Here is a 72089-nt window from a genome sequence, read left to right on the forward strand (position 1 = left end):
GTCAGTATTCAGATGTTCTACTTCAAGTCATGACATCTGATCTAACATTGTACCTATTACAGCAAGGCAGTTATTACACTCTGTACTAAAGTGCACCTTTTCACAGTGTCACGACCTCTCCTTCTATGTCATCCTAGAATGGAGGGACACCTAGTTATGGGCACCTTATCATTCACTTCTGTTGTTTTCCTACACAAATATCAGCAAGATGTCTCAATCCTGTTTTGGACATTATCTGTTACATTGTTCCAGTTTGTTGGTCATGTACTTGTACTTCCTAAATTAAAGGTTGTAACAAGTTAAACTAATCTCCACTTATTAAGGAGCTAACAAATAGATTATTTGCCAGGTTCATTAATTGTAGCTTAGTTGTTAGTTTCCTAGATTTTAGATCAGCTGGTGGATTCCTGAAGAATAGCCTGAGAAAAATCCTGAAACAGAAAAACTAACCATCCAACAATTTAGCATATGCAGTCAGGAGTGAATGTCACAACATTCCGTTTGACATCCAAGTCCAGAACCATATGCTAAGTCTGCTTGGTTCCTGAAAACAGACTGTGCTAAATTTGCTGTACTGTAAAAGACCAACCAGTCTCTACTTCAGTATCAGCTTACTGGAAGAACTGTCAAGACATCCAGTTTGACAGTTTCACAATGATCTTTTGGCCAGGTCTGTTATGCTTTTGAACTCCAGACTTCACTACATACTGAACTGAAATCATCAGCTTATTAAACAGTATGTGCTGTTGTTGATGAATGTCAAAACATTCTGATTGACATTCCAACAGAAGGCTATGTATCAGGTCTGCTATTATCTTGATGAACAGACTGGAATACATGCTTAGTTATGGCAGACATGATTATATCATACAGAAGGAAAACAAACACAGGAAATTATTAACCCAGTTCAGTCCAACATGACCTACATCTGGGGGCTACCAAGCCAGGAAGAAGATCCACTATTAGCAGTATCAATTCAGAGTTAAACTCACCCGTTTACAACTCCTCACTTAATCCCTACCCAATGCAATCTATACCTAGGAACTCCTAGATAGAAACCTCCAGTTTCCATTCCTATCACTACAAATACAATGTAATGTTACCACACCTTGAACTTGCTTCACAGCTTCATTCAAGAACAAAATCACTCTTGCCTACAGGCTTCGAGTTACAAACACTCTCAGGTTTTACCATTGAGAAACACATGGTAACCTTCCCACAGATTGGGAGGTTTACCTTACACACACCCCTAAAAATTCATTCTAAGAGGCTTACAAAAACTAGATTACAATCAGCTATTTATAACCTAATAACCCAACTGGATTTGGGTCTTCAGAAAATTGCAGCAGACTTGTTCTTTGCTGTTGCAACTTCAGAAGAAAAATTCGGCTACAAACAAGGTCTTCAAGTTCCTAAACTCTCTCCATATATATCTCCATATTTAGAGCCTATATATATTCTGATTTAGTCTTCAAGACCTCCACACGGGAGTTAGGATATTCACCCGATATCCTTGCTGATCCCATGACATATACTGAATTAATTAATTCAGTTTCCTACACATGTGCGATGTCACAGACCTGATGTCGTGACATCGTACATGACATGTTGGTCCAGATGTTGATTTTCTTCAACCCAACATATTAAAACAACAGAGATGATTACATTATTTGTTTTCTAAAATTACTGCCAATCCTAAGGAATCAACAGTATTCCGTCGAGAATTATTTCGGATAGAGATTCGAGGTTCACTTCGAGATTTTGGGAAGGTTTGTAAGGTGCTTTGGGCACGAAGTTGCGTTTGAGTTCGGCATATCATCCGCAAAGAAGATGGTCAAACGGAGAGGACTATTCAATCACTTGAAGATCTTTTGAGGTCTTGTGTTTTGGAACAAGGAGGAAATTGGGATAGTTTCTTGCCTTTGATCGAGTTTATGTATAACAACAGTTTCCATTCAAGTATTAGAATGGCACCTTTTGAGGCTCTTTATGGCAGAAGGTGTAGAACTCCTTTATGTTGGTACGAATCGGGAGGGAGTGTTGTGGTTGGACCCGAGTTGATTCAAGAGACTACGGATAAGATTAAGATGATTCAAGAGAAGATGAAGGCTTCTCAGAGTCGTCAAAAGAGTTACCATTACAAGAGGAGGAAAGCTCTTGAGTTTGAGAAAAATGAACATGTGTTCCTTCGAGTTACGCCAATAACGGGTGTTGGTAGAGCTTTGAAGTCGCGTAAGTTGACGCCACGTTTCATTGGTCCTTATCAGATTTCCGAGAGGGTAGGTGAAGTGTGAAGTGGCATATCGGATTGCATTACCACCGTCACTTTGTAATCTTCATGATGTGTTCCATGTGTCTCAATTGAGAAGCTACATTGCGGATCCATCGCATGTTGTTCCATTAGATGATGTTCAAGTGCGGTATAATTTGACGGTTGATACGTCACCTATGCGAATTGAAGATCGAGAAGTGAAGAGGCTTCGTGGTAAGGAGATTGCTTTGGTGAAAGTGATATGGGGCGGAGTCGCCAATGGAAATATTACTTTGGAACTCGAGGATAAGATGAAGGAATCGTATCCGGAGTTGTTCGTTTGAGGTAAATTTTCGAGGCCGAAAATCTTTTAAGTGGGGGAGAGTTGTAACAACCCAATTGTAGTAATTATTTCTTATATTATTATTACTATATTTTATTTTATTTATTTAGAGTGTTAATTAATTAATTGGTTGTTAGGTAGTATAATAATTGATTATATTAATTAACTTGGTGTGCATATTGATGAAGGAGAATTGCGGTCCAAAACGCAGCGGAAATTAAAATTTTCTCCTTTAGAGATCCTTACGAATGGTCATGATCAGTGATAGAATATTTACCTCTTGTGACGATTGAAACCTTTGGTGCAGATCTCTTGTGACAATCAAAACCTTTGATGCAGATCCAGGGAGCGATCACGAACGTTGAACGATGACAACGTCTCTACTCAGTCCACACGAACGGGTTCCTTCAATCTCAGTGCTAGCTGGTACGAGTGAAGGCTTTGAGTGAGAGAGAGAGAGTGAGAAAACGAAAATAATGCAACCGCACTTTATGCTTCTGCACAAGGGTTCTATTTATAGAACCACTTGTGTGGGCTTCAAGCTAAAATGCCCACTTAAGTGTATTTTAGCCCATATCTTATAATATGCCCAAAATCACTTAAGCCCATGGTACCTTACCATATTTCGTATTTTACTCAAGTACACCGTACCTTACGATGTTCTATAATTCACTTAAGGGAACCGTACCTTACGGTATTCCTTAGTTACTCTATCTCTCATCAATCCGTCCTTTGTGTGTGACCCTGTAGGTTCTCGCGACATTGGCAATTATATTAAATCATGTATTTAACATAATAAACAGTGAGCGGTATCTAGCAACACATCACTGCTACCCAAGACACGAAAATGTCAAGTGATCTGACAATTCCTTCTGTGATAATACTTATGTGTATAATTACCCTTTTGCCCTTATGTCTATATTGAACACAAGGCATAGACCGTGTCATCCTTGTCCAGTTCAATATTGGGCCCATAGACATTTATCCTTTTATGCAGGATGGGCAAATTCCATCTAGGTCACTCATGTCCCTCAGCATGCTTCGTGGAGTACCCATCAACTGTCTTTATGGTTATCCAGTTACGGATAACGTTTGATCAACAATAAAGCACTCGACTCTACATCTAGGGTCCATAGTGGTTTCAGGTCGAAGAGTGGTATACACCATTATCACCATGAGAATAACTTATGACACTTTGCATAACTTTCTATATAGTATTCTCATAGCGGGTCAATCCGGTATAAATATTACTCTCAATATTCATACTTATGTTTAAGACTTGATAACTCTTTATCCATGATCCATGAGACGTGATCATCAGTCTACAAACATAATAGTCTTAATGCTTTAATGTTATCCCACTTCGCACTAAAGCTCGACTACGGATACTTTAAGAATAGTGTCCTTATGTTTAATGTGTTCTCATGATTAAGTCACACTTAATACATTAAACAGACTATCTATTCCAGGGACTTTACTAAACAAACGTAATAAAGAAAAAGCCTTTTATTATTAATAAATAATTCGATACAAGTACCAAAAGTATTGGCCTCTAGGGCTTACACCAACAATCTCCCACTAGCACTAGAGCCATTCAGGCATACCCTTAATACCCATAGATCTAGTATGGCCACCATGCTTCTGCTGCGCAAGAGGCTTTGTCAGTGGGTCAGCAATATTGTCAAGTGTAGGTACTCTGCATATTTTCACATCTCCTCTATCTATTATCTCTCGAATGAGATGATAACGCCTAAGTATGTGTTTGGATCGTTGGTGAGATCTAGGCTCCTTGGCTTGTGCGATAGCACCATTGTTATCACAGTAGAGACCAATGGGATCCACAATGCTAGGAATTATGCCAAGTTCACTAATGAACTTTTTGATCCAAACAGCTTCCTTTGCTGCACTTGAGGCAGCAATATACTCGGCCTCGGTTGTAGAATCAGCAACTGTATCTTGCTTTGAACTTTTCCAGCTCACAGCGCCACCGTTTAAGCAAAACACATAACCAGATTGCGATCTAAAGTCATCCTTATCTGTCTGGAAGCTAGCATCGGTGTATCCAATTACAGCCAACTCTTCCTGACCTCCATATATCAAGAATGAGTCCTTAGTTCTTCTTAAATACTTAAGGATATTCTTGACAGCTACCCAGTGAGCATCACCAGGATCAGATTGGTACCTACTCGTTGCACTTAAAGCATACGAGACATCTGGTCGAGTACATAACATGGCATACATGATAGATCCTATTGCAGATGCATATGGAATTTTATTCATGCGATCCCTTTCTTCCTTAGTTAAAGGGGATTGTGTTTTTGATAGACACATGCCATGTTGCATAGGTATGAATCCTTTCTTGGAATCATGCATATTAAAGCGTCTCAACACTTTGTCTATGTATGTACTCTGACTTAGGCCAAGCAGTTTTTGTGATCTATCTCTATAGATTCTGATTCCTAATATATAGGCTGCTTCACCTAGGTCCTTCATAGAAAAGCATTTCCCCAACCAAGACTTTACTTGTTGTAGGGTAGGGATATCGTTTCCAATGAGTAATATGTCATCTACATATAATACCAGGAAAACGATCATGCTCCCACTAACCTTCTTGTAGACACAAGGCTCATCTTCGTTCTTGATGAATCCATATTGTTTTACTGTTTCATCAAAACGAAGATTCCAGCTTCTGGAAGCTTGCTTCAATCCATAGATTGATCTTTGTAACTTACATATCTTTTGGGCTTCCTCTGGTATGTCAAATCCTTCAGGCTGTGTCATGTACACATCCTCAAGAAGATTTCCATTAAGGAAAGCAGTTTTGACATCCATCTCCGATATTTCATAATCATGATATGCAGCGATAGCAAGTAAAATCCGAACAGATTTAAGCATTGCAACTGGTGAAAAGGTTTCATCATAGTCAATCCCATGAATTTGTTTATATCCTTTTGCAACCAGTCTTGCCTTATAGGTATGTACCTTACCATCCATGTCAGTCTTCTTTTTGAAGACCCACTTGCATCCTATAGGGTTAACTCCTACAGGAGGCTCTACCAAGGTCCAAACTTGGTTTGTGTACATGGAATCCATTTCAGATTTCATGGCTTCTAGCCACTTCTCAGACTCGGGACCGGTTATGGCCTCTTGGTAGGTCACAGGCTCATCTTGATCCATGAGTAATATATCACCTTGATCAGTTATGAGATATCCATATCTCTCAGGTAGTTGACGTATCCTGCTTGACCTACGCAAGTTTTGTTCTACTTGAGCAGGTTGCTCTTCCACAACTTCTTGTGTTTCCTGCTCTAATTCCTCCATAGGTGTATTTATGCTTTGTGATTCATGAATTTCTTCAAGCTCTACTTTCCTCCCACTGGTTCCTTTGGAAATAAAATCCTTTTCTAGGAAAACTCCAGTTCGAGCGACAAACACTTTGCCCTCAGAAGGATTGTAGAAGTAATACCCTCTTGTTTCTTTAGGATACCCCACAAATAAGCATTTGTCAGATTTGGGCTCAAGCTTAGTTGAAATTTGTCGTTTCACATAAACCTCGCAACCCCAAATCTTTATGTAAGACATATGTGGTTTCTTACCACTCCATATCTCATATGGCGTCTTCTCAACCTTTTTGGATGGAACACGGTTAAGTGTGTAAGCTGCTGTCAATAGTGCATGTCCCCAAAAGGAGTTTGGAAGATCGGCGTGACTCATCATGGATCGGACCATGTCTAACAGGGTTTGATTTCTTCTCTCAGATACTCCATTCCATTGGGGTGTTCCAGGAGGAGTAAGTTGGGATAGGATCCCACACTCTTTCAGATGGTCATCAAACTCTAGGCTTAAATACTCACCACCTCGATCTGATCGAAGAGTTTTAATATTCTTACCTAGTTGGTTTTGTACTTCATTCTTGAATTCCTTGAACTTTTCAAAGGACTCTGATTTGTGTTTCATTAAATACACATAACCATATCTACTGAAATCATCAGTGAATGTGATGAAGTACTGAAAACCTCCTCTGGCTGGTATGTTCAGTGGTCCACATACATCAGTATGTATGAGGGCCAAAAGATCATTAGCTCTTTCACCTTTTCCTGTGAATGGAGACTTTGTCATCTTTCCAATTAAACAAGATCTGCATGTCTCATATGATTCATAATCATAAGAGTCCAAGAGTCCATCTTTATGGAGCTTGGAAATGCGTTTCTCATTTATGTGGCCTAATCGACAATGCCAAAGGTAAGTTGGATTTAACTCGTTATGTTTCATCCTTTTAGTATTAATGTTATATATAGGAATTTCGAGATCAAGGACATACAGTCCATTGCTCATTTGTGCAGTAGCATAGAATATATCATTCAAATAAATTGAGCAACAATTGTTCTTTATTATAAATGAAAAACCAAACTTGTCCAAACAAGAAATGGAAATAATATTCCTGATAATTGCAGGTACATAATAACAGTTCTCTAACTGAATTATTAAACCACTAGGTAAAGTTAACACATAAGTTCCTACGGTTAAAGCAGCAACCTTTGCTCCATTGCCAACTCGTAGGTCAACTTCACCTTTTACCAAATCTCTACTTCTTTTTAGCCCCTGCACATTTGTACAAATGTGAGAACTACATCCAGTATCTAATACCCATGATGCAGAAGTAGATAAATTAATTTCAATAACAAAAATACCTGAAGTTGAAGTCTCTACTCCATTCTTCGTATCTTCCAGGTACTTTGGGCAGTTTCTCTTCCAGTGTCCGGTCTTACCGCAATGGAAGCAGGTGCCTGCCTTTGCTATGCCTCCACTAGGCTTCAAAGCAGCAACAGTGGGTCTGGGTTTGGCAACTTCCTTGCCTTTCCCTTTATCACCCTGCTTGGTGGGCCTTTTGTTCTGTCTCTTTCCATTCCTGATCATCAGAATGGACTTCCCTTTTGTCTTCAGATTCTGCTCAGCTATTCTTAACATGCCTAGCAGTTCAGGAAGAGATTTATCCATATCATTCATATTGAAATTTAGGACAAATTGACTGAATCTATCTGGCAACGATTGCAAGATCAAATCAGTCGCAAGTTCCTTTCCGAGGGGAAAACCCAACCTTTCAAGGTTTTCCACATACCCAATCATCTTGAGCACATGGGGACTTACAGGGGCTCCCTCAGCTAACTTGCTTTGAAAAAGGGCTTTTGAAACTTCAAACCTCTCATGCCTTGCTTGCTCTTGATAGAGCATCTTCAAGTGTTCGATCATATCGAACGCTGCCATGTTCTCATGTTGGGATCATGATCATGAAGCATTTTTGAGTGGAATTGGATCAAATCGTTCCAGTTTGGACCATACTCGAAGCTTGAAAGTTCAATGGAGTTTGCAAATTGAGCTGGATTCGTGCGTGCTGGAGCATCCAATTCATCACAAACACCTCAACAAGCATTGTAGCAGAGATTTGAGCCATTGTTGAGCTTTGTAGAGCACGATTCCAGTTTCTGTTCTTCAAAGAGGTCATGTTTCGAGTTCAATTATTCTTGAATTGATCATGATATTTGTGTAGATCTTTCATTGGTGATCATGCTGGTATAAAATTTGAGTAAAATGGCGCAATATTCATGAAGTTATGCTTGATTGAAAGTTTGATGTCAAATCTTATTTCCTTCGATCTGAACTTGTTATGATGTTTTTGCATGATTTGGTTATGGATCTTTGATGTGCATGAAACGAGGATTAGATTGGTGTAATTATTTGTGATTTCTGGGCGTTTTTTTGTATTTTCTGGAATTTTGCATGAAGATCATCTTCATCTTCATATTCAACCTATGAAGATCATGCGTTTTCCAGGTTTGCTATGAATCTGCTTGGAATTTGCTACGAAACCTCCTTGCATTAGCTACGATTTCTGGGAATTGTTTCCAGCGCTAGGGCTTTAGTTAAACGCTGTCGTTTTAGCTTGCGCGCTCAAATTCAAATGTGGCAAGGGTTCGATACTGAGCGAGCGAGATTTTCAAATTGCCTTGCTATTTCCATGTTTCCCTCCATATTTGGCCATGCTTGGTTCATTTGATTTCAATTATTTTCATGAACTTAAAAAAATCATATAAAATTGAAAACTCATCCAATTTCATCCCAATTTTTTGCAAAATGCTCCTTAGAATGTCTAGTTTTTTATGAGCATGAATTTGCAGGTTGTACCTGGCTGGAAAAATAATTTGTTCTAGGATGATTGAATACATATGCCTGTGTGATATTGCCTTGTTCTTTCCATCATAAAATGCTCAAAAATAATCCAATGGCTTTGAAATTTCGTGTGTAGTTTCCTAACATGTTGATTGACATTTTGGTTTTGGTTTGACATTTTTCTCAATTATCATTTCTGTTTTATGCATGTGCTAACTTGGTGTGACAATTTGTGTCACACCTTTGCTTATCCAACTTGTGCCATGTGATTTCCATGCCAAATGATCTCCAATGTGTCTGATTCTTTTGTATGTGGATCATGTTAGATGTCTTGATTGCTCATGAGTTTTTCCAGATTTATTTGAATCATTTCTGTTTTGATTTGAATTTTTCATCCATGGTGATCACATATGAGCTTTGAAATTGCCTTGGACTTCTTTTGATCATGAAATGCATTTGATGATTGATTTTGATGTGAGCCCTTTTGGGATATGTCAATATGTGTTTGAAGTTGCAATGTGTTGAATTTCAGCTCCTGTTTTAGATTTTTTCTCCATCTTTGACCCTAGGCTTTGACCTAGTGGTTTGTTGCTTACATGTGAGCTTTGATTTCAGGTTTAAGCATCCAAGTTCCATAGTTGATGATGCTTCATCATGTGAATATTGATGTTTGCTCTTGATTACTAACATTGTGTGTTTTGTAGGTTGATGCTAACTCATTTGAGTTTGCCTTTCGGCTTACACATTTTGTACATTGGGATTGTCTGTTACTTATTGACTGTTGTCTGTTTGTCTGAGTATTGTACTGATTTGTTTAGTTGTTTCCACAGGTACCTAAGTTGCTTTAAGTTCTTTTTGAACTTTGCTTTTCTTGGTTGCTTAACCACTTAGGTATAATCCCTAATCTTCATGTAGTCTGGAAGACCTACTGTTATTGGTAGGCACCTGTCTGAAGCTCTCCTTAAGAGGCAATGTTTGTGCTTGTTTATCTTTGTTCCAAGCAGGAAAAGTCCTCTTATGAGGCAATTGGCAGATAAAAGAGATGTGTAATCCATCTCCTGCTACTCAGTGTGTCATTCACCTTGCTCACACCATGTGTTGATGCATGGTGAATAATAACCCAAGATCTTATAGAGTCAACCATTTGTGGGGAAGAGTTCCAACTTTCTGAACTCCCACACTTTCCATTGATCAAAGCTCTCCCTGACCAAGGATAAGAGCTATGAGGCACATTCCTCATCTCCATTTCATCTGCTGCACCCTAACTCTCAATGTTAGGGTTAAGAGCTCAAAATACCCCATTCCAGTTGGCTATAAAGCCTAACCTTGCTTGAGCCTAATTGATTGTATATAGTGTGTGCTAATTGACTTGTTTGTCTGCTTACTTGATTCATCTGTACATATTTGCTTATGTGTGCCTTGGTGCATGTATCATCATTACTTGTATATCATTTCATAATCATTGTTCATTACTTTGTAACATTTTGTTTTGTCCATTGAGGAGTCAATTGTAAGTCCAGTTATTGGCAGTTGTTTCCTATGATCTGGTAGGAGTCGAGTGTAAGACCATTTATTGGCAACTTGTTTCCTTTTTGCTTATTGCATTTGTTGGTCCATGGAGGAGTCAAACATAAGTCCATTGATTGGCATTTGTTTCCTGTGATATGGTGGGAGACTAATATAAGTCCATTGATTGGCATCTGGTATCCTTGTTTCTTTGCTTGGTGAGACTAGTATAAGTCCATTGTTTGACATCTGGTATCCATGTTTTGTTTGCTTTGGGAGACTAGTATAAGTCCATAGGTTGGCATCTGGTATCCATGTTTCTCTTTGTTTTAGGAAATTGGTGTAAGTCCATAGATTGGCATCTGGTATCCATCTTGTTTTATTTGCTTATTTCTTTGTTGCCTATTCCAAAGAAATCACTTGAATCATCTACATATGATCTCAAGAGGTGAACATCTAAGAAGTTTTACTCCCTTAACCCTCCCACCTTTTGTTTCTTTAAACCTCCATTTGCATGTTAACCCAAAACTTGAAAACTATTGTGCAAACATTTTCAGTTGTTTTCAAATTAGAAACCTAGGCCTTAAGCCTCTGATTTTTCAAACTTCATTTTCATAATACTTCTTTTGAATTGAATTCTAATTACACTTTGACCATCTTTTATGAATAAATTTTAATTGATTAATTCCACTCATTCAATTGTTTTGTGGCTCAAGTCCACTTTCTTGATAAGTTTTCATACATTAGCCATAGGTTTGATTTATCCTAGCTGGTTGATGTTAATCTCACCTTTTGTCCTTAGTGATTGAATTGTAAGACTTCCTTGCTTATTATAGGGTTAACCCCTCACTAGCAAGTTGAAGCTTTTCTCACATGGTGGACTTGTGGTTGTATAGGTTGAGTTTTCTCCCGTGGATAACGAAAGACCTTAGTGCTTTTGTTTAAAATGAATCCACCCATACTTTTTGGAAATCTTTTAGCCGAACTACGGCGTTTTGATCCTTACCTTCCATGGGAAGGTACGTAGGCAACGGGTTCATCCGTTCAAACACAAAAATAATAACTTGTATATTCTTTTCTCATCCCTTCAATCATGTTTGCACAATAAATATTTCATAAACAAATAACATTTCGTACAACAAGTTGTGAAAAGGGCTCCCTAGGAGTACCTAGGACGTTTTGGGTGCCTAACACCTTCCCATTGCGTAATTAACCCCTTACCCAGATCTCTGATCTTTTCATTAGTTTTCTATGTGGAAAACTTCTTAGGCTTTTCTTCGCTTTTTAGCCATTCCTTTGGATAAATAAAAGTGCGGTGGCGACTCGATTCTTTGTATGCTTTGCTTTTGATTTAATCAATAAATCATAAAGTGACGAATACACCGCTACAGAAAAGTGGCGACTCTGCTGGGGACTCAGATTTCCTTGGTGGTTTTGCCTACTTTTTACCCTTGTTGTATGATATTTGTTTATTTGTTACATGATATATTTTTGTACAATTTGGGATTACTGTATTGATTGTGATGATTGAATTGCTTGATATACAAATGTTGTTTGCTTGGTGATCTCTGTGAGATGAGTTCTATACCCGAACTCGAGTGCACCTTAGGATAGGAGAACGACATAGTCTTGTCGACTTGTGTGGAGTATTCCTTAGCAAGTTGACTTGCGAGTCCATTCACTTGGTGGAGGTCATGTTGGATTAATAATGTCACACAAGTCATTTGTGGTTAGGCATTATTCTTTCAATCATGTGCCTTAGAAGCCAAGGACCTTAGTTTACCAAGCCCATCTTGGCCTATTTTTAGGACGTAGTGCGGAAGTCGTTCAGATGTAAGATCTGATGCGATTGTTACGCGATACTACACTCATAAGAGTCTCTCTCGAGAATATTTTTGGAATACGAGTATTCGTTCCTCCGATAATATTCGAAAGATGGGATGATGACTATGGGAACCTTTTGTAGAACATGTTCGGCAGGTTTAAACCCTAGTACACTCCCTTTGGGTGGTTCTTAACCGAGACTTCATGCTCGTGACTCTCAACAAACCCATGATTCATGGTTGAGTCGTTCAGACATCCTTAATATCAATGGAACTTGGGTGTTGATAAGGTGTAAACCATAATCCACCAAAATGGATGATTGATATTAAGGATGATTGAGCCGGTTCATGTATCGTTAATATCAATGGAACTTGGGTGTCGATAAGGTGAAAACCATAATCCACCAAAATGGATGATTGATATTAAGGATGCTATGAGCTTTCCCATGACCTTTGTCTGGTGTGATTTGCTTGATCCTTGAGTGTGATTGTTGCATTCATACATTCATGCATTCATCTGCATTCATGTCATCAGAAAAATCAGAAAATTTTCAAGGAACTTAAAGGGTTTATTTGCAAAATTTTCAGACATGGAAAGACCAAAAAGGCATACAAAGAAGTACAACTTTCGACAGCCCGATTTGAAAGAGTTAAGGAATCTGACATCTTATGTATTAGATCCCTTGGGTTTCAAAGCTCGTTATGGGAAGCTTCTACCTCTGTTGACTACTCAGGTTGATGAAGGGTTGATGAGTACTTTGGCGCAGTTCTATGATCCTCTGTATCATTGCTTCTTTTTTCCGGACTTTCAGTTGTTGCCGACGCTTGAGGAGTATGCTCATCTTGTGGGTATTCCTAGTCTGGATCAGGTGCCGTTCAGTGGCTTAGAGAGTATTCCGACTTCTCGAGAGATCGCAGACTTGTTGCACATAGACGAATCTCTGATTAAAGCGCATATGACAACCAAAGGTGGAATTCAGGGTCTTCCTTCTGATTTCCTCATCGCTCAAGCTACCGTTTATGGGAAGGTCATGAGTGAGGATGCCTTTGAGGCCATATTCGTGCTGCTCATCTATGGATTGGTATTGTTCCCCAACATCGACAAATTTGTGGATGTGAACGCCATTAGGATCTTTTCTGTTCTTAATCCCGTTCCAACTCTGTTAGGTGATACCTATTTCTCTTTGCATCTGAGGAATGCAAAGGGTGGAGGAGCTATTGTGTGCTGTTTGCCTCTGTTGTATAAGTGGTTTATTTCTCACTTACCGCAGACGGTCGCTTTCAAGGAGAACAAGGGATGTCTACGGTGGTCTACGAGACTTATGTCTCTCACTAATGACGATATCTCTTGGTATGATCGCGTGCATGATACAGTTCAAATCATTGACTATTGTGGTGAATTCCCTAATGTGCCTCTTCTTGGTACATGTGGTGGGATCAACTACAACCCTATCTTAGCACGTCGTCAGCTTGGGTTCCCCCTAAAGGATAAACCTCATAACATTCTGTTAGAAGGTGTATTCTTTCAGGAGGGTAAAGATCCCCAAGGCCTGAAAGCCAGGATGGTCCGCGCTTGGCGCAAGATTCACAAGAAGGGTAGAAATGAGTTGGGTCCGAAGAACTGCATTGCTTTGGAGCCGTATACTTCTTGGGTCAGGCAGAGAGCATCAGAGTATCTTATGCCATACGATTATCCGAGACCTACACCGTTGGTTATGGTTGGGCCTTCAACCCTCCCTAACCAAGGCGTAGAGGAGTTGAGAGAAGAAGACCTTTCACGTGCCTGGATCCGTGAAAGAGAAGAGTTGCTTCAGCAAATTAAGGAGAAGGACGCTCTGATCGAATTCCTCGAGCATCGGGTGATAGATGATCCGAATGATACCTGGACTTCTCTGCTTCCTCAGTCTTCCAAGTTCTGGAAGAGGAAGTATGATCGACTTGCTAAGGAGAAAACGGATATGGAAGCAGCATACGAGAGAGAGATCAAGAGGCTTTGTGTATCTCGTCTTCCAGCATCTCGAGCTTCTAGGGATCCATAGGATGTTTATTTCCCTTTTCCCTTGTAATGATCAATAATGCTGTACTTCTTTATCTCAAATATATATTTGATGAGATATTTTTCCATATGCGATTAAATGCTTTAAATTTCGAAAAATTTGCAAATAGAACCCTAAAAGTTCCTTGAAATAAAAAACAGAGCATATGCACAAGCATTGCATGCATCATCTCGCATAAGCAGGTGTTGTTATGGTCTTCTTGTCTGTGGCCTAACTCTGTGCTCTTCATTTATTTTGAAGACAAGCTGACTCATCGGTACTACACCCGAGCTAATTCTGCAAGAGTGATGGATCAGTTAGAACAAGAGAACCGAGAGCTGAAAGAAGAGGTTGCCAGACTGAGCACTCTGATGGAGCAATTCTTGGCTGCTCAGAATCAACCGTCTCCACCGCCTGCAACTCCTCCCCAGAGGACTGTTATATCAGAGATTGTCTCCTCGACAGTGCCAGCTGCCAGTGCTCATTTCATGCCAGCCGGGTTTCCATGGGGTATGCCTCCTGGTTTTATGCCTGATATTCCAGCTCCTACATTTGCTTCCATGCCGGAATCTAGCCCGGTCCTTGCAATGCCTCCTCCTGTCGTGCATACCACTCCCAGGGTAGACGACACCATCTATCATTCTGAGCCGTCTAAGGGCCCAGATGTTAATGAAAAGATGGAAGCTATGAACGACCAATTCTTTGAACTCCGTAAGGAATTGAAGACCCTTCGAGGGAAAGATTTGTTCGGCAAGTCTGCTGCTGAATTATGTTTCGTTCCCGGTGTTAAGATACCCGTCAAATTCAAAGTCCCTGACTTTGAGAAGTATAAGGGGAACACCTGCCCGCTCAGTCACCTGGTTATGTATGCCAAGAAAATGTCTACTCAAACAGATAATGATCAACTGCTGATTCATTATTTTCAGGATAGTTTGTCCGGTGCAGCTCTTCGTTGGTATATGAGCCTAGATAGCGCAAACATCCGTTCCTTCAACGATCTTGGCGAAGCCTTCGTCAAGCAGTACAAATATAATGTGGATATGGCTCATGACCGTGATCAACTCAGAGCCATGTCCCAGAAGGACAAAGAGACATTTAAGGAATACACCCAGAGGTGGCGAGAGCTGGCAGCTTAGATTACTCTGCCGCTGGAAGAGAAGGAAATGACTAAGATCTTTTTGAAAACTCTTAGTTCATTTTATTATGAGCGGATGGTCGCTAGTGCTCTCTCTGATTTCACCGAGATGGTGAACATGGGGATGCGATTGGAGGAAGGAGTCCGGGAAGGACGTTTGTCTAAGGATGAAGGCTCTTCTAAACGATATGGGGCGTTTAAGAAGAAAGATGGGGAGGCACATGCTGTGCAATCCCATGTCAAACCTAGAAGACCCTTTGCCAAGAGGAAGCATGTGCGTCATGCCAGCAATCAGCATCAGGTGGCTCACATAGCACCTGTCTTCAGAGACAACAATCAACATAATTAGCAACAACCACAGTATCATCAACAGCAACATCGCCCACAGCAACAGGCTTACCAGCCTCGCAACAACAGTAATCAAGCTAATTTGGGTTATGAGAGGAAGAAGATCACTTTCGATCCTATTGTTGGTGTAAGCCCTAGAGGCCAATACATTTTGGTACTTGTATCGAATAATAAAAGGCATTCTCTTTATTATGGTTGATTAATAAAGTCCCTGGAATAGATAGTCCGTTTAATGTATTAAGTATGACTTAATCATGAGAACACATTAAACATAAGGACACTATTCCTAAAGTATCCGTAGTCGAGCTTTAGTGTGAAGTGGGATAACATTAAAGCATTAAGACTATTATGTTTGTAGACTGATGATCACATCTCATGGATCATGGATAAAGAGTTATCAAATCTTAAACATAGGTATGAATATTAGGAGTAATATTTATACCGGATCGACCCGCTATGAGAATACTATATAGAAAGTTATGCAAGGTGTCATAAGTTATTCTCATGGTGATAATAATGTATTCCACTCTTCGACCTGAAACCACTATGGATCCTAGATGTAGAGTCGAGTGCTTTATTGCTGATCCAACGTTGTCCGTAACTGGATAACCATAAAGACAGTTGATGGGTACTCCACAAAGCATGCTGAGGGACATGAGTGACCTAGATGGAATTTGCCCATCCTGCATAACAGGATAAATGTCTATGGGCCCAATATTGAACTGGACAAGGATGACACAGTCTATGCCTTGTGTTCAATATAGACATAAGGGCAAAAGGGTAATTATACACATAAGTATTATCACAGAAGGAATTGTCAAATCACATGACATTTTCGTGTCTTGGGTAGCAGTGATGTGTTGCTAGATACCGCTCACTGTTTATTATGTTAAATGCGTGATTTAATATAATTGCCAACGTCACGAAAACCTACAGGGTCACACACAAAGGACGGATTGATGAGAGATAGAGTAACTAAGGAATACCGTAAGGTATGGTGCCCTTAAGTGAGTTATAGAACATCGTAAGGTACGGTGTACTTGAGTAGAATACGAAATATGGTAAGGTACCATGGGCTTAAGTGATTTTGGGCCTATTATAAGATATGGACCAAAATACACTTAAGTGGGCTTTTAGCTTGAAGCCCACACAAGTGGTTCTATAAATAGAACCCTTGTGCAGAAGCAAAAAATTTGCGGTTGCATTATTTTCGTTTTCTATCACTCTCTCTCTCTCTCACTCAAAGCCTTCATTCGTACCAGCTAGCACTGAGATTGAAGGAACCCGTTCGTGTGGACTGAGTAGAGACGTTGTCATCGTTCAACGTTCTTGATCGCTTCGTGGATTTGCATCAAAGGTTTTGATCGTCACAAGAGATCTGCACCAAAGGTTTCAACCGTCACAAGAGGTAAATATTCTATCACTGATCATGACCATTCGTAAGGATCTCTAAAGGAGAAATTTTTTAATTTCTGCTGCGCTTTGGGTCGCAATTCTCCTTCACCTATTCCTATGTCATACGCTGAGCTATATCCCTCTTTATTAGAGCGGAAACTGATTACCCCGCGAGATCCTCCGGTTGTACCCGCTAACCCGCAGTGGTGGTACAAGCCCGACCAGCATTGTGTTTATCATTCCGGTGCTCCCGGTCACAATATAGAAAACTGCTATCCGTTGAAGACTAAGGTACAAGACCTTATGAGATGCGGCATTCTGAGCTTTGAGGACTCAGGCCCCAATGTTACGAAGAACCCATTGCCCGAGCATGGGAAGTCGGTTAACATGGTCCAGGGTTGCCCTGGCAAATATAAGGTCAAATATGTAAGCCATATTCGACAGTCATTGGTCGAGTTGCATCGTCTGCTGTGTGATTACAGTCATATGGAACACGACCATGACAAATGCCGTATCTGCTCCGTCAATAGATTGGGTTGCCGCCAAGTGCGCAGAGAGCTTCAAGAGCTATTGGATGATGGTACTATTGAGATTCTTCAAAACAGAAATGTTGATGAAGATGAACCAGAAGTAAATGTGATTTCTCCGGTGTTCAAGATTCCTGAGCCTGTTGTCATCCGTTATGATGGTAGCAAGCCGAAGGTCTCTCCTTCTTTGGTGATCAAACCTGCAGGCCATGTGCCTTATGCTTCAGATAGAGCAATTCCCTTTCGCTATAATCCAGTTGCTGTTGAAGATGGGAAAGAAGTGCCGTTGCCTTCAACCTCTGTGGTAAATATTGCTGATGTGAGCGGGTTGACCCGTAGTGGTCGTGTGTTTTCTGCACCCCCAAACCCTCGCGTTATTTCTGACTCTGCTGAGCGTCCGGTTGGGACTGTAGTGAATGTTCCGAACCCGGCACTTGCTGTTGCTAAACCCTCCTCTGTACAAAAGACTCCTGCTTCTTCTGTTGGCCCGAGTGGCACTGTGAATGAAGACTGTGATGAGATGCTGAGGCTCATCAAGAAGAGTGAGTACAACGTTGTAGACCAGCTTCTACAAACGCCATCCAAGATCTCCGTGCTATCTTTGCTTCTGAATTCAGAACCCCATAGGGAGGCTCTGCAGAAAGTGTTGGATCTGGCTTATGTTGATCATGACGTTACTATCAAACAGTTTGACAGTATAGTTGCAAACATCACTGCTTGCAACACTTTGAGTTTCTGTGACGCTGATCTCCCTGAGGAGGGAAGATACCACAACATGGCTTTACATATTTCTATGATTTGCAAGACTGATGCCATGTCCAACGTGCTGGTGGACACTGGGTCATCTCTAAATGTATTGCCAAAGACCACTCTTTCGAGATTGTCATATCAGGGGCCTCCCATGAGGCAGAGTGGTGTTGTTGTGAAAGCTTTCGATGGGTCGCGTAAGACCGTGATTGGGGAAGTTGATCTCCCAATCAAGATTGGACCAAGTGATTTCCAAGTTACCTTTCAGGTTATGGATATCCACCCATCTTATAGCTGTCTCCTTGGTAGACCATGGATTCACGAGGCTGGCACCGTGACATCCACCCTACACCAGAAGCTGAAATTTGTTAAGAATAAGAAACTGGTCGTGGTAGGGGGAGAAAAGGCTCTCCTGGTTAGCCACCTGTCTTCTTTCTCATATATTGATGCTGAGGATGAAGTTGGAACGCCTTTCCAAGCTTTGTCTATTGCTGAGCCAATTGAGAAGAAGTCTCCTTCATTTGCTTCCTATCGTGATGCGAAACTGGCCATTGAATATGGTGCAATTGCTGGTTTGGGGAAGATGATTGAGCTTGAAGACAACAAGTCTCGGGCTGGCATTGGCTATTCTTCAGGGGTCTTCAATGAGAAAGGGTTGTTCAAGAGCAGAGGTTTCATCCACGCCGATCAAGCTGAGGAAGCTGCTGCTATCCTGGAAGAGGATGTAGAGGATTTGAGCAACTTCGTCATCCCTGGTGGTGTCTGCCACAATTGGGTCGCTGTGGATGTTCCTACGGTCATTCATAAGTCAGCGTAATTTGTTCACTTTGTTCAAAAACCCTTCTCCCATGCCAAAAGGAGAAGTGATGACATTGTTGGCATCATATATACAATGATATTTCATTCAATTAATGCATGTTAAACATTTGTTTTTCTATTTGTTTTCACTTTTTGCTTTTGCGTGAAATCGGTGATCACAAAAAACCCTAAAAATAAGAATAAAAGCAATCTTTTTCATCTGCATAATGATTTGCTTGTTTAAATTCTAAAGTTTTATTATCCAAAATCATTATGCAGGTGGATTCTAAAACCCATTGAACATAATGATCCAACGCCATCTCCCAATTTTGAATTCCCTGTATTCGAAGCAGAGGAAGATGATGTTGGAGGGATTCCTGACGAGATTACCCGTCTCCTTGAGCACGAGAAGAAGATCATTCAGCCGCATCTCGAGAATCTGGAAACAGTCAACTTGGGGTGTGAAGATTGTGTTCGTATGGTGAAGATTGGGGCACTTCTTGAAGAGTCTGTCAAGAAGGGGTTGATCAGTTTGCTACGAGAATATTCCGATATCTTTGCTTGGTCGTATGAAGACATGCCAGGTCTAGATACAAATATTGTGCAACATTTCCTGCCTTTGAAGCCTGAGTGCGTGCCTGTGAAGCAGAAGCTCAGAAGAACTCATCCAGATATGGCAGTGAAGATCAAAGAGGAAGTTCAGAAGAAAATTGATGCAGGGTTTCTGGTGACTTCTACATATCCTCAATGGGTGGCCAATATTGTGCTAGTGCCTAAGAAAGACGGAAAAGTCCGTATGTGTGTTGATTATAGAGATTTGAATAAAGCTAGTCCGAAAGATGATTTCCCTCTACCACACATTGATATGTTGGTAGACAATACAGCCAAATTCAAAGTCTTTTCCTTTATGGATGGATTTTCCGGATATAATCAAATCAAGATGGCACCCGAGGATATGGAGAAGACAACATTCATCACACCTTAGGGAACATTCTGTTATCGAGTCATGCCCTTCGGTTTGAAGAACTCCGGAGCCACGTATCAACGAGCTATGACTACCTTGTTTCATGATATGATGCACAAGGAGATAGAGGTCTATGTTGATGATATGATTGCTAAGTCCCGAACGGAAGTTGAACATGTTGAGCATTTGTTGAAGCTTTTTCAGCGTTGAGGAAGTACAAGCTTCGTCTGAATCCGAACAAATGTACATTTGGAGTCCGTTCCGGCAAGTTGTTGGGTTTTGTTGTCAGCGAGAGAGATATTGAGGTTGATCCTGCAAAGGTCAAAGCAATACAAGAGATGCCTGCGCCCAAAACTGAGAAGCAAGTCCGAGGTTTTCTTGGCCGCTTGAACTATATTTCCAGATTTATGTCCCACATGACTGCCACATGTGCGCCGATATTCAAGCTTCTTCGGAAAGATCAATCTCTTGATTGGACCGAAGATTGCCAGAAAGCTTTCGACAGTATCAAAGAATATCTGTCTGAACCTCCGATCTTGTCTCCGCCTGTAGAAGGAAGACCTCTGATCATGTATTTGACTGTTCTTGAAGATTCCATGGGTTGTGTCCTGGGTCAGCAAGACGAATCAGGGAAGAAAGAATCTGCTATCTACTACCTCAGTAAGAAGTTTACTGATTGTGAGTCTCGATACTCAATGCTTGAGAAGATGTGTTGTGCTTTGGCTTGGGCTGCTAAGCGCTTACGCCAGTACATGATAAATCATATGACTTGGTTGATATTCAGAATGGATTCGATCAAGTATATCTTCGAGAAGCCTGCTTTAACCGGGAGGATTGCCCGTTGGCAGATGTTGTTGTCTGAGTATGATATCGAGTATCGAGCTCAGAAAGCTATCAAAGGTAGTATCTTGGCTGACCATTTGGCACATTAGCCGATTGAAGATCATCAGTCTGTTCAGTACAAATTCCCAGACGAGGAGATTCTGTATTTGAAAATGAAAGATTGCGATGAGCCTACACTTGATGAAGGTCCAGAACCTGGTTACTGATGAACGATGGTGTTTGATGGCGCTGTAAATCAGTATGGAATTGGAATTGGGGCAGTAATCATTACTCCTCAGGGCACGCATATTCTGTTTACAGCAAGGCTAACTTTCAAATGCACGAATAACATGGCTGAGTACGAAGCCTGTATTATGGGATTAGAAGAATGTATTGATTTGAGAATCAAGCATCTTGATGTGTATGGTGATTCGGCCCTAGTTGTCAATCAGATCAAGGGTGAATGGGAGACAAATCAGCCGGGTCTCATCCCGTATAGAGATTATGCGAGGAGGATTTCAACGTTCTTTACTGAAGTTGATTTTCATCATATTCCTCGAGAGGATAATCGGATGGCAGATGCGCTTGCTACGCTTGCTTCAATGATTGTAGTCAAGTATTGGAATGAGGTTCCCAATATCACCGTGATGCGCTTGGATAGACCAGCTCACGTATTTGCAGTTGAAGAAGTGCATGATGATAAGCCTTGGTATTTTGATATCAAGAATTTCCTCCAGAACCAGGTCTACCCGCCTGGGGCATCTGTGAAAGATAGGAAAACTTTGAGAAGGTTGTCAGGCAGTTTCTACCTCAGTGGTGAAGTGCTTTATAAGAGAAATTTTGACATGGTTTTGCTGAGATGCATGGATAGACACGAAGCAAACCTATTGATGACTGAGGTCCATGAGGGTTCATTTGGTACTCATTCCAATGGACATGCCATGGCCAGAAAGATGCTGAGAGCAGGCTACTATTGACTGACAATGGAGTCTGACTGTTGCAAATATGTGAAGAAATGCCACAAGTGTCAGATTTATGCGGATAAGATTCATATTCCTCCGACACTTCTGAATGTGATTTCATCACCATGGCCTTTCTCTATGTGGGGAATTGACATGATCGGCATGATTGAACCGAAAGCGTCCAACGGACACAGGTTTATTCTTGTAGCAATTGATTACTTCACCAAATGGGTTGAAGCCGCTTCGTATGCGAATGTGACCAGGCAGGTGGTCGTTAAGTTTATCAAGAATCAGCTTATTTGCCATTATGGTGTGCCTGATAAGATCATTACCGATAATGGATCTAACTTGAACAGTAAGATGATGGAAGAGTTGTGCGCTGAGTTCAAGATTGCACACCATAATTCCTCTCCTTAAAGACCCAAGATGAATGGGGCTGTTGAAGCTGCTAACAAGAATATCAAGAAGATTATCCAGAAGATGGTTGTTACGTACAAAGATTGGCATGAGATGCTGCCATTTGCTTTGCATGGTTATCGTACATCTGTCCGCACTTCAACAGGGGCAACCCCTTTCTCTCTTGTTTACGGCATGGAGGTTGTTCTCCCAGTAGAGGTGGAGATCCCATCAATGAGAGTCTTGATGGAAGCCAAGTTGACTGATGCTGAATGGATTCAGAGTCGTTACGACCAACTGAATCTGATTGAAGAGAAGCGATTGGCTGCCATGTGTCATGGTCAATTATATCAGCAGAGAATTAAGAAAGCATTCGATAAGAAGGTCAAGCCTCGTGTGTTCCGAGAAGGCGACCTTGTGCTCAAGAAAGTTTTGTCTTTCGCGCCCGATTCCAAGGGCAAGTGGACTCCAAACTATGAAGGTCCATATGTTGTTAAGAGAGCCTTTTCAGGCGGTGCTTTGATGCTTACAACAATGGATGAGGAGGATCACTCGTTCTGTGAATTCAGATGCAGTCAAGAAATACTTTGCCTAAAAAGAAAAAACAGAATAGCTCGCTAAGTTGAAAACCCGAAAGGGCGGCTTAGGCAAAAATGAGCGTCTCGGTGGAGAACCCGAAAGGGCAATCCAGGCAAAAATTAGAGACTTGAAAAAAGAATATTTGCATCCCGCTAGATTGAGTACCTCACCCTGGGGCAATCTAGGCAAAAAATAGGGATTTGGCAAGTAACTGCATCCTGACAAGACTTCCTGTTCCACAGCTGTCTTTTCGTCAGAGATTCTCGATTCGTCGTCAACTGAAGCTTCGAATACATAGAAATTCAAATTGGTAGAGAAAGGATCATTATGTTCAATGTAGCCCTCTTCCAATATATATCACCGATTTCAAATTTGTACAAATCTATGGAGTCTTGCCATTTGCAGGCTACCATTCCATCAAATAAATTTGATCTTTTATCCAATTATTTGCACTCTTATTTGTTCCAATTCAACAAATGTTTTGCATGTTTTAATTGATAAAATGTCATTGTTTTAAACAAATAAATTTGGTCAAATTGTTGTTTTAAACAAAGTGAATATTCACAATGATAAAAGGATACTTAAGAATTTCTCAGTGCTCTCCCAAGGGTGGCATGATTTCCAACAGGGTGAGACATTTGTTCATATTCCTGGCATGGTTGTATCCTCTTTATCCGGATTGTTGGTGGGGTTGTTCCCTAAGCAGAGCTTCGGTTGAGATTTTGTTCCCTAAGCATGGGTGCTTTCCTTTTGGAAGATTCGGTAGTTGGTGGGTTGACATCCCTGTACTTCGTCTGTTTCCTCAGCAAAGTTGCCAGTGGAGTTGTTGGTATGATATACTTTATCTATGCTATCTTTCCCCATCAGAGTGCTTGTTGAGGTTTTCACCTCTTATCCCTTCAGCAGAGCAGTGATCATTTCCCCCTCAGCAGTTGGTGGTTTTTCTTGGAAGGTTCAGCATTTGGTGGTTGATCACCAGTTCTCCTTCTCTTCCTCAGATAATCCCCAGTAGATTTGTGGCATGGTGGATTGTGTCTGTGATGTTTCCCTGCAGAAGTTTCGTGATTTCCCTGCAATATCCCCAACAGAGTTGGTATCCTCAACAGAGTTGCTTTTGTGGCAGTTTCTGCTTGTTGTGAACTTCTGTTCCCTAGTTGGGTTGGTTGGTGATCTATCATTCATAGACTTGGTGATTTCCTGATGCTTTTGATCCCCAGTAGAGTGGCTTGTGGCAGAATCTACTTATGTGATCTTTTTTCCCTCAATGGGTTTATCCCCAATGGAGTGGCTGACAGTAGCCCCAGTAGAGTTGCTTGTGCGGCTAGATTCTACTTGTGTGTTCTGTTCTCTTCAGCAGTTCTTGCTTGTGCAGTGAACTCTTGTTTCCCAGTTGATACTGAGGATCCCCCTGCAGAAATCTCGGGATTTCTCCATTTCCCCAACAGATTTGTCTTTGTGGCAGTTGCTGCCTGTTGTGAACTTTTGTTCCCCAGTTGGGTTGATTGATGACCCATCACTCAGAGATTTTATGATTTCTTTGACATCTCTGATCTTCTGTTTTTCCAGCAGATCTTTGCTTTTTAGCATGTAGATCTCTAGCAGATTGGCTTTCCAGTTGGATTTCTTTGGATTTTCCTCAGGAAGTGTAGTACCGGGCGTTTGATTCCTGGGCCTGTTTGTGTTAGATATGTCTGTTTTGTCAGCATTCATCAAACATAAATTACACATATTCATGCATACTATCAACATTCAGATACTCATGATTGCATTTTTTGCCATATATCTTTTGTTTGTTATCTCCTGCTAATGGTGATATAGATCTCTCTAGTAGATCTTCCCAAGCAGATGTCGGGTGTCTAATCTCTCAATATAGAGTCAGCCCCATAAGCAGAAAGTGTTTGTCTTTCCTTCTGCAATTCCCCACTGAGATATATCCTCATGGATGACGGTTTTTTCCGTTTCCTCCCAACACATATATTGGGTGGATCTTCCTATTGAGTTATATCCTCATTAGGACGAGTCTTGATTCAGTTTTCCTTTTTGGTTTGATCCTGAATTGACACTTTTCAACTGTCTCTTGTGCTTCCATGTGGAATAAATGAATGAATTGCCCAGTAACCGGCAATAATTCTTTTTATCCCCAGCGGAGTTTGGGCCCCTACCCAGTAACCGGTAGTTGTAAGTCCTATGTTCCCCTTTCCCTCTTGGCAGAATTTGTGGTTATATACCTTTTATTCCTCAGGAGAGTTGTTGGTTTTCTACCATGTATTCGGTAGTTACAAACCCTACTTTTATCCCCTAGCAGAGGTAACCGTTGTGGTTCATTCTGGTTGATGGTGGATTTTGTGGTCTTCTACCCAGTTTTCGGTAGTTGTAAATCCTATGTTGTTGGTGTCTCCCTAGCGGAGTCTGTGCTTTCTTGTGGAATAGTTGGATAATTGCTCAGTATTCGGCAATTATTTCACCCTATCCTCAGCCAGAGTTTCTGGTCTTCTACCCCGTATTCGGTAGTTGTAAATCCTAATTTCTCCCCTTTGCAGAGTTAACCTTGATTGTTCATCCTAACCGATGATGGTTACTCTTTGTGGTTATCTTCATCCAGTATTCGATGTTGATATTCCCTCTTTCTTCTGGGTAATTGCCGTATGCTAGCAGTTGTATCCCCAATAGATCTTTCCTTATGGATAATTGCCGGATGCTAGCAATTTTATCCTCAGCGGGTCCTTTCACCGTATGCCAGTGATTTGTTCCCTGGATCATTGATGTTTATCAATGCATCCCCAGTGAGTTCTCTTTCATTTACCCTTTTGTCGGTAATGATCGTTGCTCCCTTTGATCGGCCATCTTTATATACCTAATTTTGGTATCCCGATGCCTTTCTTTTCGGTGTATTTATCCTTTATTAACCCAGTAGCCGGTTGTGGATAATCTTCCATGTGAGTATGTTATCCACGTTCTGACGGTAATGGATAATATATCTCATGCACTCTTCGGTCGAAGCCTGTTGTGTTTCCCCAGCTGAGTAAGATTCGTTTTCCCGTTGCGGAGTCGAATATCCATCCTGTAAGTCGATTTGCTTTTTCAAGCCCTCCTTTCGGATGATGAGTGTTTTGGCATATATACCAATTCACGCTTTGATCGGTCACCTATTATATACCCAGTAACCGGTATCCTTGGTGTTCCTTCCTTTCTGCTCCCTATTATGACCTTGGTCCCCTGTGGAGTCAGATTTTCCTGAGTTGATGTACCTTTTTCAGGTCTTTCTCAGATGTTTGGTTGATTGATATCTCTCACCCTTATACCGGTCTTAGATATTCATTCTTCCTGAGCTTGTTGTTCTTTCACCTAGTAACCGGTGTTTAGATCACATGTCTCTTTGAGTTTGTTACCCAGTAGCCGATAACACCTCATCTTGCAGATTTTCTCCAGGAGAGTCTCTTTTGTTAGACATTCCCCAGTGGAGTTTCCGTTGTGATTTTGCCCTTTTGCTGTATTGGCGTTTTCCCCAATATATGCAGTTTTCCTCGGCAGAGAGATTCTGTGTGGATCTTTCCCCAGTCCGAGTCCGGATTTTCATCCGAAGTATCCTTCGCGGATAGTTTGAGTCAGCTTGAGTCTTTCCAATGGGTTTATTCCCTTTGGAAATTTCTTTTTCTTTCCCCCAGTTTGAGTCCTTTACTCACCAGTGAGGTCTCTAGTCCAGTCGTGTCCTGTTCACGCCGCGTCAGTTTCCCCTAATTCAGAGTCGTGTCCTGCTCACGCATTCTTTTCCTTATCCCCATGAGAGTCCTGTTAGAGTCTCTGTTCCTGGTGAGTATATTACTCCAATGGATCGTTTTTCCTTTATGGACCAGTATTCCCCACAGAGGTGGTTTCTTTTTCATGCATACATTTGCATCATGAGGTCTCTTAGGGACCAAAATTTGTCTCATTATTGTTATTTAAGCCCATTCTACCGCGTCGAGATGAATATTTTAACCTTCACTTCTCCGGCTAGAATGACCTTAAATAGGGGCATCTGTAAGACCCCAATTTTTGTCCCTAAGATCCCTCATGGCATCATATCATAACATTTGCATTGCCTCAAGGATCATTGGACACCTTGTTTCCTTCTCTGTGGGTGGGTCATCTTTTTGAGAGTGATTCTTGATCACCAAGCATGTTTGCATTTGTATATCATTGTTTTTCTTTTTATCACTAACCAAAAAGTACAAAAATATGTCATTAACCCTTTGTCTTGCAGATGAAGCATTAACAGGTCAAGGCAATCAAAGGCATTCATTGAGCAATAGATGGTGGTCATTCTTGAGATTTGGACCCCACAATCACTCACAAGAGTTCATATGAGTTATGATGTCATTTTGAAGCAAAATCCCAAGTGGTAGAGGCTTGAATCTCATCAGAACATTTTCAAGTCATCTGAAGACCTAGAAAGTCAATTGCAAAGTCAACAGTGGATTTGGAGGTGGGAAGTGATTAGAAATACTTCATTCATGTTCAAACAAGTCTCATTTGACATTTCAAACACTCACATTGAAGAATTTGAGGTCCAGTCAAGACTTTCCCAAAATAGCAAGTGACCTATAATTTGAAATTTCCAAAAATGGAAAGGTTTTGGACCAACTTCAACTCAATATTACATCATCAAGAAAGCTTCAAATGAAATTTTGTCCAACATGAAAGTTGAAGATCTTTCTCTCCCATTTCCAAAAAGTCCAAGATCATGAATTTCTAATATGTGGTTGAGGAGATATGATCCAATCATGGCAAAGTGTGCTTGAAAATTCAAATGGGCATAACTTTTGAACCAAAGCTCCAATTTTGGTGGTTCTTTTTGCATTTTGTTCATCATGACATGCACTTTCCAAAACATCCATTACATGGCTTGAATTTCCCTTGCATGATCATGTGCTCATTCATGAAGATTTTTTAAGGAAATTTCATAAAATCATTTTGGATGATTATATGCATGAAAAACCAATCCTAAAGTGTGCATGGGCCTTGTTTGAGTGGTTTTGGATCAGAGTTGAGCACTGTTCACGTGGCTACCTCATGCATGGGGGTGAAATACCATTTTGTACATACACTTCATAAGTTGTTAATCTTGATTAGCTTTGGCTTAAACAGGTTTTCAGCATCATTAGCATGGGATATATAAGGATAATCTCAACTGCTTTCATCATGAACATCCATTTTCAGATCTGAATCTGAAATCAACCAAATTTTTCTCTCAAAAATATTTTCCAAATTCTTCACACAAAAGCATTTTCTCTTGTTGGAATCATGATCATGAAGCATTTTTGAGTGGAATTGGATCAAATCGTGCCAGTTTGGACCATACTCGAAGCTTGAAAGTTCAATGGAGTTTGCAAATTGAGCTGGATTCGTGCGTGCTGGAGCATCCAATTCATCATCAAACACCTCAACAAGCATTGTAGCAGAGATTTGAGCCATTGTTGAGCTTTGTAGAGCACGATTCCAGTTTCTGTTCTTCAAAGAGGTCAGGTTTCGAGTTCAATTATTCTTGAATTGATCATGATATTTGTGTAGATCTTTCATTGGTGATCATGCTGGTATAAAATTTGAGTAAAATGGCGCAATATTCATGAAGTTATGCTTGATTGAAAGTTTGATGTCAAATCTTATTTCCTTCGATCTGAACTTGTTATGATGTTTTTGCATGATTTGGTTATGGATCTTTGATGTGCATGAAACGAGGATTAGATTGGTGTAATTATTTGTGATTTCTGGGCGTTTTTTTGTATTTTCTGGAATTTTGCATTAAGATCATCTTCATCTTCATCTTCAACCTATGAAGATCATGCGTTTTCCAGGTTTGCTATGAATCTGCTTGGAATTTGCTACGAAACCTCCTTGCATTAACTACGATTTTTGGGAATTAATTCCAGCGCTAGGGCTTTAGTTAAACGCTGTCGTTTTAGCTTGCACGCTCAAATTCAAATGTGGCAAGGGTTCGATACTGAGCGAGCGAGATTTTAAAATTGCCTTGCTATTTCCATGTTTCCCTCCATATTTGGCCATGCTTGGTTCATTTGATTTCAATTATTTTCATGAACTTAAAAAAATCATATAAAATTGAAAACTCATCCAATTTCATCCCAATTTTTTGCAAAATGCTCCTTAGAATGTCTAGTTTTTTATGAGCATGAATTTGCAGGTTGTACCTGGCTGGAAAAATAATTTGTTCTAGGATGATTGAATACATATGTCTGTGTGATATTGCCTTGTTCTTTCCATCATAAAATGCTCAAAAATAATCCAATGGCTTTGAAATTTCGTGTGTAGTTTCCTAACATGTTGATTGACATTTTGGCTTTGGTTTGACATTTTTCTCAATTATCATTTCTGTTTTATGCATGTACTAACTTTGTGTGACAATTTGTGTCACACCTTTGCTTATCCAACTTGTGCCATGTGATTTCCATGCCAAATGATCTCCAATGTGTCTGATTCTTTTGTATGTGGATCATGCTAGATGTCTTGATTGCTCATGAGTTTTTCCAGATTTATTTGAACCATTTCTGTTTTGATTTGAATTTTTCATCCATGGTGATCACATATGAGCTTTGAAATTGCCTTGGACTTCTTTTGATCATGAAATGCATTTGATGATTGATTTTGATGTGAGCCCTTTTGGGATATGTCAATATGTGTTTGAAGTTGCAATGTGTTGAATTTCAGCTCCTGTTTTAGATTTTTTCTCCATCTTTGACCCTAGGCTTTGACCTAGTGGTTTGTTGCTTACATGTGAGCTTTGATTTCAGGTTTAAGCATCCAAGTTCCATAGTTGATGATGCTTCATCATGTGAATATTGATGTTTGCTCTTGATTACTAACATTGTGTGTTTTGTAGGTTGATGCTAACTCATTTGAGTTTGCCTTTTGGCTTACACATTTTGTACATTGGGATTGTCTGTTACTTATTGACTGTTGTCTGTTTGTCTGAGTATTGTACTGATTTGTTTAGTTGTTTCCACAGGTACCTAAGTTGCTTTAAGTTCTTTTTGAACTTTGCTTTGCTTGGTTGCTTAACCACTTAGGTATAATCCCTAATCTTCATGTAGTCTGGAAGACCTACTGTTATTGGTAGGCACCTGTCTGAAGCTCTCCTTAAGAGGCAATGTTTGTGCTTGTTTATCTTTGTGCCAAGCAGGAAAAGTCCTCTTATGAGGCAATTGGCAGATAAAAGAGATGTGTAATCCATCTCCTGCTACTCAGTGTGTCATTCACCTTGCTCACACCATGTGTTGATGCATGGTGAATAATAACCCAAGATCTTATAGAGTCAACCATTTGTGGGGAAGAGTTCCAACTTTCTGAACTCCCACACTTTCCATTGATCAAAGCTCTCCCTGACCAGGGATAAGAGCTATGAGGCACACTCCTCATCTCTATTTCATCTGCTTCACCCTAACTCTCAATGTTAGGGTTAAGAGCTCAAAATACCCCATTCCAGTTGGCTGTAAAGCCTAACCTTGCTTGAGCCTAATTGATTGTATATAGTGTGTGCTAATTGACTTGTTTGTCTGCTTACTTGATTCATCTGTACATATTTGCTTATGTGTGCCTTGGTGCATGTATCATCATTACTTGTATATCATTTCATAATCATTGTTCATTACTTTGTAACATTTTGTTTTGTCCATTGAGGAGTCAATTGTAAGTCCAGTTATTGGCAGTTGTTTCCTATGATCTGGTAGGAGTCGAGTGTAAGACCATTTATTGGCAACTTGTTTCCTTTTTGCTTATTGCATTTGTTGGTCCATGGAGGAGTCAAACATAAGTCCATTGATTGGCAGTTGTTTCCTGTGATATGGTGGGAGACTAGTATAAGTCCATTGATTGGCATCTGGTATCCTTGTTTCTTTGCTTGGTGAGACTAGTATAAGTCCATTGTTTGACATCTGGTATCCATGTTTTGTTTGCTTTGGGAGACTAGTATAAGTCCATAGATTGGCATCTGGTATCCATGTTTCTCTTTGTTTTAGAAAATTGGTGTAAGTCCATAGATTGGCATCTGGTATCCATCTTGTTTTATTTTCTTATTGCTTTGTTGCCTATTCCAAAGGAATCACTTGAATCATCTACATATGATCTCAAGAGGTGAACATCTAAGAAGTTTTACTCCCTTAACCCTCCCACCTTTTGTTTCTTTAAACCTCCATTTGCATGTTAACCTAAAACTTGAAAACTATTGTGCAAACATTTTCATTTGTTTTCAAATTAGAAACCTAGGCCTTAAGCCTCTGATTTTTCAAACTTCATTTTCATAATACTTCTTTTGAATTGAATTCTAATTACACTTTGACCATCTTTTGTGAATAAATTCTAATTGATTAATTCCACTCATTCAATTGTTTTGTGGCTCAAGTCCACTTTCTTGATAAGTTTTCATACATTAGCCATAGGTTTGATTTATCCTAGCTGGTTGATGTTAATCTCACCTTTTGTCCTTAGTGATTGAATTGTAAGACTTCCTTGCTTATTATAGGGTTAACCCCTCACTAGCAAGTTGAAGCTTTTCTCACATGGTGGACTTGTGGTTGTATAGGTTGAGTTTTCTCCCGTGGATAACGAAAGACCTTAGTGCTTTTGTTTAAAATGAATCCACCCATACTTTTGGAAATCTTTTAGCCGAACTACGGCGTTTTGATCCTTACCTTCCATGGAAAGGTACGTAGGCAACGGGTTCATCCGTTCAAACAAAAAAATAACAACTTGTATATTCTTTTCTCATCCCTTCAATCATGTTTGCACAATAAATATTTCATAAACAAGTAACATTTCGTACAACAAGTTGTGAAAAGGGCTCCCTAGGAGTACCTAGGACGTTTTGGATGCCTAACACCTTCCCATTGCGTAATTAACCCCTTACTGTCGCATCCGCGAAAAACAACCGGCGGGACTCAAATAAAAACACAACACAGAGCCGCCACTGCACGTTATTTATCCCAAGATAGGGAAAGGAAACGCTCAGAGAAACCTGGAAAGGAAATGGTCTCGCGACCAAAGAGAAAGGGTACGGGAGTCGGTTACGCAAGGGGAAGGTATTAGCACCCCTCACGTCCGTCGTACTCGACGGGATCCACGTTCTAAGAAAAGAAAAGGTTGCTAAAACATCACACAAACACACAGGGAACGCAGGTGGGGTTAAGAGAAGGGAGCTCGATAGGACATCGCGTCCTATGCCTACATATCTCGTCTGGCACGAGAATCAGAGCCACTGTAGTTCGGCTTACGCACGCCAAACAACACAAAACACACAAACAGATGGCACACATGGAGCCCGACAACCACTCGATGGAATTACGTCAGCATCCGAACCAAAACACACTCAAAATGGCAAACGTGGAGCCCGACAGCCAATCACTGGACTTACGTCGGCATCCGAACCAAACACAAGGTCAGATAACAAGTAAACACACACAAAAAGAAAAAAAAGTGCCCGGAGAGGTCTCGCACGACCTCCTGCCTACATACCTCGTCTGGAACAAGGATCAGGGCGATGTAGTTCCCCATCAAGGGAAAGAAAAACTAGCCAGAAACCACGGGAAGACACACTACCAGGGAGCTGTACTCGAGCCTAGTGTTGTCATGCATCATTACCCTACGTTGAGGTTTCTACCTACTTGCACCACTGCAAGCTAACCCTATCCAGGAAGAAAGCAAGCATACAAGCATACAGATCAAAACAAGCATTTCAAGCAAATATTCACATAGCACACACTATAACCAATCAAGTGAGGCTCAAACAATGGGTTTGACTGCCGAAGCAAGTCATCTGTACATGTGTAGTATTCGCTCTTAACCTTGCCATTACGAGGCTAAGGTGAAGCAGATGAAAAGGTGAAGTGAGGATGAGACCTCACAGCTCTTATCCCTGACCAGGGAGAGCTTCAGACAAAGGAACGTGGGTCCAGAATGGAGGGACCCTTCTACGCTCAAAGAGTCTGACTCGATTGTGCAACAGCACAAGATCTTGGGTTTGTGTCCCAATGCATCAACACACAGCCGTGTGAGCAGAGGGACGACTCACAGAATAGTGGGGGATAGATTGCATATCCCTTTGATCCACCAATTGCCTCATAGAGGTCTTTACCTGCTTGGCACAAATGTAAACAATCACAAACATCGCCTCTTAAGGAGGACTTCAGACATTTTGCCCGGCCAAGTAACAGGCCGGGTCTCCCAGACTACATGAAGAATAGAAGTCCTACCTCAAGTGGTTTAAAAACCAAGCAGCAGCAAGCAAGTTCTTAAAGAACTGTAAGCGACTAAATGTACCTGAAATCAATCAAGTATCATCAGTACTCAGACAGACAAACAGTAAACAGCAAATGTTAATCTATTAATCTGTACAATCAAGCAACACAGGTTAATGCACACAAGTGCAAGCTATAAGCCCAAGCTCAAGCCTCACAACCTACAAAACAAAGTCATGTTAGTTTATAAACATCAACCAAACTCAATTCAAATTGCCTTGAAGCAATCTCCTTAAGCATTATACATTTCATCCTGAAAATCCAAACCAAATGTGAGAAACTAGACCACTAGGCCAAGCCTAGGGTCCAAAAGTGAGAAAAAATTCTAAACAGCAAATGATTCTCAACCAAAACCAAATTAATGCAAATAGAAAGCAAATGCAATTGATCCCATACTCATACCATTTACCAATCTCATTTCATGACCAAAACAAGTCAAACTAGGTCAAATGTAACATCCAATGTCCAAACAGAATGACTTCAGTCAAAAGCATACCAAAACAATTCCAAAAATCCTCAAATAATTCACACCTAAACAGGACATATTCAAGGTATAGCATGTCAATTTTCAGCTCAATTGGACAAAAGGAACTAGGTCAATGAAAATCAAGAAATCCAGACACAATTTTCCAAGCCAATTCAAGGTATCAACACATACATTCACTTCAAAAATTCATAAGTCAATGAAATCAATTAAGAAATGAATGGGACCAAAACAGTGATGTCCCACAATGTGTCTACAACCAGCATACCAAATTTCACATTCATCTAAAACCATATGAGGATTTCACACAAGAATTACAAACATGTGTCCTATAAGCTTGCACAATTAGCCAACAGAGATGAAAAATATCAATCAAATTGAAAATGCCATAGAAAAATCCAGAAAAATTCACATAGCATCTCAACATATCCATAAACATCCATGTAAAATTTCAACTCAATCCAGCAATCATAGGCTAGGCAAATAATTTCATGAAGTTGCCCTAGTTAGGTGTGACACAAATTGTCACACCTAAGTTCAAAAAACATATCTTACTCCATAGGTATCCAAAAATCACAAACTTTATATGTAAATCACCAGCAACATGTCTAGAATAAGCTCAAAAAATTTCAGACATTTCTTTTATGGTATGAGCATTTCACAATGAAAATGGTAAAATGTATACAAAATGCACACAAGTCAAACATCCCTAGGCAAAGTCAACATTTCATCATGCACAACTTGTAAAATCATGTCCATAAAATTCTAGAGGAAAAATGGGAACTATCAAAAAAATCCTCATTTTTTTTGGACTTTCCAATATTTTTTTATGAATTTTCTAAGTTTATATGATTTATTAAATATTTATTGAATTAAGTTAATTAATTAAATGAATTTGATGGCATTTTCGTAATTATCGAGTCCAATGGTCCAAACGCCGCGTTTCATTTTCTCGGTGGCTTCTCCTGATTGGTCCAATTTTCGCGCTAAACACAATTCAAACACGGCAAGGAGATCAAACGGATCAAACGCAAAGATTTTCCAGAAATCTCATCATCTTCATCGCATATTTTCCAGAAACATCAAGAACACAAGAACATCAAACCCTAACCAAAATCTACAAACTCATATCCGTTAGAAAGGTCTCATCTCCAGGAACACGGATATGCAAATGATTTCGTCTAATTCTTCCTATATTTCACGAATCGAGCACTTTAGGTTTTGGTATCAAAGCTTCTAATCACAATATCTCTCTCTATGTTTCATCATTCCAAAAACTAAACATATCACAACGATCTACATCGAACACTCTTTCAAACGCCTATAACAATTGACAAAATCGTGAGATTCGAAATCTCACCTTAATTGGAAGGCAGTGATGATTCGTGTGTTCTTTGCGCTTCTTGATCCAAAACAGGTGAAGCACCAAGCTCAGGAAGATGACTGGAGGTGTTAGGTTCAATTGAAATCGCTTCTAGTGGAAGGAATCTTCAAAAGCCATTGATGAGCATAATTGGAACAGTCACGATTGGTGAAGATCTTGATGTTGCCTTGCCAAAACAGTTGAGGTAGAAGATGAATAGAGATTGAAGCAACAAAAATCACACGATTTGATGGAGAATTGGAAGAGATTTTTGGATTTTTGCTCTTGAATGTTCTTGAGCTTTCTTGAGAATTTGGAGGGAAAAGTTTGCAATTTCTGGTGAATTGTGATTGTTGATCAGAAGTTTGTTATGATTAAGATGATATACTTCCCACTAATCAAGCTCTAATCACCTAATTAACAAAGTAACATGTAATTAGCTTAATTCCACTTTTCTTAAGCAAGGGCAAAATGGTCTTTTCACTCAAGCCATGTGATAGCTCATTGACAACTCATACACTCTCAAAATGACATGTGTGATGTGTTGCAACTTGTCCCATGGTCATTGGTTGTGTAATTTGGATTTTCACTATGTCATGGCACTTTATGCATTTTCAAGTACACTTCAAAAATGACTTGTTCAAATATTGCACCTTGGATGTTTATGACAGTTCAAACCATATCCAATTTGCATTTGTGAGGTGTTGCAAAAATCCCCATTCCAAAATTCTCATTATTTCTCAAGTTGGACCATTTTGCCCCTGGATTCTTTAACTATACACTTGAAATTTGACTTTTTGCATTGACCATTTTTGATGAATTCCAATTATTCACCATGAAAGTACATGTCAAATGGAGTTTGAACATAAAAAGATCATCCAATTTGGACACTCCATGTGGAAGTTATGCCCCTCTGATTATGGGTCATTTTTGAAATTGAATGGACCATAACTTGTCAACCATGCATGGGATTTTCAAGTTCTTGGACTTTTTGGAAAGGTGAGACCAAGATCTACAACTTTCATGTTGAACAAATTTCCATTTGAAGCTTCCTTGGACATGTAATTTTGAGGTCAAAAACTTTCCATTTTTGGAAACTTCCATTACAAGTCACTTTCTATTTTTGGCAGTTTTTGTTCTGACTTTATTTTCTCCATTCTTGAGCTTTGAAATGTCAAATAACACTTGTCCCAACATGAATAAAGTGTATCCAACTCAATTCCACCTCCAAATCCATTAAATCATGCACAGTTGACCACAGTTGACTTTTTCAACTGATAGATGAATCTGGCAATGCATTGATCAAACTAAGCTCCAATCTTCTAATGAAATGGCCCAAGGATGAAACCCTAGCCTCAATAATCTCAATAAAACCATGGGATGATCCCCATATCCATCATAGACCCCATCTCCTGATCATGCCCTGATTGGCCCAATGCAACTGATTAGGGTTGACCAGTGGTTAAAACCCTAATCTCAAGGAATATACTCCAACACTTGATGATGACAAACCATGATGATGATGATGAATCATTTAAATCAAGATGAAGACCAATATCCCTTGAGAACCACAAAACCCTAATTTGGACCTCCACATCCTCAGATGATTAATGATCCAATCCACTGAAACCCTGGCTTGCACATGACCTCTCATCTTCTGACCAAGACTTGAGAGAATGGCTTGCACAATGTAACCACATGATATGCAGTATGCCATGCCTAATGACCTAAAAATGATATGTAATATGTTAATGTTAGTCCCAAGAGAGGAGGGCAAATTTTGAGGTGTTACAGCTGCCCCTATTCAATCCACTGTGAACCTGTCGATATGAACAGCCTCGGCTTTCAGATGATCAGGATGAAGAGTGATTGAATACCAAGAACAGACGAACAATTTGCACTCTGATGAGGAAAATAATTAACAATGCCTGTCAGAATCGGCGAAGAACAGAATCTTGAAACAAAAATCCGTCTGGAACGGAGAAAACTCGGCTTGAACCCCAAAACAGAAAAGTCGACCTGGATACCAAAATAAATGGTAATGCAGGGATAACCATGGCTTGAACACCACACATCCGCTCGGGATTATTATTCTCTCTTCTCTTTTATGCTTTTCTTGAACCCCGAAATTTTCTTCTGCGCGAATGATCCTCAAATCACTGCATTTGAACCCCGCTCTCCTATTTGCCAAATAATGAACCCCATTCTCCGGTTTGAACCCCAGTCGCCTGACGATTACTCGCGATCGCCATTGTGAACCCCGTTCTCCAGAAAATGCCTCAACATTTCCCTTTCTCCATTTGAACCCCGATCTCCAGAAAATGCCTCAACACTTCCTTTTCTCCGTTTGAACCCCGACCTCCAATTTCTTGTGGTAATTCCGCTGGCAACGTCGGAAATAACACCAAACACCACTCTGAGGGCGACATGTCAGAGGGTATACCTTCACAAAAGGAAGGTAGCATGCGCATCTCTTCCTCAGAAGACACCTATAACGACCTCCATCGGCCTCAGCCAGAGTCTAAGGTAACACATGCACAGAAGAAAATCCTAAGGACCTCATCCCGGATATAATCTTCAACTCCAATCTTCATTTGAACCCCAGAAAATGCCTCAGCATATACTCTTCTCTGATTGAACCCCAGAATCGCGCTGATCGCGTAACGTCTTCTGATATTATTTCCATCTCCGTCCGACGGAAAAATTTCCTCCAGTATCGCACTACTGGGGAACACTGCTGATCTGACGTCATGATGCTGAACTCCTCAGAGTAACACTTTCAACCAGACACTGACTGATGACTGGGAGAAAACTCGACGTTTACTGGACATCGAACAATGATGTTGACAGACACCAAAGAAAACTCGACCAAACACTTACTGATGACTGGGAAGAAACTCGACGTTTACTGGACATCGAACGATGATGTTTACTTGACAACAAACAATGATGTTTACAGGCATCAAACAATGATGTTGACAGGACATCGAACAATGATGTTGAAAGGACATCGAACAATGATGTTGACAGGACATCGAAGAATGATGTTTACAGGCATCAAACAATGATGTTTACAGGCATCAAACAATGATGTTGACAGGACATCAAACAAGGATGTTGACAGGCATCAAACAATGATGTTGACAGGCATCAAACAATGATGTTGATAGGACATCAAACAATGATGTTGACAGGACATCAAACAAGGATGTTGACAGGACATCAAACAATGATGTTGACAGGACATCAAATAAGGATGCTGACAGGACATCAAACAATGATGTTGACAGGACATCGAACAATGATGTTTACAAGCATCAAATAAGGATGTTGACAGGACATCGAACAATGATGTTTACAGGCATCAAATAATGATGTTTACAGGACATCGAACAATGATGTTTACAGGCATCAAATAATGATGTTGACAGGCATCAAACAATGATGTTGACAGGACATCAAACAATGATGTTGACAGGCATCAAATAATGATGTTGACAGGACATCAAACAAGGATGTTGACAGGACATCAAACAATGATGTTGACAGGACATCAAACAAGGATGTTGACAGGACATCAAACAATGATGTTGACAGGACATCAAACAAGGATGCTGACAGGACATCAAACAATGATGTTGACAGGACATCAAACAATGATGTTTACAGGCATCAAATAAGGATGTTGACAGGACATCGAACAATGATGTTTACAGGCATCAAACAATGATCGACCAGACATTAAACAATGACTGGGAAATAACTCGACGTTTACTCGACATCGAATGATGATGTTTACTGACACCAAAGAAAGCTCGACCAGACACTTACTGATGACTGGGAAATACTGTTGCTCACAATGCTGAACTCCTCGGAGTATCGTCTTCACTATCCGGCAAAACCAAATCCCAAGCTGTAACCACGGCCTGAATTGCGCTGATCGCGTAACCTTTCCATCTCTGCCCGACGGAAAAACTCCTCCAGTATCGCACTACTGGGGAAATACCTTTGATCAAATCATGAGGCCAAACTCCTCGGAGTAACACCTCTACTTCTGGTAAAACCACCTCTCAAACGGTAACCACGGCTTGAGACTAGCTTGTGCTTGCAATGATGCATGATCTTTTTCTGCGTAATGCTCCATACTTATGGAAATGCTACGCGATTTACTATTTTTCTATGCAATATGCTATGCTTATTTACATGATGAATGTATAAAAAAGTATCCCCCTCAAGGGACTCTTCTGGGGAGCACGAGACACTCCATTGAGGAACTCGTCAATACTCCAACTCCACCCTGCTGGGGAATAGCACTGCTGCTGGGAAAAGGCAACCCTTGCTGGGGAAGAACCTCCTTTGCACCCAATCCGCTCGGGAAACTGCTGGGGATAAGCACCACCACCACCAATGCACTCTGTGGGGATACAGTCTTTTGACTTGCTGGGGATATACATCCACCTCTGCTTCGGGAACCCTCACAGATACCTGTTGACTTCACTGGGGAAATGCTCACAGATAGCTCTGCTGGGATATAACAACCGCCAGGACTAACGATTGGAGAAGCATCGCTCTGACACCTGCTGGGGATAACCATCCTGACCCTGCTAGGGAAGCGAATGCCACTCCGCTGGGGACAACCCATGCAATCCATAGGTAGAATCAACTCAGCTGGGGATGCAAAAATCCGTCTGCTACGGGAACTTGTCCAATCCACTGGTAGGATGAACACTGCTGGAGATATATTTCATTGAAACCCGCTCCACTCGGGGAATAGCAACCTTCCGGCCTGGCTGCTGAGGAAACACCGTTGTAAACCGGCCGGGGATAACCATCCTGACTCGGCTGGTGAAGTCACAGACCTAGGATCTGCAGGGGAGCTAGTCCTCACCGCTCTGCTTGAGGACTTAGCTGGGAAATGAGAAAAGTTGGTACAAAACACTCGTCGACTCGTCGAACCCTGGTATCCACCTCCCAATCTCGCATCAGTTTTCCACTTTTGAGAATTCCCAGACTCGTCTGGACCTTTTCTGCTCCATCATCTTGTATTCCAAGTCGCGCCACGATCGACGGGACGTACTCCTGGGAATTATATAGAAATTTCACTTTTCCGACTTTGAAGAGTCTTCTTGATAAATTTCAAGGGTCGTCGGACGTCTCGACGTCGTCTCTTCCTGCCGTCCTTCATGCACTCGTCCCTGGTCGGACTCTGCGGGGAATTACATACTTTCAAGTCTTCCGACTTTGAAGAGTCTTCTTGATTACCATCAAGGATCGTCGTACATCTCAACGTCTTCGTCATCCCTTCATACATTCGTTCCTGAGCGAACTCTCTGGGGATCCGTTTCAAAGCTTCCACATCACAACCTGCAAGTGAGTGAAAATATCTAACAGTTCCTGCAAAACAGATCGTCAGATAAAACCGTGCCCCAGGCGTGTCAAGACTTCAACACTTGGGTCACCCAACCTTCCAAATAAGATTTCAAGCTTTCAATCTTATAAACATGCATTGGAAGGGACCTGTATGTCTTAAAATGCAAAATTCTTTATCAAAATAATCGGATGTTTTCGCAATCAAAGCGGTAATGAAAACAAAAAACAAAGTTATTTGACTGAATATGCATTTTATTGATTGGAAAAGTGTGGCTCAAACTGAGCAATACAAAGGAAGCAATTCCCGAAAAGAGGTAATTGCGCAAAAGGAAAAATCTATCCTAATGGCAATGTGAAACCCGTGATCTCATCGAGTTCCAACTCGGTTACACCCCATATGTCCTCAGACTCTCCGTGCTTTCTGCCTTCTGAACAAGACGATTCTGATTGATCCCTACCGGGTATTACCCATGATGCTTTAACCAAAGCGCAAACGATCATGCTGGACGCAGTTGTTCGTTTCAATCCCTCTTTTGCCTGGACCGCCCTCTCGGGTTTTCAGTCCACCGGGATACCCTTTTTTGTCCAAGTCACCTTTTCAGGTTTTCGACTTGCCGGGTGTACATTTTTCTTTTATCCCTAATTTTTGCCCGAACCTTTCTTTCTGTTTTTGGTTCGCCGGGATGCCCTTTTTTGCCTGGACTATTTTATTCTTTTCGTCCAGCGGGTCTATTTATACGAAGTATTTTTTAACTGCGTCCGCATTCACAGGGGATGGAAAATCCTCACCATCCATGGTCGTTAACAACAAGGCTCCACCAGAGAAAACCTTCTTGACCACGAATGGACCTTCATAATTCGGTGTCCATTTGCCCCTTCGATCGTTCTGAGGAGGAAGGATCCTTTTCAGCACCATATCACCTACGTGATATACCCGAGGTCGCACCTTCTTGTCAAAAGCACGCTTCATCCTCTGCTGGTACAACTGCCCATGACAGATGGCTGCCAGCCTCTTTTCTTCAATCAGGCTCAACTCTTCGCATCGGGTCCTTACCCCTTCCGCCTCTTGCAACTTTACGTCCATCAGGACTCTTAAAGAGGGAATCTGAACTTCAACAGGTAATACAGCCTCCATCCCATATACCAACGAGAAAGGAGTTGCCCCAGTAAATGTGCGCACTGACGTTCGACACCCAGGATACAAGCTTCGTACTCAGCCACCATTATTGGTGCATTCAAATATCATCCTGGCCACAAAAGGAATGTGGGATCCTTCCGGCATAACCACAGCAGCACTAACGCCTTCACATTAACCCCATCAGACATTAGAATCCGTTCGGATTCGGGGTCATGCCCCTCTTCCGGGATCGGCTACTCTCTATCCTTCGATCAGAGCACCTCGAGATGTCCTCATCAGGGAACTCAAACTTCATCGGTTGATAATCCTCAATGGGTTGCGGGGCGATGTAATCAGACAATACACCCCTTGATTGCTTCCTGAGAGTATCACAAGTCAGTCAATATTCTTTTGCTCTTCTCGCAACCCGTCCGGTCAGTGCTAGATTCTCAAACCCATACTTGATCGGATCCATCTTAGAAATCCACAAAGTGGTATGAACCAGCATATAGTGTCTCAGTCGGCGAGCAGCCTATGCCAAAGTACATCAAGTTTTCTCGAACAGTGAATGTATTGTTTCACAGTCGGTAAACTTTTTGCTAAGGTAAATTGCATGCTCTTTTCGACAAGACCTGTCATGCTGACCCACTTCACCTCGTAGACCCCTCGAAGGCCGTCAAATACAGATTAACAATTTCTCCCTCCACAGGAAGTATCAGAATCAGAGGCTACTGCAACTTTTTCTTTTATTCTTTCGATGCCCCTTGGCAATCATTATTTCACCTGACCGTTTGGTCTTTTTTTTTCACATCTGGAATATAGGTTCACACGTGGCGGTTTAGATGAGATGTGAACCATGACAGGTAGTTCAATCTATCTGAGAAACCACGAACCTTCTTCTTTTTTCTCGGTTCAGGCATTTCTTGTTTTCTTTTCTTTTTTTTCTTTCTTTTTATTTTTTATTTTTTTTTAAGCAGGATCAACCTCGGATTCCTCTCTGACAATAAACCCCAACAGCTTACCGGATCGCACTCTGATAGTGCACTCACTTGAATTCAACCTCAGTTTGAATTGTCTCAACCGGTCAAACGACTTGCCCCGGTCTGCCAGATGCCCTTCTCCTGTTTGGGACTTTGCTATCATGTCATAGCATTTGATTTCATGACGAATCATATCATGAAACAAAGTCACCATAGCTCTCTGATAAGTAGCACCGGCGTTCTGCTTCTTTAGAGGACAATTTTCTCTCCATGGCAGCTTGTGCACAACGACATCGGTATCCGACCCTGGCATATCCTGACATGACCAGGCGAAGGTACTCACATGCTCTTTCAACAGGGCCACCATTCTGCTCTCGACTCGCCTCTGAAGCGGCCCCAATTTTTTTTATTTCCTTCCTGACCTCGGCGGTGCTTGGAATAACAATCTCAACTCGCTCCTCAAGCGGCTGAATCACCTTCTCCTCTTGTTTCAACAACCTGGCTAATCTCCCAGCAGATCACAATCTTCTTCGCCTTCTTCTTTGGCATGATAGGTCAGTTTGTCGACGTCATATGAGGTGTAACCAAATTGTTATCAACGAGATCCGGAGAATTATTTTTGAATTCGGAACGAGACAAATCAAAAGATGAAAAATGAAAACATTGCCATTTTTATTTGTTTTTTTTTTAAACTGTAAAAATAAATGAAAAACAGGGAACACCGTTTTTTGACTGAAAAACATCCATTTATTAATGATGCAGAAATGCAGATTTAAACATGAGGTGGCCCTTACAATGGACCATTACGTGTCGGGCAACACGTATGGCTTTCATGCAAATAAAACTGAAAACAAGAAATTATTACTCTTCAGGACGAGTGTCAGTGCTGATCTTTTAAGCCTTCCAGTTCTGGACTTCCATCCCTGGTACGCACGGCTTTATCCAACCATCAAACTTGCAGTTACCATCAGTCTCTTCACCCATCCCACAGGCGTGATCCGAATCTTCAGCAATTGCACTCACCATTGCCTGACCATGTGCCGGCATGGGATTGGCATTAACATTCGGTGATGGCGCAAAATTGATAGCCTTGGAGTCTACCAGATCCTGGACAACATTCTTGAATGCTCTACAGCCCTCAATGTTATGCCCCGGTGTTCCAGAATGAAATTCACACTGGGCGTTCTCATCATAGTTAGGAGGCCTCTGATCTGTTCTCATCGGAACCATCGCCCTCGGCTGAACCAACCCAAGATCCATCAGCTTTTTGAACAGAACAGCGTATGTCACGGGCGGCTTATCAAAATGGCGATCAATCCCTTTACCTCTCACTTGATACCCGGCTCTCTGTTGAGGTGGCTGACGTTGATGTCAGACTGACTGATTACCAGCAGGGGTAGTTACAGCAGCAGTGTGCTGGTAGTAACAATCCCTACCGCGTCCTCTCTGGGCATACACAGCACTCGATTCACCTTCATTCTTGCGCTGACCATTCCCAAATGGCTTCTTCGATGCTGATGACGAAGCATTACCTTGAATCTTCCCCATTTTCAGCCAACTTTCGATTCTTTCTCCAGCCACCACAATGTCGGCAAAGTTCGTGACAGGACAACCCACCATTCTTTCAGCAAAAACCCCCTGCAGGGTACCCATGAAGAGATCAGACATCTCTCTGTCCACCAGCGGAGGTTGAACTCTGGCAGCCAACTCCCTCCACCTCTGAGCATATTCTTTAAATCCCTCGTTATTCTTCTGAGACATACCCTGCAGCTGGGTACGACTCGGAGCCATATCAGCGTTGAACTGATACTGTTTAAAGAAGGCATCCCCAAGATCTTGCCAACTCTTGATATCAGACGACTTAAGCTTGGTGTACCACTCCAAAGATCCTCCAGACAGACTGTCTTGGAAGAAGTACATCCAAAGCTTTTGATCTGTAGTGTATGCAGAGATCTTGCGGACAAAGGCTTGAAGGTGAGTTTCCGGGCAAGAACTCCCATTGTATTTGTCAAATGCAGGCGCTTTGAATTTCTGTGGGATCACAATCCCCTCAACTAGCCCCATGTTGGACATGTTGACAAATCCCGGAGTGGCGTGGTTTTCCAGAGCCCTTACCTTTTCAGCCAGCAACTGAATCTCTTTGTTCTGTGGCGGAGCACTGTACGGACCAAATGGTTCATTCAGCATAGAGAACTGATCAGCCTCTCTGTCCTCCCTTTTATCGTCATCAGCCCTAAAGAATGGAGGGAACAGACTATCCTTCAGATTATGCCCCAGACCGGGCCCACCACCAGTAGCAGCACCAAATCCACCAGCATTGTTGTTCACCATACCTACGGTTGCTCTTTTCTCACCGTCTCTGGATCCACCCAGCCCCTGGTTGGAGACGCCATCCAGGTTAACAACACTGTTAGCAGCTGAAGCTCGCTCGAGCTTCTCGACCTTATCAGCCAGAGCTTTCTGACCAACTGCAAAACCCTGCATGATGTTGATCAGCTCAGTCATCTTGTCCTTCAGCTCGAGGATATCTGTGTTCGGAAAATCCATCAGTCTGGGAGTATTGCGTCTGGTGAAGTATCTGTGAGGACGGGTTGAGTGCAAAGGTACAGTTCTACGAGTACGAGCAATGATTCCTGCAAAACAGCAAACAGGTTAATATGCATGAATGCAACGTCTATCCATATGAGGAAGCTTCTGTCCTTTGATTCTGGTTTCATCGAGACAGATAATATTTCACCAATAACACTCTGACATCAAGATGTCTCTCAACCAAATTCTCAATCCATAATACTCCCCATATGGCTAGACATAGGTTCGATGCAGATGAATGCAAAATGAGAATGATGCTGAATGAATGCAATGCACTGTGCCATCCTCCAAGTCATCTGATCATCTGTTGCTCTGAATCACAGCCCTGATCTCTGAACCGATCACCACCATCTGAAGGAATATGTAACCATAAATCCAACTCAAGGGTTCCGAAATAAACGGAAGAAAGATACATCATCATCATCACCAAACAATCTCTGAGCAGATACCCATAACCATCTCTGAATCGGCCCGGGGAATCCTGAAATAAACGGATCCCCACTGATAAATAACACGGACAGTACTCCGGCGTCTCGACAATAAACGGCCATAAATCCGACTGATAAATAAGACTCTGATCCACGGAACAAAAAGTCACCATCTGAGTCACCAACAGAACATGCATCTGTAAGAATCACCCTCCCCTCACAGGTAAATTCTAAACAGGTCATCCTAAGGCGGATAATAGTCTCGACAATCGGGCAGAGATACTCAATGGGTTTGCCCTTTCGGGTGTGCCATTGTAGCTCTCCTGAGATCGTCTAAACCAAAGATCCGGGAAATGATCGGTCACCAGAGTCAATAGCTCAAATGACGTAACTCAACCAAAGTGGGGTACCCCACAGAGGAAAGCACTATCAAATGAACCTCGTCTGGCTTGTGGCATGTCACGTTGCAACAATATGCTGATTTAGCAAATGAGGAACGTGAGACCACACTAATCCTAGGTGTATACTCGGGCCTGGGTTTTAGCCCCACTCAGAACACCCACCCCAAAACAGAGGAACCACCTGCACAGAGGGTAGCAACAACATGATAGTATGATGCATGCAAGTATTTAATGCAAATATATACAATGTCAGAATAATAAATGCAATAAATAAAGCAAGACAAGCAACCTAAACTATCCTAGAACGCTAGGAAGGACTCGCTTAGGGAAGATGGACCAGCACAGGTCAACATCTCTAGTCCCAAGCAGAGTCGCCAGCTGTCGCATCCGCGAAAAACAACCGGCGGGACTCAAATAAAAACACAACACAGAGCCGCCACTGCGCGTTATTTATCCCAAGATAGGGAAAGGAAACGCTCAGAGAAAACTGGAAAGGAAATGGTCTCGCGACCAAAGAGAAAGGGTAAGGGAGTCGGTTACGCAAGGGGAAGGTATTAGCACCCCTCACGTCCGTCGTACTCGACGGGATCCACGTTCTAAGAAAAGAAAAGGTTGCTAAAACATCACACACACACACAGGGAACGCAGGTGGGGTTAAGAGAAGGGAGCTCGATAGGACATCGCGTCCTATGCCTACATATCTCGTCTGGCACGAGAATCAGAGCCACTGTAGTTCGGCTTACGCACGCCAAACAACACAAAACACACAAACAGATGGCACACATGGAGCCCGACAACCACTCGATGGAATTACGTCAGCATCCGAACCAAAACACACTCAAAATGGCAAACGTGGAGCCCGACAGCCAATCACTGGACTTACGTCGGCATCCGAACCAAACACAAGGTCAGATAACAAGTAAACACACACAAAAAGAAAAAAAGTGCCCGGAGAGGTCTCGCACGACCTCCTGCCTACATACCTCGTCTGGAACAAGGATCAGGGCGATGTAGTTCCCCCTCAAGGGAAAGAAAAACTAGCCAGAAACCACGGGAAGACACACTACCAGGGAGCTGTACTCGAGCCTAGTGTTGTCATGCATCATTACCCTACGTTGAGGTTTCTACCTACTTGCACCACTGCAAGCTAACCCTATCCAGGAAGAAAGCAAGCATACAAGCATACAGATCAAAACAAGCATTTCAAGCAAATATTCACATAGCACACACTATAACCAATCAAGTGAGGCTCAAACAATGGGTTTGACTACCGAAGCAAGTCATCTGTACATGTGTAGTATTCGCTCTTAACCTTGCCATTACGAGGCTAAGGTGAAGCAGATGAAAAAGTGAAGTGAGGATGAGACCTCACAGCTCTTATCCCTGACCAGGGAGAGCTTCAGACAAAGGAACGTGGGTCCAGAATGGAGGGACCCTCCTACGCTCAAAGACTCTGACTCGATTGTGCAACAGCACAAGATCTTGGGTTTGTGTCCCAATGCATCAACACACAGCCGTGTGAGCAGAGGGACGACTCACAGAATAGTGGGGGATAGATTGCATATCCCTTTGATCCACCAATTGCCTCATAGAGGTCTTTACCTGCTTGGCACAAATGTAAACAATCACAAACATCGCCTCTTAAGGAGGACTTCAGACATTTTGCCCGGCCAAGTAACAGGCCGGGTCTCCCAGACTACATGAAGAATAGAAGTCCTACCTCAAGTGGTTTAAAAACCAAGCAGCAGCAAGCAAGTTCTTAAAGAACTGTAAGCGACTAAATGTACCTGAAATCAATCAAGTATCATCAGTACTCAGACAGACAAACAGTAAACAGCAAATGTTAATCTATTAATCTGTACAATCAAGCAACACAGGTTAATGCACACAAGTGCAAGCTATAAGCCCAAGCTCAAGCCTCATAACCTACAAAACAAAGTCATGTTAGTTTATAAACATCAACCAAACTCAATTCAAATTGCCTTGAAGCAATCTCCTTAAGCATTATACATTTCATCCTGAAAATCCAAACCAAATGTGAGAAACTAGACCACTAGGCCAAGCCTAGGGTCCAAAAGTGAGAAAAAATTCTAAACAGCAAATGATTCTCAACCAAAACCAAATTAATGCAAATAGAAAGCAAATGCAATTGATCCCATACTCATACCACTTACCAATCTCATTTCATGACCAAAACAAGTCAAACTAGGTCAAATGTAACATCCAATGTCCAAACAGAATGACTTCAGTCAAAAGCATACCAAAACAATTCCAAAAATCCTCAAATAATTCACACCTAAACAGGACATATTCAAGGTATAGCATGTCAATTTTCAGCTCAATTGGACAAAAGGAACTAGGTCAATGAAAATCAAGAAATCCAGACACAATTTTCCAAGCCAATTCAAGGTATCAACACATACATTCACTTCAAAAATTCATAAGTCAATGAAATCAATTAAGAAATGAATGGGACCAAAACAGTGATGTCCCACAATGTGTCTACAACCAGCATACCAAATTTCACATTCATCTAAAACCATATGAGGATTTCACACAAGATTTACAAACATGTGTCCTATAAGCTTGCACAATTAGCCAACAGAGATGAAAAATATCAATCAAATTGAAAATGCCATAGAAAAATCCAGACAAATTCACATAGCATCTCAACATATCCATAAACATCCATGTAAAATTTCAACTCAATCCAGCAATCATAGGCTAGGCAAATAATTTCATGAAGTTGCCCTAGTTAGGTGTGACACAAATTGTCACACCTAAGTTCAAAAAATCATATCTTACTCCCCAGGTATCCAAAAATCACAAACTTTATATGTAAATCACCAGCAACATGTCTAGAATAAGCTCAAAAAATTTCAGACATTTCTTTTATGGTATGAGCATTTCACAATGAAAATGGTAAAATGTATACAAAATGCACACAAGTCAAACATCCCTAGGCAAAGTCAACATTTCATCATGCACAACTTGTAAAATCATGTCCATAAAATTCTAGAGGAAAAATGGGAACTATCAAAAAAATCCTCATATTTTTTGGACTTTCCAATATTTTTTTATGAATTTTCTAAGTTTATATGATTTATTAAATATTTATTGAATTAAGTTAATTAATTAAATGAATTTGATGGCATTTTCGTAATTATCGAGTCCAATGGTCCAAACGCCGCGTTTCATTTTCTCGGTGGCTTCTCCTGATTGGTCCAATTTTCGCGCTAAACACAATTCAAACGCGGCAAGGAGATCAAACGGATCAAACGCAAAGATTTTCCAGAAATCTCATCATCTTCATCGCATATTTTCCAGAAACATCAAGAACACAAGAACATCAAACCCTAACCAAAATCTACAAACTCATATCCGTTAGAAAGGTCTCATCTCCAGGAACACGGATATGCAAATGATTTCGTCTAATTCTTCCTATATTTCACGAATCGAGCACTTTAGGTTTTGGTATCAAAGCTTCTAATCACAATATCTCTCTCTATGTTTCATCATTCCAAAAACTAAACATATCACAACGATCTACATCGAACACTCTTTCAAACGCCTATAACAATTGACAAAATCGTGAGATTCGAAATCTCACCTTAATTGGAAGGCAGTGATGATTCGTGTGTTCTTTGCGCTTCTTGATCCAAAACAGGTGAAGCACCAAGCTCAGGAAGATGACTGGAGGTGTTAGGTTCAATTGAAATCGCTTCTAGTGGAAGGAATCTTCAAAAGCCATTGATGAGCATAATTGGAACAGTCACGATTGGTGAAGATCTTGATGTTGCCTTGCCAAAACAATTGAGGTAGAAGATGAATAGAGATTGAAGCAACAAAAATCACACGATTTGATGGAGAATTGGAAGAGATTTTTGGATTTTTGCTCTTGAATGTTCTTGAGCTTTCTTGAGAATTTGGAGGGAAAAGTTTGCAATTTCTGGTGAATTGTGATTGTTGATCAGAAGTTTGTTATGATTAAGATGATATACTTCCCACTAATCAAGCTCTAATCACCTAATTAACAAAGTAACATGTAATTAGCTTAATTCCACTTTTCTTAAGCAAGGGCAAAATGGTCTTTTCACTCAAGCCCTGTGATAGCTCATTGACAACTCATACACTCTCAAAATGACATGTGTGATGTGTTGCAACTTGTCCCATGGTCATTGGTTGTGTAATTTGGATTTTCACTATGTCATGGCACTTTATGCATTTTCAAGTACACTTCAAAAATGACTTGTTCAAATATTGCACCTTGGATGTTTATGACAGTTCAAACCATTTCCAATTTGCATTTGTGAGGTGTTGCAAAAATCTCCATTCCAAAATTCTCATTATTTCTCAAGTTGGACCATTTTGCCCCTGGATTCTTTAACTGTACACTTGAAATTTGACTTTTTGCATTGACCATTTTTGATGAATTCCAATTATGCACCATGAAAGTACATGTCAAATGGAGTTTGCACATAAAAAGATCATCCAATTTGGACACTCCATGTGGAAGTTATGCCCCTCTGATTATGGGTCATTTTTGAAATTGAATGGACCATAACTTGTCAACCATGCATGGGATTTTCAAGTTCTTGGACTTTTTGGAAAGGTGAGACCAAGATCTACAACTTTCATGTTGAACAAATTTCCATTTGAAGCTTCCTTGGACATGTAATTTTGAGGTCAAAAACTTTCCATTTTTGGAAACTTCCATTACAAGTCACTTTCTATTTTTGGCAGTTTTTGTTCTGACTTTATTTTCTCCATTCTTGAGCTTTGAAATGTCAAATAACACTTGTCCCAACATGAATGAAGTGTATCCAACTCAATTCCACCTCCAAATCCATTAAATCATGCACAGTTGACCACAGTTGACTTTTTCAACTGATAGATGAATCTGGCAATGCATTGATCAAACTGAGCTCCAATCTTCTAATGAAATGGCCCAAGGATGAAACCCTAGCCTCAATAATCTCAATAAAACCATGGGATGATCCCCATATCCATCATAGATCTCATCTCCTGATCATGCCCTGATTGGCCCAATGCAACTGATTAGGGTTGACCAGTGGTCAAAACCCTAATCTCAAGGAATATACTCCAACACTTGATGATGACAAACCATGATGATGATGATGAATCATTTAAATCAAGATGAAGACCAATATCCCTTGAGAACCACAAAACCCTAATTTGGACCTCCACATCCTCAGATGATTAATGATCCAATCCACTGAAACCCTGGCTTGCACATGACCTCTCATCTTCTGACCAAGACTTGAGAGAATGGCTTGCACAATGTAACCACATGATATGCAGTATGCCATGCCTAATGACCTAAAAATGATATGTAATATTTTAATGTTAGTCCCAAGAGAGGAGGGCAAATTTTGAGGTGTTACACTTACCCAGATCTCTGATCTTTTCATTAGTTTTCTATGTGTAAAACTTCTTAGGCTTTTGTTCGCTTTTTAGCCATTCCTTTGGATAAATAAAAGTGCGGTGGCGACTCGATTCTTTGTATGCTTTGCTTTTGATTTAATCAATAAATCATAAAGTGACGAATACACCGCTACAGATATGCATTACGTTATTACTTGTGAACATGTTTGATTGCAATTGTTGTTGGAGAGGCCATCATGCCAAATATTCTAGATATGGTTTTATTTTATCTTGAGGAGATTATTGAGAGATGATCATGGTATGGGACATGGATCATTTTATGAAATGCATGAGTATTCATTATTTTCCGCTGCGAACGCATATTCTTGAATATTCATGATAATTGAAATGTGTTATTTTAAATGACCAGGTGTATTGTGTATTGATGATGAATGATGTTGGTTTTTGAAAGCTTTTAGTTTTTGAAAACGTCGATGTGACGCCCTTTTGTTTATATGCGTGCTTATTTACTCTGATTATATGTTAAGTATTTTGGGGTAGAAAAAGGGGTGTTACATCTCAAATCACAAACTCCCAAAGCAAGGGTCAAAGTCCTAGTTCTAAGTCTATAACTCCACAACAATGTCAAGGATAGTAACCTCAAGTCCACGAATCAAGAGAACCAAATTCTTAGGGTTTTTTCCTTTATTAATGTCTTTAAAAGAAAAAGAAGTCCAAATGGACAAAGAGTAAATAGCATAAGCACAAGAAATATGATATGAGATGCTAAAATAAAAGTATAAAGTAAATAACAAGATATAACTAACATAAGATAAATGAGATTAAAGTAAATTTAAAGCACCAATATGTTAGTAAGTTGTGTTAGTAATCATAAATGGAAAGAAAATTGATCATTTTTGGGAGAACACTCAACTATTCACCCACAAGTATGAAAACATGGACCTCTACATCACCATGAGAAGGGCTCCAACTTGGATAAAATAAACAAGTATGCCACTAGCTCTCATAGGTGAAAAGGAAACAATATTTTTCACACAATGCCATGAGGAGTAGGAGACTTACAATCTCACTTATGAAAATGACTTACTTTCGAGACAAATTTAGCGCTATTTTAAGCAATCATAATTGGACTTATGTAGAAGTCACAACTATCTGAGGCCAATCAATAATAGTGTTTGTGTTAATACATGCTAGAGAAATGATATGTAAATCATTCTCCTAAAGCTATGCCACACAAAATATAAAAGAGAATGGATCAATCACAAAGGCTAGGAGGTTGGTCCATTACATCAATCCATATTTCATGATACTTAGGACAAACTTATACATCAATCCATATTTCATGATACTTAGGACAAACTTATACATCAATCCAAAGTACCTTAAATGATCCATGATCAATTAGGAGGTAGATTTGAAATGATGAAAGTTCATCAAGTACCAATCCACACATCATGAACAAAATAGATATAAATCATCCAATTGATCAAGATAAAAAGAAAGAGACGGGATGAAGAAGAAGAAGAGAAACCAAACCCAAATTGGATCAAAGGATTGATCAAGTCATCATCAAAATCAATCATCCATTTTGGTGGATTAAGGTTTTCACCCCATCAACACCTAAGATCCATTGAGTTTGATGAGACATATAATCAAATCAACTAAGATCCAAGACCAATAAAAGTCAACAAAGGTCAAACAAGCATAAAATGCAGAAATATAAAATAAAATGCATCAAAGTTATTTTTAAAATGAATTTTAAAAGGGAACTAAAAGAGAAAATCCATAAAACCCTTCAAAATACGAAATAAATGTCCAAGAAAATCATGGAAGGTTGGAAATAAAATAAGAAGTATAAAATAAAACTTTCAGAATTTTAAAATGCATAAAAGTATTTTTAAACCAATTAAAACAAAGGAAAAAATAAGAAATTCAAGAAAAATAGAAAATCAAGAAAATAAAATATGGAAAAATAAAAATTAGATGAAGGGAAATGAAAGAGAATTTTAGAAATTATTTTGGGATCTTTTGGATGTAAAATGAATTTACTATGAATTTTAAAAGAAAATTCAATTTGAAATAAAAAATAAAAAAGAAATAAAATCAGAAAAAACACGGAGCATTAGATCTAGCCTCATTAATTGACGTGGCAAATCCAACAGTTATCAGGCTAGGGTGCATGATGGAAATTAGCCAAAATAAAACATAAGATCTAATTCAAAATCGACCAATCAGAACATTTCAAATTGCCAATGTGTATGGCCAAACTTAGATGACCTGAAAGACTCCGGTCATCTCTCTAATGATCCCTCACCAAAGTTTTATCATTTGGAAAATTCATAACACGAGACCACCACCAATGTGATCGTCTCCTCATCACGAATTCAACTTCATGCTTCAAATTCATTTATCTAAACTGAACATGGAGAATTTCAGAGAAGTTTCAAAAACAAGCAAGCCACAAAAAATAAAAATAAATGATGAACATGATCAATCAATACCAGATAAGTTAGGGGAAAGCATCAGAAAGTGAAAGACTACATTGTGGTGACTTGTTTGAGTTCTAATGATGCTCAGAACTACCTTGTCCAAATGATAATCAAAAATTGATAAAACTCGATCAAGGAAGGTCACTTCAAAAGGTCTCAGAGCTTGGGATTTGTTACAAAAGTTTCATAGAAGACCGAAGGTGCTAACGGAGTCAAGAAATTAGATTGAAACAAGCTAAAATCCAAAACACGATAACTTAAATTTCTGGAAAAGTTGTAGAATAAACTAGGGGTTTCTTGACTCTCAAAAGCTTAGAGTGAATCAAACATGTTGCTCTATTTATAGGGAATGAATTGGAATTCAATACGTGTGGAATGATACTCAATTCATGCAAAATGAATTAGCTCATGATATGAGAAAAGTATGACTTGCAAACCATCAAAACTTAGCCAAATGATGCGTTTTAAGAATCAAGTAACTTCTGGAGACTTGACTAAACATTTTTAGGTCCAAAACATGTGGTAATTTGTCTTGCAGTTGAGGATTAGTGAAGTTCACAACTCGGATGATGGTGATTTCTTAAGTTCCAAGTCACCATGTTCAACTCAATGGGGCATCTTGATCAGGAGGCTTTTGATCCCATTCTTCTTGCAATTTATTGACATCATATCAAAGATCACAATATGCCAAGAAAGACTGCATTTGGATGCGTGAGCACAAAGTTATGGCATGTTGAAGTTGGCACAAAAATCTGGTAATGCAACTTAGAAAATTCTAAGTCCCAAATGGCTGAAAATGACCTGTAATGTCCCAAAGAAATTCATGGCCTTCCATGCATAATTTGCCTTTGATCCTTGAAGAAAACGTGTAGAGGGAATCACAAATAATATTGTGCAAAATGAATCAGCCTCAAATGTTGAAAATTGAAGAAGTTATGTTCCTTAAAATTTGGGAAAAAGTCACTTGAAAATAGGTCAAATTTCACTAAGTCCACAAATGACCTATAATGTCTTCAAACTTTTGATGATCCTCCAAGCATAGTTGGCTCTTGTCATGTAAAGAGAAGTTGTAGCAGATATAAATAAGAGGCATATGCAAAAATAAGAATTCAAAAATGTTGAAAATTGACGGAGTTGTGATCCTTTGAACTTTGACTTCCAGTGTTGACTTTTTTGTCAACCCTCTTAAAATAAACTTGTGTACTTAGACTTTTCTTCCATTCCAAGGTACATGAATGATCATATGAACTTAAAATAAGGTGTCCTTGAATTTTTTTGATTAAATTTCTCAAAGTTTAAGGTAACTTGTTGAAGAAGGCATTGAAATAAACATATGAACCTTTGACTTTTCTTGAGAAGTAAGTAAATAAACCTTGAGATGCTCTTGATCAAAATGAGATTGCAAGATGCTTTAAAACCTTAGAGATCATGTTTTAAGAGATAATTCCAAGCTCTTCAATAGTCTTCATTCATACTCCATCCTTGACCATGCCTGTTTGTGCTCTATTACCATGTACCATGTTGCAAAGAAAATAATAAAAACAAGTTAGAAATTATATTCACTTCTAAAAGTTCAGCACTTAAATGACAAAATTAAACATCATGGGCATTTACGAATACACATGAAAAGTCATCTTAAATTCATATCATTTACTTCTAAAATTTAACACATGCACATACATTCACATCATATACAAAACCATTAAAAAACAAGTAAAATTCAATAAAAATCCAGCATGTTATGCATATACCATGAATATAAATTTCATTCTATGTATCACTTTCGTTCCACTTCTATACAACAAGTAAAATCCCATAAATCATGTGCATTAATTTTTTTTCCAACATTCATGTAATACACCATTTCATCCATGAACATCAATCCAAATGCATCTATAATTCATTCATTCATACCATATAAATACTCAAGCATGTGTTCAAGTGATGCCATGTAAATTCATTCAATTTCTCTCATATTCACTAAATATTCAGCATATGCACATGGATGTAAATTCATATACATTCATGCTTTAACTACCCTAACTACCTTAAACTTCCACTAACTAACTTCTAACCACTTTGGGAAATTTCCAAAAGTTCTCAAAACAACCCCAACTAATTTCTAATCAATTTTAAACCTCTAATCATCCCTCACCTAGTTCTATATAAGCATTCATCATTCACTCACTAATGAGCTTCTTCTTCACTTTTTGATTCCAATCATTCTTCACTTTATCTCAAGTTTTGACTCTCCATTCTCCATTATTCAACATTCCCTCACTAGAGCTAAAATCCATGGTTGTTGAAGCTTCTCATTGAAACTTCAATCAACTTGAGCATAAACCCTCACCACACTTCACCTCATAGTTTTTCATGATTCAAGCACCAAAAAATTAACAACAACAAGAAAACAAATGGAAGAATATAAAGGGGATGAAGAAGAAATGAAGACAAATTGAAGAATTGCTTACCATATTGAATTGGCGCCGCCATTTAAGAACCATCAGAGGGTCTCCAATCAGTAAGCCTCAAACTTTATTTACCACTCCATGAATGCTTGCTTGCTTGTGCCTTCTATGCTTGCTTACTTGTTTGAATAATCTTTGTATGTTCGCCATGAGCACCCAAACCTTGACATGAACACAAACCATAGAAAATTCAGCATCTTGTCAATACCAAAATTTGATCTCCTTCATCACTAATTTCAACCATCATCAAATTCACCATACACGCAAGAAATATCATCAAGAATCACTATCGCAACCCCTACCAATACCAAATCATAACTCGGTTAAAAAATCAAAACCATCAAGAAACCTTTACCAAACTTGACAATAAATTCATAATCTAAAGTTTGAATGTGAAAAGAATTCGTAACGGAACTAGAACAAGACAAAAGGAAAGCAAAACTTGGCAGAAACAATTCACCGAACATTTGGTCTGTGAGAGACATTTACGTTCAGTAACTTTGTTTTTCATCCATATTTAATTGTTTTTTTTCATACATGTTTTCATATTATTGTTATACTACTCTTACTTAACTTAACATTTAAATTATCCACTTATTAATTATTATATGACCATTAATTTTAACAATAAAATATAACCATTAGGCACTTAGTTACGAAATACATTCAATAGCTTTTTTAATATATTAGTCAGTTTAATTAATTAGAATATTAATACATTAGTTTAGTAGAAATATAATACATTACTTTAGTAGAATATTGATAGATTAGTTTAGTAGAAAAATAACACTTTAGTCTTGGTTAGAAATAATAAACAATACATAATTAGATTAGATATTAATTAGGTTTTAATTAGAATTAGTTCTCTAATTTTCAATTAAATTCTTTAGAATTAGGATATTCATGATTTTTCTTCAAATGTTTCTAGTCCTCAAATAAATAAAATGCATGTGCTTGTAATCCATATCTTAAGCATGTCCATGAGTGACTGGTTGATCAAAGTCAATTTTGATCAATTAATCACTCCATATTTGTCTATTTCCCCTGTCCAGTCAAATGATCATGAGCTTCTTGATCACTTGATAGAATTAGTCCTTTACATAGGCACTAGATTGTAACACCCAAGTCAAAGATAAGCTTAAGTGTCACTTCAACTAAAGACCTCATGAAAACTCAGGACATCAAGCACAACAAAAAGTTTCATCTCCAACACTTGTCAATTACCATTCAAATTGTGCGCCACGAGCCTTAAGCAATAGAGAAGGTGTGGGAGTGGAGAATTCCATTGACTCATTCTGAATATCTTTGGGTACAAGATGAATGATCTAGTTGCTCATCATATTCACTTCTATTCATAGACTTTAACACAATTCAAATTAAATGATTATCAAGTTTCCCTTCACAAAGCAAGAGTGCAGCAATCAGAAGTCGCCATCAGCAGCTTATGAATTATGATTCAAGTTGGATGCCATGAGCCTTAAGTAACAAAGAATGATGAGAGTGGAGAATTTCTATCATTGTCTAGGGTATCTTTGGATACGATACGGATGACCTAGTTGCTCAAGGTATTCACCTTTGTTCATAGACTTTAGCAATTCCAATCAAATGATTGATAAGATCTTCATCCTCATAAGAATCAGCAAAGATTCTTCTTCAGCAACTTGAAAGTTATGATAAGAATCACATGCCACGAGCCTTAAGCAATAAAGAATGAATGAGAGTGGAGAATACTATTAACTCATTCTGAATATCTTTGGGTATGGGACAAATGACATAGTTGCTCATCGTATTCACCTTTACTCATAGACTTTAGTGTGGTTCATATCCATTGACTGCCAAGTTTTCTTCATATTCTATTATCATATCATTTCTCTTGCCTCAGTCTCTTGTTGTCAGCCCTAGTAGTCTGAACTATGAAAGCTCTGACTTTCTCATTGCACGGTGAGAATACGTAGGCATGAGGATTAGATTCTCTACGAGCTACCCTATTTATTTATCCTACCTTATTTAGTAATCCTACCTTATTTATTTTTACCCTATTTATTAATCCCACCTCAGTTGTTATCGTTCATAAATCAGTACCATCTTTTTGAGATCAAACATCATATTTCCTTGGACTCCGTGCACATCCTTTTAGGACGATATAATGGAAGTCCACCTTGTGAACCAAGAGTTGTTTGGTAATGAAACAAAACACTTAATTCTATTTGTTTTTGGTCATACCATATATAGTGGTGAATGCTTCGGCTACCCACATATTTGTTAAATAGCAGTTTACTCTTCGGTTCAGAGTTTATTCCTTCATGGATCCAATATACCATTCTTCTTTGGTTTCAAATTTTTTATTCCCTACAATGATATATTATTCCCTGTACCAAACCACACTGCAAACAACCTTTGAAGTTGTGTTTATCTTATAAGTCTCTGTTGCTTAAGAAAACACCTCTCTCTTTGCTTCCATTGTAGTTAACCCTTGAAGTCGTGTTTGTCTTGTCAGTCCCCGTTGCTTAGGAAAACACCTACTTATTTCCACCATTTTTTTGGTACAACTTATACTTTTCATCCCTTATCTCTCTCTCTTTGTTCTCGTGGTTTCACGAATTACGAGTGCTCTGACTTTCTCATTGTATGATGAGAATACGTAGGCATGATGATGTGAATCCTTGACGAGCACAATCCTAGTTATTCTTTCTTCGGCCTTAGGGCACCATCCATGATTCATTATCCATCTTCAATCGTTGAACTGCTCAACCTAGTGACATACTGTTTCTTTGAAACCAAATACAATTTTCTTTGGAATTCCATATATGACCTTTTAGGACGATATAGCGACAATTCGAATTTGTACATAGAGTTGTTTGTCTCGTACACAAACATTTTATTCCTTTTTTGTGTGCAAATAAGCTTGTTTCCATCAATGGTACCCATTCCGTTCCTCCTATGGATTCCAATACACCATTACCTTTGGTTTCAAACCATACCTTTCGGTCACTTTTACCAAATCCTCAATTCTTTGACTTTGGATGATGTTCTCTATCATTCCCTTCATTCATTCCATGTGATACACTGTTATCTTTGAGCCAAATACACTAACTCTTTGAGCTCCATCTTGTGTCTGCTTGTGAACCAAGAGTTGTTTGTGCTGTGAAACTAAACACTTAATTCTCTTTGTTTTCGGCCATACCATATAGTGGCACCACGCCCCAGGCTACCCCATATATGTTTCACGCCAGTTTTACTCTTGGGTTCAGATTTCATCCCTTTTTGGAGTTCAAATCATACAATCCTTTGTTTCAGACCATACCTTGATCACAACTTTTTTTCACCTTCCACCACTAGTTCTATGAACTACGGAGCTATGAATTCCTTATTGCACTATAAGGATACGTAGGCATGAGGGCCCTAATTCTCACTGAGCATTCTATCTATTCAAATTCTTCCCTATTCTTTTGCGAGTAATCTTTAGATATAACACCCATTCAAGCATAGAAAAATCAAAATAGTTCCAGTTGAGTACAACAGGTGTTAGGTATGCTAATACCTTCCCCTTGCATAACCGACTTCCTTACCCAGTTTCTCTTTCCCTGGGTTTTACCGATGGTTTCCCTTTCCTTTGGGAATAAATAAAGTTTGATGGCGACTATGTTGTATGTTCGAGTGTATGATGCGTTCGGGTATATTTCCGATATCTTAACCTGGCGACTCTGCTGGGGATACTCTACTACTTGGAGTATTTCCTAGTCGCTAAAAGGATTCGAGCCTAGTTTTGATTGCTTTCTTAGCTTGCTTAGGGTGTTTATCTTTACGCTTTATTTTCTTTATCATTATATTCATATGCTTTATATTTTGGATATTATACTCTCTCTTGGGTTGGGGTTATGCTACATGAGAGAAGCTCTACACCCGAGTTGAGTACATACATAGGATATACTTGTGGATAGTCGTGTACACTTGCGTTTTGTGCATTGGGTTGTCACGAGAATCAAACCTAGACTAGATTCACTTGGAAGTATTTTTGTCCTGCGAGAATTTGCTACGACAAGGTATTTTCATTTCGAGTCGATGAATCTGGGAGAAATCTTAGGGACTACCTTTTGAAGAATAGAACCTACCTGTGAGGGGGATATGGGTTTTTCTGCAGGAAACCATAGACTCTACATACCTTTATTCTCATGAACACCGAACCTTTGATCCTGCATCAGGAAGTATACGCAGATTATCTGGATTATTTGTGTTGTTAACCTATGTTATTGCATACCATTTTTGCATTGTTGTATATATACATGACTTTTAAACCTGAGTTTTATACCATCAAGGCTTTGAATATTTGGATGTTGCATAATTATTTTCATTTCATCCCCAACATAGGCATTCATTCATTTTCATCTTATGCATATCAACAAAAAAAACTCACTTTATCCATTCCATTGTTAGAAAGACAACGATTCACCGACACCAATCATTGAAGAATCATGGAAAAAGGTAAGAGCATTGATAAAGATGACATGGTCTTGGAGATATTCTTGGATAGCATGTCAATAGACTTCCCAAATCAGGTTGTGATTGATGAACGGGCTGAAGATGGTCTGAAGAAAGGTGACACATAGAAGATGGCTACAGGCATTCTGCCACTCCCTCCTCAGGAATACCGTCTCCTGCCACATCAGGAGCCTGCTCAAAGCCGCTATAAATTGAAGTAGAAGCAAACAAACAAGAAGAACAACAACCAGGAAGGGAGACATACTTATAATGATCCAATTCCTATGAGTTATGCACATCTGCTACCTATACTGGTTAACGTTGGGGCAAAGTTCAAGAACTCATCAATCAGAAGTTGTTGTGCTTCACGCCTGTAGTTGCTGAGGCACCTATGAAGATAGGGTTTGAATACAATAGTCCTCCGATTCATGTGCAAGTCCATCTTTCTGTGGTCAATCCTGCTGTGCAGTACCAGAATCAAGGATATCACTCTGGAATGCCTTTGGCCTATCCTGGGGCATTATCTTCTACTGTTGTTGCACCTCAGTACGCATTTACTAGGGCATCCTATATCCCATTTGGAGTTCCGTATGGTCAGATTTTTAATTAGATGGTCAATCCTGGCTCAGTACACTCTACTAAGATGTTCCCACCAGTGGCTACTCCTCATATTCATTCTCAGTTGCAAATACCTTTGGTGCCTATGCCTTACTACTCATTCCCATATGGTGTTGTATCCTAGTATCAGCAGCCTTCTCAGGCTCAAATTCAGAAAAGTTAGCAAACTGTGCCACATAACCACCAAGGGCATGGGCAGAGCAAACATTATGATAAGAAACATCCTCATTGCAATCAGATCCCTATGACATATGCTCGGTTTCTACCTTGCCTCGTCCAACAAGATCTCATTGTGACAAAGGAGATTCCATCTGCCACTTTCCCTTATCATGCAAGACATAATCCTAATGCCTCATGTTCTTACCATGATGGGCATAAGGGGCATTTTACCGAGGATTGTTGGGTTTTCAGAGCCAGGGTGCAAGAGCTTATGGACCAGAAGGTTTTGACTTTCACCAAAGAAGGGCCTAGGGTGAGGACTGAGGAGGGTGAGTTTAGTCATTAACGAAGAATGCTCGGAATTGAGGTTACATCTGCAGAAGAATAATGCGGCTAATCACGCCAGCAGTCATGATTGTCTGTCAATCTTTTAATTTGTAATATTTTCTTATTTGTTAATATATTATTCAATTGTGAACTTGTTTGATTTGAATAATAATCCTAATGAAATAAACATGCATGTTTTGATTAAATCCAATCGTGTTCACTCATATTTTGTCTATCAGTATCAAACTGTTGCTCAAGCAAAATCAAAAGAGAATGATGCAAATAAAATGCGCAAAATCGTTATCTGTATGATTTTGAATAAAAACGTGCTGATGATGTAAGACATTTTTCAAATTCCTAAACACAAAAAACATAAGGAAGTTAATCCCTAGTCAACCCCTTGGGCCTTGAAGTAGAAGTTTCTTTCTTAACATATAAAACCCTCATGTTTTAACTAGGGGCAGGGTAGTCCTGAGTTAGTTTGGACTTGTGTTCAAAATTCAGAAGGAGAATATCCCATCAAGTGATCAATCATATCATATCCCTCTCAAGAGGATGGAATAATAAATTCAGAATGGTTATGCCTACCTTTAAAAGAAGTGACACACTCACGACCCTTGCAACAAATCAAGCAATGGGATTTGCTCCAATATAAAAAGAAAGACGAAACAAAATAAATAAAAAATCAAAAGCCCGCTAAGTCAAAAGCTTGAAAGCAAGGTTGACTTAGGCAAAAGTTAGGGTATCCCAGTGGACTGCAAATCCCAAAGGTCCGGTCCAGGCAAAAAAGGGGAAAGCAAAAATAAAGCAAAAAGAGAGGATCAATAATGAATCCCTCGACAAGAGCAAATCTCTGTGGCTGCAAACAAAAACAGAAGGTAAGTGTGTAAGACCCCAATTTTGACCCTAAGATCCCTCATGCTATCTCATCATTTGCATTAGCTTTTGGATCACACCTTAGCATCCTCCTTACCCCTTATCCATTGGGTTTGAATTGGGAGAGGTCACCAAACATATTTGATTGTATCATACTTTGTTTTTCATTACTTACTAACCAAAATGCCAAAAATATGTCTGTATAGTTTGTTATTCTTGTAGGTAGTGTGTGCGTTCACCTATGCTCCATCAAGCTCATATCTAGGGTTTGAGACCCTCAATGCAAGGAGATCAATCAAGATATGGTTTACATTGGTTCTAGACATCATATATGGATCCCCATGGTCTTCACATATCATTTTGATCAAGAATTCATCAAGAGTTTGAAGCTTGTTTGCCTTGGAAGCCCTAATTCATATGGGTATCTTGTGTGACTTCCTCAACAAGTTTCTTCAACATTTTATCAAATATATCAAGGGATACTTCATATTATATCATCTTACACATGTATGATCCTCCACGAGTCCCAAATATCAAAAGAATGACAAGTTTGTAAGTTGGTTCATGGTGGTTGACTAGAGAAAGTCAACTGGTCAAAACTGGGGTTCCCTAGACCCTATCTCCTATAATTTTTATCATATGAAAATGATTCCCAGAGAAAAGTTACTCCTTATGACATTCCAAACAACTTTCATGTTTAAGTCAAGAGATATTTTTGCTTGGAAAGTCATTTTTTATGGTGAAAGATTATAGGTCATTTTGTCTGAACCTTAGTTAGGAGGTCAACTTCCAAGGATCATAACTTGCTCAATGTTTATGAGATGAAAGCCATTCAAGATGTCCTTTTCAACTTTTGAGTTTGGAAGAAGTTCAAATTCAACTTGAAAATGCATGTTCCAAGAGGAAACATTATAGGTCATTTTGGGTCATTACCATTGAACAAGTGATTTTCCTCAACTTCTAAAATGCATAACTCCTTAATGCCAAATGCAATTGAGGCCAAATTTGTGACAAAATTGAAGAGGTTTGTAACAGATACAACTTTGATGAAGGAACTCTTTCCATTTGAACTCCATAGCAAAAGTTATTCAAGGTGGAAGAAGTGAATATTTGAACTCTTTCCATTTCAAATATGTTTGATTTTCCAAACTTCCACCTCAAAATTCATCATGATCCAAACGTCAAATGGAAAAGTGTTCAACATGAAAGTTGTTACCCTTAATCTCATCTTTCCAAAAAGTCTAAGATCATCCGATTTGGATCAAAATTGAGGGACTTGAGCATGACTCCTTTGTTGGGTTTGTTTTGGCAAGATTTGGATTCAAATGATCATTCTTCTTTGCATGCTTCCATATGATGACTTCAGTACACTTTGTGCACGAATTGGAGATGGATTGCATCATTCTTTAGGCCCAAACCATTGGTCATGCATCCATGCAACTTGGTTTCCAATTTTGGAAAAATTTCAAATGGTGCAAAGATCAATTCCCTTGCCTATTTAAACAAGCTCATGGCCTTAGAATCATCATCAACACCTTGCCCAAGCTTTTCCAAGAGAACTCAGGCCCTCAGACCATAGTTTTTCTTGAGGATTTCCTCAAAATCGAGTTTGAATTTCACTTTCTTTTTTGAAGTTCAAACTCCAAGAATTCATTTCCTTTTCCATCTCAATTGATTACTGCAAGCAAGAGGAGAAATAATCAAGCAAATCAAGATCCAGATCAAGCTGAATTGAAGCTACTCGAAGGTGAAATTTCAGAAACTTCTCTTCTTTGATTCTCCCTCATTTCTCAATTATTTTGAATGATTTTTGGTTGGCCGGAGTACTACCAATGTAGGCAACAAGATTGAGTTGCTTTGAGGTAAAATCGAAGCAACTCAGTTTATGATCCTCAAAATTCAAATCCGGGTATCTTTTTATATTCTTGGAATTGGAGTAAATTGAGGCTAGATTCGAGCTCCTGAGCATTTTTTCTTAGAATTAGTGTCCTTTTTTTTCTCCATTTTCATGAAGTTGAGGTTGGACCAGTATGGTGGTGATCACGGGAGAAGATGACCGGAGCTAGGGCTCTGGTGGTGCGTTGGCAAGTCCCAAGCCATCTGATATAGTTCAAATGTTTTAATCTTAAGCGTTCATTCTAATTACCACATGTACATTGCATTGACCACAGAGCATGGCGGAACGCGCGTGTGTGGCCATCAGATCTGCCACCTCAATTAATGAGGGAAATCTGATGGCCCTTTTTTTTTGTATTTTCTGATTTTTCATTTAATTGCTTTATTTTGTTTAATTCATAATAATTTCATTTTTAATCCAAAAAATATGGGACTTTCACCAAAAATCTTTAAATATTTTTCTCTTTCATTTTCTGAATTAAAATTATTTTTTGGATTAATTTTGATATTTTTTATGAATTAAATGTTTTTTCCCATATTCTTAATTGTTTAAAAATACTTCTGACTTTTCAAAAATGATGAAATTTTTTGTATAAGGTCCTTTGACATTGTTTGACCTAGGATAAATCTCTTGGCCATTTATTTGGTGTTTTGAAGAGGTTTTAGGTTTTGACCAAACTAATTTGTATTTCAATGCATTTTTAAATCGATTTTTAATTGATTAATTGTGTAAAAATTATGTTGAGCCATTTTTATGGTCTTGTGATGTTTGAATATTTGCTTGGGCCTTGGTCAAGGTTGATTTGACTTTTGTTGGATTAAAATCATTGGATTTAGGGGATTGATGAAATGTACATTTCATTTCCCAAAATGAATGAATGATTTTAATTTGATAAAATTCTTCCCATGACCAATTTGTGTTTCTCTCATCCCCCCCCCCCCCCCCCCTTCCCTTCATCTTCATCCCTATGTTTCCCCATTCCTTTTATTGACCAATGAAATCTCAAATATCCTAAGGCTAATTGGTTCATCAATGACCTTGTGTTAGATGAACCAATACAAATATGGATGAGATAGGTTCATCCCTCTTGATCTTTTCTTTTAGTGTGTGGTATGTTTTAGGAGTTTGGTTCATTATACCAAATCTATAACATACATTAACACCTAAATTTTTATTGCCCGACCTCAGGTAGTTGTGAATTCTACATAAGTCCAATTACGATTGCTTAACATAGAGCTAAACTTGATCCTAAAGGCATAGCATTCTAGTAAGTAAGATTGTATGTCTCCCATCTTTCATGGTATTGTGTGGAAACTTGGCCTTTTTTCCTTCTTATGGAAGATGTCTTGGTTCAAGGATCCATGCTTGTGAATAGATGGTTGAGTATTCTACAAAGAATGACTTAATCAATTAAAAAGAAAAAACATTACTAATATTTAATTATTCTTGACTAACATTTGACTAACTCTTATTAATATTGCTTTACTTTCAAGTCATTTACTTTATGCAATTTATATTTTAATCATTTATCATTCATTTCCATTTACATTTCATTTAACTTGTTTATGTTCATGTCATTTTCACTTTGCTCATTTGAGCCATATCTTGTGATTATATTTTGCTTGTGGAATTTGAGTTTGTTTGTGATCTTAGGACCTTGAAACACCTAATAAACAACAAAAACCCTAAAACAATGTTTGGTGGACTGTTGACTTGATCTGAACTTCTGGACTTAGAACTAGGCAACATTCCATGTGCAAAAAGGATTTGGCCAATGCCAACATTCTAAAATCAAGTTATTGTGAATTGAGCCTTCATCTGATGCAAGCCTTGTGATGCATTTGAGTTCATCTACTAGATTGTCTTGGTGCAAACTGTTATTTTGGTCTGGTGTCTAATGCTTTATTCTGAGTTGGTCAAGGAGTATTTCATTTGATACATGAGAAGACAAAGAAGACTGCTAGCTATAGGATTTGCTTGCTTGGATGTGACTATCTTTATTTGATGCCTTGATCTTCATGATTTCTAATATAGCTAATTGCTTGTTGATTATTGATTGATTCAAAGTCCAAAGGAAAATGGGTTTCTATATGACATTCTTGTCTGTTGGGTTGCATCCCATCGGTCAGATCTTTTCAAGCCTTAAATTTTAATTTTATGCTTAGGATTAGTCTCTTCATCTCCTCCCATTTATTAAATTTAAAAATCTCTTCCCCTTTTCAAAAACTTTCTTTGCTTGTGATTTCAAACTCAGAGCTTATTTCAAATAGAAACTTTGACCTTATGCCATTGAATTTTTGAACTTCTTTTTCTTAAATCAAACTTGTAAATAAATCTAATCATATTGACTTAAAATTTTCAAAAGACAAAAAAAAATTAACAACCCCATTCAAACCTTTGGCCCCTTTGTGCCCTTTTCAGTTAAATTTTTGTTAAAAGCAATTCACCAACTTTGAAATTTTTACCATGAACTACGAGGTTTTAATCCCTCATTTTTATGTTGGTACGTAGGCACAAGTCTGAAGGTCTTGTCAAACACAAAAATATAATCAATGAATTCTTTTCTCGTCCCCACACTCTATTTTGCTCAAACATCATTTTATACCAAAAACACATACACACATAAAAAGGGCTCCCTAGGAGTACCTAGGAGACTTTGGATGCTAACACCTTCCCTCTGTGTAACCAACTCCCTTACCTGTAATCTCAGGCATTTTATTAGTTTTGATTTGAAAACTTCTTATCTTTGGGTTTAGTTCGTACTTTTCCCCTTTCCTTTGCAAATAATAAAAGCGCGGTGCTGACTCTGGTTTTATCAATGTTAAACTTATCCATAACTTAGTGGTCATGAATTTACCGCTGCAAAGTGACTGTCGCTCCAAACTCTCATTGGGTTTCATAACCATCAATATTAATCTTCAAAATCCTTTTCTTAAAGATGAATGTTTGTTTCGGGATAACTGAACGTAGGACTAGAGAACATCACATAGAATGGGTGGGCTAGAATAGGTTTTAAGCCTTATATCCTTTCTTTCTGAAACCGTGAACCAGGCCATGTTACAACTCTCAAAAGACCTAATTGAAGCAGGGTTTATTTTGAAAGCATAATATGGTAAGATCGCATAAAATATGACTCCTAAAGATTTATTTGTCATTGGTATTGATACTGATATGACAATTTAATCGGTCATTCATTCACTATATGTAATAATCTTAGTAAAAACACTTAAATTTCAAAACTTGCATGAGCATGACATTACAATTATCATTTTCAAATGAGTATTTTTACTTGCGAACAAGAGCTTGACATCAAGAAAGATTACATAATGGGCAGATTGAACAACTCTTCTAATATCCCATAGCTCAAATATCTTCAAGAGTCAGTCAATCTGGGACAACCACGTCGAGATTCTAATCTCTCTGAATCAGCCAGACAGGGGAAAAGTTACTTCAAGGATCATATTGGGGTAGGCCACCTCAAGAGCACAAGAAATCAATCACTCCCAAACATGATTAATCAAGAGGATACAGTTTCAAGACGCTGGGGCAAGCCAGTTTGAGATCTTCAGATGGTGAGATTACACTGTAGCTTGTAACTGGGGCAATTGATACCAATACCCAATAGACTGGGGCAGAGGCTGTCGCTCATGGGATTTTCAAAATCCATAGTACAAAGGCGAAAGAAGGAGTAGAAGAAAACAAACAACAAAGTCGCCACCAAAAAAGAAAGACAAGGAAGAAAATATTTGAACCCAAAAAGACGACCTTTATTTCATGAAAAAAGTTAAAAATGGAAATATGGAAGCCCTACATGATTCGCCAACGCCTTGGGCAGAGCGTGGGAATTATTGCATGATAACAAAAACATAAAAGACAATTACTCTTGATTAAAGGCGACTTGGACGATATCTGTTGCACTCCAGTTGCTAAGCTCTTGACCTGGAACACTGGGCTTGATCCACTGGTCCATCTCATAATCAATGTCCACCTCATCCGTAGCAGTGTTCACTTGGCCATCTTTGACAATACCACCACTAGCAAAGTTCACAGGAGTGAAGGAACTTGACAACTTAGGAGTGGTGCTCTTCATAGCAGGTCTGAAACCAAGGCTAAATTTATCAAACTTGGGAGGGAGATTTAACACATGGCCCCAACCTTCGGGGTGACCCGCCTCTACTACAACTTTAGCATCCTTCAGCGAAGACATTTGAACAACAGGCTTATGCTCCTCAGACTAAGGAGCTTTGATCACTTGCACCACCTCAAAATCCTGAAATGGGGTTTCATGAATCTCACCTTCCACTTCCACGTAGCGGAAAGACGACAAGTGACTCACAATATACTCTTCTTCCCCGCAAACTGTTGCAATTTTACCACCAATAGGGTATTTCATTTTCTGATGTAAAGTAGATGTCACGACTCCAGCACCGTGAATCCAAGGCCTACCCAGTAAGCAGCAATATGTTGGGTGTATGACCATTACAAAGAAGGTAGCAGTAAAGATCTGAGGCCCCACTTTAATCAGAAGATCTACTTCACCAAAGACTGACCTCTAAGAGCCGTCGAAGGCCCTGACGTGCAGGTCACTCGGGTGTATCTCAACACCAAAATAATCAATTTTCATCAATGCAGAATTGGGAAGCACATTTAGGGATGACCCTGTATCAACCAAAACTCGAGAAAGACTAGTCCTTTTGCACTCAATCGAGACGCGCAAGGCTTTGTTGTGGCTTCGTCCCTCAACAGGGAGATCACTATCAGTAAACCCGAGACCGTTCTACGCTGAAATTCCAGCCACGACTCCTTCCGAATGGTTTACTGTTATATCTTGAGGCACAAACGCCGAGCTCAACAGCTTAACCAAGCTATTTCGATGAGATTCCGAACATAGCAGCAATGATAAGATTGAAATTTTGGATGGAGTCTGGCTCAGGTGATCTACCAGCTTGTAGTCACTCTTCCTGATGATTTTCAACAACTCCTCAACTTCTTGGGTTATGGACGTACCAGCATCATCCTTCGGTAAGTTGACTTGAACAGGTCCGGGGACATCAACCACTTGCTTCCCTTTAGCTTTCGCTAAGGCATCTGCAACATCTTGGGGATTAGGTGGAGTAAACACTCTCCCACTACGAGTGATTCGACCAGCGCCGGAGAAGTCCCCCGCATTCACGTCTTCTTTCTCAACTTCCTCCTTCTTGGCAGGAACAGGAACAAACACTTGTTTAACACCATGATAATAGATGTCAGAACCATAATGCTAAGGCACCGCCTTTTCACTCGAGTACGGAACCGGACCCGACAGGGTAACAACCAAAGGGACAGGCCTAGCAGGTGCAGGAATCCTCTTTGGGGTATAAGGGATAGAAATCACAGCTATTTCTTCTTCAACCTTCTCAACTTTCTCTTTTTCCGACTCTTTAATTGGTCTGTCACACTGGTGAAAACCCATATCAAGCAAATACTGAATACCTACCTTCAACTTACCACATCCCTCATACTTTTCTGACAGTCCTCACAGAAAACGGAGCAACCAGGATACACACCATATTTAACAAAAATATTCCTTGATGTCCAACAAGGGAGTAGATAACTCACCAAAATTTATTATCATATTCAAATTCTCACCAGTATATACAACCTCAACCATATTAGCAGCCGCAACATGCACAAGCATAGGATTCTGAATGACATTAGGAGCATTAACCTGCGTGAACTGCACAACCTTAGAATCCAGCGTCTCCTGTACTTTGTATTTCAGAGCCCAACAGTCTCCACATCGTGCCCCACACCACCAGAGTGGTAACCACAACGAGCGTTGGCATTAAAATTTGCGGGCACTTTGTTGGTCAAGGGAGGCATTTCTTTCAGGGTAACCAACTTCAACTGCAACAGATGTTGTGAAGCCTCAGAATAGGACATAGGAATTGGGTCAAAAGTCTTCCTAGCATGCCTTTGCTGATATTCGCGACGCGACACATTTTGCTGTGGAGCAGGCGCAGGCTGGGCCTGAGAAGCGGGGATTGTGACAACATTAACCTGAGGTTGATCGTGCTGACGACGTCTACCTCTTCCACTTCTATGTCTGTAAACTACACTGGCTTCTTCTTTCTTTTTAGGATACCCCGAGAATGGCTTTTTGCCAGCTCCTCCTAGAGCATTGCCAGTATTACCCATTTGAAGTTTTCCTAACTTTAATCTGATCTCAATTCTTTCTCCTGCCATCACAAGCTCAGAGAACCCTACTGACGTACTGCCAACCATACGATCATAATAGACACCTTGCAGCGTACCCATAAATAGGTAAACCATTTCTCTCTCCGACATGGGAGGATGAACACGAGTTACGAGTTCCCTCCATTTCTGGGCGTACTCCTTAAACGATTCATTCTGCCCCTATTAGAGGCTCTGCAACTAAGTGCGATTAGGAGCCATGTCAATATTGTATTGGTAATGCTTAACAAAAGCCTCTACCAAATCTCTCCAAGTCCGAATATATCTTCTTTCAAGCTTCATGTACCACTCCAAAGACGCCCCATATAGGCTGTCTTGGAAGAAGTGCATGAGCAACTTCTCATTGTCCGAATACGCAGACATCTTCCTATAACAGGCCTTCACATGTGTTTTTGGACAAGTAGCCCCAGTGTACTTGTCAAAAATGGGCACCTTGAACTTCGGGGGAATCCTCACTCCGGGAACCAATCCTAGGTCCATCATATCCATGCTAAGCAGGCCCTGCCCTTCAACAGCTTTCAGACATTCTTCCAACCTCTGATACCTCATGTCTTAGCTGGGACACTGATCTCACTATTGTGCGTAGAAAAGCGGTAATCATTATGATCAACTTCGGAACCCTGATATATGCCGTACATTTCCCCTATAATAGCCTGAGGACCGTGATAAGAAGGTGGTAGAGGTGGAAGAACATATCCATGATGCACCGGATTAAAATTAGGATTACCCTGATTCCCTGAAATGAAACCTTGATTACCAACTGGGCCACCATGTAGACCCTGGTTACGGCCAGCATTGCCATGACCATTAGCATGGTTACCATCCAAGTTCAGTCCCTCGAAATCAGCAAGGTTGGGACAAGGTTGTCCAACCGAAACATCTCCATACTCAAAAAGACGATGCCCATGAGGCATCTCTACCAAAACCCTCAAGTCTTCTTGCTTCCTGGTCACTGTCAGCATTGCTTCCATAAATTGTGCCATGCGAGCGTCCATCTGGGCCCGCATCTCTTCCAGGCTTGCCTGTATCTGGTCCATTCTCTTATGATCCCCTCGAGTCGAATAGCGATGAACGAATGAGTCCGCAATCTTCTACAAAGGAGATTGAAAGATAAGAAAACCGGAATACAACCTGCAAATGCAATATGAAGTATGATATATGAATGCATGCAATGTCATGTTCAAATATTTCCAAGAATTTAAAATCCAGATCAAGTTGTTTAACCACCGAATAAAGAAACACACGAATCATTGAGGAAGAAAACCAACATATCATAGATCCGATACTCCGAAAATACACATTGTTCAAGATAAATCCAACT

Source organism: Lathyrus oleraceus, chromosome 4 (genome assembly GCF_024323335.1).
Source record: "Lathyrus oleraceus cultivar Zhongwan6 chromosome 4, CAAS_Psat_ZW6_1.0, whole genome shotgun sequence".
Lineage (NCBI taxonomy): Eukaryota > Viridiplantae > Streptophyta > Magnoliopsida > Fabales > Fabaceae > Lathyrus > Lathyrus oleraceus.